This window comes from Carettochelys insculpta, chromosome 2 (genome assembly GCF_033958435.1).
Source record: "Carettochelys insculpta isolate YL-2023 chromosome 2, ASM3395843v1, whole genome shotgun sequence".
Classification (NCBI taxonomy): Eukaryota; Metazoa; Chordata; order Testudines; family Carettochelyidae; genus Carettochelys; species Carettochelys insculpta.
The window spans coordinates 217,874,545-217,946,633 of NC_134138.1; the positions used below are offsets into that span (position 1 = coordinate 217,874,545).

The following is a 72,089-nucleotide window of genomic DNA, read 5'->3' on the forward strand; positions in this document are numbered from 1 at the left end:
CCCACAATCTGGGGGATGTTGTTGGGGCCCGCATCCAGGCGGGTCAGGAGACATCTCCAGCGTCCCTTCAGGCGGCCAAATGAGCACTCCACCACCTGGCGCGCATGGTTCAGGCGCTCATTGAAGCGCTCCTGGCTAGCGGAGAGATGGCCCGTGTAGGGGTGCAGGAGCCACGGCCGGAGGGGGTACACCGCATCTGCGATGACGCAGAAGGGCATGGTGGTGTCCCCCAGAAGGATCTCCCGCTGGGGGATGTAGGTCCCCGCCTCCAGCCGGCGGCACAGGCCCGAGTTCCAGAAAACCCGGGCGTCGTGGGTGCTGCCAGGCCAGCCCATATAAATGTCCTGGAAACGTCCCCAGCTGTCCACCAAGGCCTGGAGGACGACAGAATGGTAGCCCTTTTGATTCAGGTACCGTCCTCCACTGTGATGCAGGGCACGGATGGGGATGTGAGTCCCATCCAGAGCCCCGAAGCAGTTGGGGAAGCCCAGGGTGGCAAAGGCCGCGATGGTGGCATGTGGGTCCCCCAGCCTCACGAGCCTGTGCAGGAGCATGGCGTTGATGGCACGCACAACCTGCAGAGAAAGCACATGGGACAGCACCAATGAGGGGTGAGCAGGGTGTGCGTGGCCCTGCCCTGCCCTGCCCTGCCCTCCCCCCATGGGTTCTCTTACCTCCATGAAGACAGCCCCGACGGTGGCCTTGCTGACACCAAACTGCTGTCCCACGGATCGGTAGCTGTTGGGAGTGGCCAGCTTCCAGACAGCGATGCCGACCCATTTCTGCACTGTGAGGGCACGCCGCATGGCGGTGTCCTGGTGCCTGAGTGCGGGGGTGAGCCACTGGCACAGCTCCAGAAATGTCTGCCGGCTCATCCTGAAGTTCCTGAGCCAGCGGTCGGCGTCCCACTCCCCAAGCACCAGCCACTCCCACCAGTCGGTGCTGGTGGGGTAGTTCCACAGCCGCCGGCGTGTGAGGCGGGGGGGGGTCGGAGTGCTGCAGGGTTAGGGGTTGAGCCCTGCTGCCCCGGGGGCATCTCCTCCTCTGTGGCAAGGAGGTGCTCAGCTGCCTCCCGCATGGCATGGAGCAGGGCAAGCCCTGCTCCTGCCGAGAGGGCTGGGTGGACCTCTGGCTGTTGCTGCTGCTGCTGCTGGGGGTCCATGACTGCGGCGCCCAGGGTCTGTGTGCCTATGGCTCCTCAGACCGCGTGCTGTGCAGGCTGAGTGTGTCTGGGAGGGGCCCTTTTTGGGAGCAGCTAGCTGTTGCCCCGGAAGCGCTAGTCCGCCCTGTGACCCTGTCTGCAGCTGTGCCTGGCATCCCTATTTTGATGTGTGCTACTTTGGCGTGTAGACGTTCCCTCGCTGCGCCTATTTCGATGTTGGGCTGCGCAATGTCGAAGTTGAACATCGACGTTGCCGGCCCTGGAGGACGTGTAGATGCTATTCATCGAAATAGCCTATTTCGATGTCTCTACTTCGAAATTAGCTACTTCGATGTAGCGTGCACGTGTAGACGTAGCCACTGAGAGCAGTGAAACAATTCAGGAACCCAAGCACCGTGAAACCTGCGATGTCCACAGGCAGGTCCCTCACACAGATCACCTTCTGGAGGAGCTTTGCATTCAATGCATGAACCACCTGCATGGGATGAGGGACGTACTCACCTATGAGGGCATCCGGGGTATGCCAGGCCCCCAACAGCTCCCCCAGGCCTCACCCCAGCTCTCTGGCCTCCTGGGCCACCAGGTCCCACCCCAGTCCCAGTCCCCAATGGGCCCACATTCCTAGGCTCCCCCTCCCCCAGGGGGTGCGTGGTCTGAGCTTCCTTACTTCCATCACAACGGCCCTGACTGTGACCTTGCCCGTGCCAAATTGGTGGCCCACAGAGCGGTAGCTGTCTGGAGTGGCCAGCTTCCAGACAGCTACCATCACCCTCTTCTTGATGGGGAGGGTGCACTGCATCTTGGTGTCTCTGAGTGGCAGACAGCCACTGGCACAGCTCTAGAAAGATCTGCCACCTTATCCGGAAATTCCAGAGCCACCAGTCATTGTCCCACTCTCCCATGACAAGGTGTTCCCACCACTTGGAGCTTGTGGAGTAGCTCCAGAGCTGATGGAGCACCCGGGGTGGGGGGCACTGGAGCAACCACAGGTCCAGGGTGTCCACGCCATGCTGGGGCGGGGCGGCAGCCCCCAGAAGAAGGTGCAGGGCAACCATGCCACTGGGGGCAGCCAGCAGGGTCTCTAGCTGCTGCTGCTGCTCCATGAGTAGCCCTGTAGAGACTGCACCTGGGAGGCTTGTGACAGCTCCACAGGCCTCGTGCCATGCAAGGCGAGGGTGTCGGGGAGGGGCCCTTTAAAGGAGCAGCTGGCTGTGGCCCCGGATGGGCTTGTCCACTATGCAACCCCGTCCATGGCATTTCCTGGCCCTGTCTTTCAAAAGAGAGCTTGGGACAGTGCAGACGCTCTCTTTTGAAAGAGTGGACAGCCCCTTTCGAAAGGCCAGATAGCCCTTTTGAAAGGGCAAATTGGTGGCACCAGCCCTGGCTCGTGTGTGGATGCTACGTTTCAAAAGGGCATCTCTCAATTCCTCATTTTCGAAAGGTGCCCTTTCGAAAACACGCTCTAGTGTGGACGTAGCTACAATGAGATTTACCAATTTTGAAATAAGGCATCCACTATTTCAGAATTATTTCAAAATAGCGGTTGTATTGTGGAGCTGCCTGCATAGTTATTTTGAAAGAGCGGCTGCTATTTCAAAATACCCTTTCTGTGCAGACACACCCTCCTTGAGGTCCTGCCCTTCTGCTGCCTCTTCTGACACCCTACCCCCACTTTCTTTCCCAATAGCTCACCCTTACAGAGAGTTAAAAGCAGGAGCCATCCCGCTTGTAAAAGTGACAGTGCCCTGGTCCCCTGGCCCGCTCGAGGCCTTCTCTCTGCAGCTCAGAATCCACCCTTTCTGTTATCTCCCTTTCCCTAGCCTGGGTGCTTCCAGGCAATGCTGAGCTCAGTGGCTGAGCAGCCAGGGGAGCATTGGTTTCCTTTGTGCTCTCCTGCCAATGCTCCTCCCACTACCGCTCTTCTAAGGCAAACCGATGCCTCATCCTGCACCTCAGCAGCATCTGGAAGCAGCTGGCCTGCTTTTCAGTTCATCTGCACTGGGTGGAAGGAGGAGAAGGTGGTAGAAGGAGAGAGGCAGAGGGAGGATAAGGGACTGAGAAGCCTAGAAAGGAGGCTTGTCAAGGGAGAAAGAGCAAAGCCAATACCGTTTTCAACTGCTCCTTTTTCCCATCATCCCAAATGCTTTTCAGGCTGTTGTTTATAATCCAGGGGTCACATGGTTTTGTTTTGAACAAATGAGTTGAAAATGGCCATGCAGCCAGACTTTGAGCAGCGGGGATCCATGTCACCCGGGGAGCTGAAAAGTGATAAAGGATTAATATACTCTAAGCAGTCAAGAAAGAGGGAGACATTTGCTCGTAGCCTTCTGCTAGGAGCTACACTGCGCAGGGAAAGCTATTGCTGGGTAAAGCTTCCCACAAGTGGAGTCTCAAAAGGCCTCTTCAAATTATGTGTAATATTTAGGCTCTTGAGTATAATAAGCCACAGCAGGGCCTGCATAAACAGGCCACTGGTGCACTGCTTTGAGGGCTGTGAGGTAAGCACCTGTCACCGAGCAATACACAACCTGTTGTGACATGGCTCTGTACCTAATAAAGACTGTTAATCAACAAGCTAAATCAATCTCTAGCCTACATTTCTTCTCACGCCTCCAGCGTCTGGGGCATTTGTCCCCCCCTATGTACGCAAGTTAGAGCACAGGAGTTCTCAGAAGACAAAAGGCTGGGCCATGTCATATCTCTTTGGGTTAATCTTTTACGAGCACACAGTGATGCTCTCTCTTTGGCTTTTTATTGGTGCTGTTTTTCCTGGCCTCTATCTTAGTATACAGCTTGACCCTGCAGCATTAGTCTGTTATCTTATATTGTGTTAAAGCACTGAGCAGTTTTCCAATCCCTCCTCTACAATGCTTGCTTCCAGCTGTTGTGTAGCTAGCTACCTACAGCTCTTGAGCTCCAAATGTGGGAAGTCTGTAATTCTCATGACAGGGATTAAGCCTAATGGAGCTGAACTCGCAAACGCTAGTGAAGCCTCTCTGGATTTATGCTGCCATTCAGTTCTGCCAAAAAGAGGGCTGGAACCTATGCTAAATCCAGGAACCAGAATTACCTAAGTATTTCTTTCTAAGTGGCTCTTTACCACAGTACCTAGTTACAACATCTAAGGGCTTTCTGCACCTCATACCCTTCCTACAGCATTCGTCATCTTACTCAATTCCAGCTCCATACCGGGTACTACCTTTAAGCCTCTTTTGAAAACTTATCTTACAAATGTGATGTGTCAATATTTCCAAATGCCAAAGCCTGCCCTGTGTCATCAGACCAGCTCTGCTGCTGGAAAGCATCATTAAAACAGACCCTGTACTGAAAGTGACACAGCCATGTCACTGAAACAGAGACAAATACCATCATTCTAAGCAGAGGTGGAAAGAGTACCCAAAAAGTTACTTGAGTAAAACCGTTTTCACTTCTGGATACTTGAGTACAATCTAGATGTGACAAGTGTGCGTGTACTTTTTCCTCAAGTAGTTTTCCAGGGTACACCAGTGATTTGTACTTAAGTACCTAAGCAGCTGGAAACTCACAAAGCATTTCCTGAGGGTCAGACTCTCCACCTTTATTCTTCCAGTAGTCCCATGTAAATCAATGGGCATGTTCCCCACTGTGCCTTTCAGGGTACAGCTGCACTTCGAGCTGGGGCAGGGATGAACCTAAGCCAGGAAGACATGCCCACGCTAATTCTATTTTTAGAGCACTAGCTGGATCACAGTGTAGCTACAACAGCATGAGTGGTGAGAGGGGCTCGCCTCCCTGAGAGCATACCTGTGCAAGACACTAGGCATGTGCTTGGGCAGCTTGCCCCTCCCACTGCTCACCCCACCAGGGTCACCTCAAGCTGGGAAACATACACATAGCTCAAAGTGTAGGCAAGGCACAGAACTTGCAGTCCTGGGCAATAATGTAGCTTTTAAGACACCTTTTATCCTTGCTGATTCCAGGCTGTTTCAAGGGCTGGAGAAGCTCCCAGCATAATTCTGGCAGCCCCAGCAACCTGCCTAAGTTACAGCAGTCTCCCAGAGCTGCCCAATGGGCCACCGTCCTGCCCAGAGTCTCTGCAGCATGAGTGCTGCAGCCCTGGCCCTGTCACAATCCTCCTTCCCCCATCATGTTCCCTATACCAGGGCTTATGAGGGATCCTTGAATGGCAACCTTACACCTGTCCTCTAGAGAGCAGACACCAGGGGAATTCTCTTCCTGCCAGACAGGAGGATTTTAGGGGCCTTTTATGCCACTCTGAACCTTCTATGTGATGTAAAGGTGCTGAAGTATCCACACCCAACAGGGCTACCAGGAGTAAGGTACTGTTCAGCATGTGTAAAAGGGGCAGAATTTGGTTCTAAATACACGTGTTCCTATACACACAATAGAAATCTATCACTTTATCTAAGACTGGCTCTGAACTGTCCATGGAGGAATAGCTTGTGGTCTGTGAAGAACTGGCTGGTCAGATTACATGAATTTCCTTTCTTATTTCCAGCTGCTAAATTATATCCCAAGAAGATAAAACAATACATTAAAATCATTCCTAATATTAATTTCCATGCAAGCAATTGCTTTGTTGCCACAGGGATGTTATGTGGAACTGAGGTAGTCTGTGGAGCTGCAAATTGGTAAACCAATAAAGTAATAAGAGAACCTCTGATACAATGCATCCTAGCCAAATTTTAAATTTATTTTTAAGAATACCTCTGTGAGACAGGAGTTTCATGTCTGCGTAATGATGCTTGTAGTTGCTCAGATTTAGTGGTACAGACATTTTGCATTGAGCACGGATTTCCAGATTACCTGTAAAGAGCTCTGAAGTTTGAAGCTGGGTCCCAGATTAAATAATTTAAAACAGAAAATAAATGTTAGGCTCAAAGGAAAGAAAAGATAATCTATTTTAAATAAATGCCTGGAGTTTTCCTCTAAAACCCAGGAGAAAATGTGAGGTACCTCGTCAAAAAGAAATGTTTTTAAGGAAATGTAAATGTAATATCATGTTGTACCAAATTACTTCCGCCACAATGAATAAAGATGAAACTTTTTACTGGGGTCAGTTAATTTGAGGAAATTAAAAAGAAACATCTTATAAATCAGAACTATTAAACATAACGAAAAAAAAGCATTTTTACTCATTTAAATGTAGCTTGTTATGAATAACTGTGCCTGTCACGTTGTACAGGAAATGCATTTCAGTTCATGCATGGGCATTGTGGCAATTATTATGAACACTGAGGCACAAATATTCTGACGTTGGTGTAGCTGGAGCAGAGGGAAACACCTCAGTTTGTATGTGAAGGAATGTTAAATGTACTTCTGGCTAAGACAGATAAGGCAGGCAATTTAAGATGTGTTTTTAAGCAGTTCCAAATATGATTCATCTCTTAAATGTAGATTTATATTAAGCTCATGGTGCAGCAAACTCATATCTTGCATGGCAAAGTCATAGCAATTTTCTGTCATTTCTCATTTTGCTTTGGTGGCAGCAAATGATGTCAAATGAATAGCAGAATGCTCACATGATAACACATTCAAAGGAAGTTATCATTTCTGATCTAATAGTGAGGTTTGACAGAATTTGCTCTCTGCATGAAAGGAGCTCATCTTGTCCAGATGGGTCTTAGAATCTGGACTGTTAACATTCAGTTCGTGATATTTATTTACTGTTATAAGCCTAAAGCCTCACAACACAGTGGGAAAAAAATGGGTAATTGTGGATCTGCTCCTCTGGACGAAAAATCTGAGACACTAACTCTAAGGCTATGTGTTGATGATAGCTATTTGTCGACATAAGTTTTTGTCAGAAGGTATCTCCCGACAAAACTTCTGTTGACAGATTGTGGCTAAATTGCCGAGCAGATCGCAAGACCAATCTGCTCTGTTGACACAGAGCAGCCGGACTGCCCAGCCTCTGTCTCAACAAAACAGCCAACCAGAAGCACAGAAGACAGGGCTGCCCGGTGTCCCAGAATCCTATCTGTCAACAGAGGGGCCCCAGAACATCCAGATTGGCTTTCTGTTGACAGGTCTCTGTCAACAGAGGCATCATGCCTCATGGGGAGTGGGATAAGACTGTTGACAAAAGTGCTGCACCCTGTCCATATACTGTCGACAGAACACCTTGGGAATCTGGATGCTCCTGGGATTTTGTCAACAAAAGGCCGGTTTTGTCGACAAAACTCTCTGGTGTAGACGTAGCCTATTGCAGGATAAGTGAGAGTTGCAAAAGGCAGTGGGGGAAAAAAGTGAAACTCTTGACTGAGTCTATCATGGTGATGTTTAAAGCAATCTTAATTTGTTAGGAATAATTATTAGAAAAATGCCAACCTCTGGTTACAATTGTAATGCTGAGATAATCGTCATGGTAAAATACACATATAAATGATATCAAACTGCAATAAATTACATATTATAAACTGCAAAATCCCAAAGTTGCATTCCTCCTTTTTTCCATATAAGATCATCCAAATTAAATCTGCAATTAACACAATTTCTTTTTTTAAGGGAAAGGAACACTTGCCATTGCTGAGGCCTCTTAAATAGCCAGGTCACACTACAGAATGATGAACAGTTTTCATTACATTCTCTTAATTAATGCTAAGCTACGCCTATGCCAAACAGGCTTTCAGAGCACATAAACCTCTGAGAAAGGCTGCCAGAGTATATTCTACTCATGCTGTTTGTAGATCTGGTGAAAAACACTTTTCATGTCTAGCAGCTTGTGATGCCAATGTCCAATATTTGGCACTGTGTGTTGTTTCCACAGTTAAAGTTTTCAGCAGAGATCGTCGCTCTCCCCAGTGCCACTTTTATGAAGTTTGGACACTAAAGGTATGTGGGCTCAGCAATTAAAAACCCATGGCTGTGCCAGCTGACACAGGCTTACGGGGCTGGGGAGAAGTGGCTGTTAAATTGCTGTGTAGACTTTCAGCCTGAGCCCAAGCTCTGGGACCCTGCAAGGTGGTAGGACCAGATTTTCAAAGTTACCTGGTAGCCTAGAAACACAGACAGGTGCCTAGTGAGGTTTCCAAAAGGACCTAAGTAGAGACAATCAAAAGCATGTTGTCTGAATGACTTTCTGGTAAAAATGCCCCTTTCACAAAATAAAAAGTGTTAGTTTTACAAAATATTTTGATTTTTCTGATGGGAAAATCATAACGGCAGCTCTCTGGCCTGGTCCTCCCTCCACTCTCAACTGCACCCCCATCCCAGAGCTGTGGGAGGTGAGGAGGATTGCAGGCTCTCCAGCCCAGAGGGGTGGATGAAAGCAGGAGGAACACGGCAGCTCTTTGTCTCTACAGCAATGGGGCTGGAAGAATCGTTACCCAGTATTGCCTCGAGAGTTCACTCTGTGCTGACTTCCAGACACAGAGCTTGGATTTACCAAAACCAACAATGCACCTTTAAGAAGAGAATTTTTGAGTTCTCCAGTAAAGCCCCCGAAAGCCAGGAAATGCCAAAGGTGAGGTAAGTCTGCCTCCCAGTGAGCGTGCATCACAACAGACTTCAGATCTCAGCAAACTGAGTGATTGGGCAGCAAAATGGCAAATGAAATTTAATGTGGGTAAGTGTAAGGTAATGCATGTTGGAAAAAATAACCCAAATTACACGTACTACATGATGGGGTCAAATTTAGCTACGACAGATCAGGAAAGGGATCTTGGAGTTATAGTGGATAGTTCTCTGAAGACATCCACGCAGTGTGCAGCGGCAGTTAGTAAGGCAAATAGGATGTTAGGAATTATTAAAAAAGGGATTGATAATAAGACAAAAGATATCATACTTCCCTTATATAAAACTATGGTACGCCCACATCTTGAGTACTGCGTGCAGATGTGGTCTCCTCACCTCAAAAAAGATATATTGGCATTAGAAAAGGTTCAGAAAAGGGCGACTAAGATGATTAGGGGCTTGGAACGTGTCCCATATGGGGAGAGGCTAGAGAGACTGGGACTTTTCAGTTTGGAAAAGAGGCGATTGAGGGGCGATATGATAGAGGTATATAAAATCATGAATGGTGTGGAGAAAGTGAATATAGAAAAATTATTTACCTTTTCCTATAATACAAGAACTAGGGGACACCAAATGAAATTGATGGGTAGTAGGTTCAAAACTAATAAAAGGAAATTTTTCTTCACACAGCGCACAGTCAACCTGTGGAACTCCTTGCCCGAGGAGGCTGTGAAGGCCAGGACTCTATTAGGGTTTAAAAAAGAGCTTGATAAATTTTTGCAGGTTAGGTCCATAAATGGCTATTAGCCAGGGATAAAGTATGGTGCCCTAGCCTTCAGTACAAGGGCAGGAGATGGATGGCAGGAGATAAATCACTTGATCATTGTCTTCTGTTCTCCTTCTCTGGGGCACCTGGCATTGGCCACTGTCGGCAGACGGGATGCTGGGCTAGATGGACCTTGGTCTGACCCAGTATGGCCATTCTTATGTTCTTATGTTCTTAGGTATCTGATCACAGGCAATTTCTCAAATAACAATATCCCACAATATCATCATTTTTCTTCTACAGCCTCATGTGTGGTACTTGGTGCACTGGGTGCTGCTCTATATAAGGCTGTCAAAGCATAACTGTAGTCTGAGTCAACTCAGTGGTGTCTGCACTAATCCTAGCTTGAGTCCACCGACTGGCACCAATCCTTGGCTTGACCTGTCAACTTAAGCCATGGCCCTGGGCCCAGCTGGTGCCACTGCCACCTCTTAGCTGCCTATCCCCAGGACTGTGAGCTCGCACCAAATTCAGCACTGATAAGCCCACCCAAATATAAGCCTCAGCCCAAACCCCTAGACCAATGGAAACTATAATTCCCAGTCCAGACCCACAAATTTTCCCCATTCCAAATTGCCCGTAGGCTCACAAGCCAGGTCATACCTTAAGTGGGACCAACCCCCATCCTCAACTCTGACTCTCAAAATGGACCAAATCCTAACATGATCCGATGAATTGGCACCAACACTAACCTTAGTTTGACTGCACAAGTCAGCCAATACATTTACTTTAGTGCAACTCCACCAGATGGTGCCAAACCTAAACCCAACCCCAGGCCACAATCCGCTTCAGTACTATCTATAACCTGAACCTGTGACCAAGTATGAAACCCAAGCCTAAGGGATGGGCATTTGGGTGGATCTGGATGTGGATTAGGTTAGGATTGGACCCAGCTGCAAGTTTGGATTAGATACAACATGGAGCAATTTCTGGGCCTATTGTAGGGCTGAAAGGTACTGCACACACCCAGGCTAGGGTTTGTTCTCAGACTGGCATGGGAGCTCTATATGGGGGCATACTCGGGCTTTGGCCCCCGATGGTGGCGCCTGGTCTACACCTTCAGCCCTGGCCCCCAGTTAGTCTATATGAGAAGCAAACAACATGGATCTGAAACAATTTTAGGGACTGTATGAGCAGGAAATACAAATAATATAACACTTGCCTCCTTTTGGAACATCCTATTTTTAACTGCTTTAATCATTGAGGCTGTGGCCACACTTGGCCAAAACTTCAAAATGGCCATGCTAATGGCCAGATCAAAGAATACTAACGAGGCGCTGAAATGCATATTCAGTGCCTCATTAGCATTCGCATGCTGCTGGCCGCGGCACTTCGAAAGCTCCATTTTCGAACACGCACGGCTCAGCGCAGCTACATGGAGGTCCTTTACAAAAGGACCCCAAACATTTCAAAATCCCCTTATTCCTCTCAGCTGAGAGGAATAAGGGGATTTCAAAATGTGTGGGGTCGTTTTGAAAAGGACCTCCGTGTAGTCATGCTGAACCACGCGCATTCAAAAGTGGTGCTTTCCAAGCGCTGCGGCTAGTAGCATGCAAATGCTAATGAGGCGCTGAATATGCATTTCAGGGCCTCATTAGTATTCTTCGAGCTGGCCATTAGCATGGCCATTTCAAAGTTTTTGGTAAGTGTAGACACGGCGAAAATGTATAAAGCTTATGCAGGAAGTGTGCTGAGACTATTGCTTACCCCCTACATACCCCTTTCATTGTTCCCCTTGGCCTCCTCCATCACCTTCTGGTTTTCTTACCTATGTTCTTCAGTGCAGGGACCATCTTTTTGTTTTCTGTTTCTACAGCACTCAGCACAATGGAGCTCTGTTTCACCACAGTGACCTCCAACTGCTACCACAATATGAAAACATAAACAATGGTCACACAATACAGCAATAAAATACAGCTCACTATTATTTTGCACTATTGGACCGTTTCATCCATTTCATCCATTGTTTTGCATTAGTGAGTTCTCTTCTATAGAGTTTGCGCCACACATTGTGTTCTAACCCAGTAGAACAAAGTAAGGAACATTTTGAAATTTACATTAGCAACTTGTTTTAAGATATCAATGGATTATATATTAATAAGACATTATTAAACGTTAGAAGTGAGCGACCAGACTAGACATAGTTTAAATTATGGTGTAATAATTCAGAGTTTGTGAATTACCAAGTAAAATCCAGTCATTTGTTTCTGAACCTAAAAGCCTCCAAGGAAAAGCACAAATTCAGGTGACATTCCTACATGATAGATTTTGCAATTAGACTTCTAAGTTAGCTGAAAGCCACATAGAAAGTCAAGCAGCAGACAGCTTCCTGTTGGTATCTTATCTAATCAGCTTTTCACACAAAACATTCCAGCAACTGTAAAATTGGCACCGTTTGGTTTACAAAATGGTCTTGAGAATAGTATGTTTCAGAGAGTCCTGGGCTGTGGCTATACTAGCATGTTTTGCCAACAAAACCCCCCACACAAAATGCATTTTGTCAACAATAAGTTGACAAAAGTTGGCACTTCTACCGACAACCTTCTGCCTCTCCCATATGAGGAAGGGTGTCCTTTGGCAACAGGTTCTACTTGCAAAAAAGCTGCATGGACACTCCGGGGGGCCTTCTCTCAATCAACAGGTCATCCAGGACAATGGGCAGCCCTTTTTGCTGTGCTTCTGGGAGCCTGTTTTGTCAGGAGAGTGGCTGGACAGTCCAGCCGCTCTGTTTACAGAACAGAGGGCTCTTTTAATTGGCTTTTGCGTGCAATCACGCTGTCAACAAAGTTTTGTCAGGCAATTTCTTCTCATAGGCTGTGTCTACACATGCACGCTACTTCGAAGTAGCGGCACTAACATCGAAATAGCACCCGTCGCGGCTACACGTGTCGGGCGCTATTTCGAAGTTAACTTCGACGTTAGGCGGCGGGACGTCGAAGTCGCTAACCTCATGAGGGGATCGGAATAGCGCCCTACTTCGACGTTCAACGTCGAAGTAGGGACCGTGTAGACGATCCGCGTCCCGCAACGTCGAAATTGTGGGGTCCTCCATGGCAGCCATCAGCTGGGGGGGTTGAGAGACGCTGTCTCTCCAGCCTGTGCGGGGCTCTATGGTCACCGTGTGCAGCAGCCTTTAGCCCAGGGCTTCTGGCTGCTGCTGCTGCAGCGGGGGATTCATGCTGCATGCACAGGGTCTGCAACTCGTTGTCGGCTCTGTGGATCTTGTGCTGTTTAGTGCAAGTGTGTCTGGGAGGGGCCCTTTAAGGGAGCGGCTGGCTGTTGAGTCCGCCCTGTGACCCTGTCTGCAGCTGTGCCTGGCACCCTTATTTCGATGTGTGCTACTGTGGCGTGTAGACGTTCCCTCGCTGCGCCTATTTCGATGTGGTGCTGCGCAACGTCGATGTTGAACATCGACGTTGCCAGCCCTGGAGGACGTGTAGACGTTATTCATCGAAATAGCCTATTTCGATGTCGCCACATCGAAATAGGCTACTTCGATGTAGGCTTCACGTGTAGACGTAGCCATAGTGACTTCTGTTGACAGATCACTGTAGTGTAACCGTAGCCATAGACTCATACATGATGATTTTCAGGGTTTGGAATAAACCACTCACTCTGTGCCAAATCACGTCTCTTTTAAGGTGTTTGCCTTCACCCACATGGAAGGCATATATGAGAGATATGGACAGTGACAGAATAGTTGCCCCCATGACAACGCTTAAGTTGCTCCTATTTCTGGATATACATGGGCAGATCTGAAGACAGATTTGTCAAAGAGAATGAAAATGTAGAATTTGCCCTGGGTTTAATTTTTAGAAATACCCGTAACACCAATTTAAAAGGCACCCTCTGGGATGTTATGAGCACAGTCAAAGAACAGTAAAAGTTATAATAATTTTGACAAATAATTTAGTTTTTCATGGATGAAAATCAATATATTTGCACCTCCTTTCTATCATTTGTTCCCACATTAGAATTCACAGACACAGGTGCATTCAACAGTTCTTTATTAAACATCCAAACTGACAGAAAGCCTATAGAACACTGATAAAGGACTAAACCATTCCACTCTCGTCAGAACTAAAATGGGCAAATAAAATGTGTGAGGTTTACTACATCCTTTCAATAGTGTCTAATAAATAATAGGTATTCCTAAAATTATAAGATTTTTGTATGCCCCTGAGAGATCCCACTTTTACTATATATTTAGACACGGGCTAATTACTTCTCTTGCCCTTTTAATACTTCTATCATAGCACTAACACAAAGGTCTCCACAAAATAAAATCAGCATGTTCAACAATATGCCCCACACAGCAGTAGCCCCATTTAAAACATGACACTGTCTTAGAAAATTGGGACATACAGGAACCCACCTTTCCTTTTGTTTGATCCTTCCACATCACCTGTAGCTCCATGTACCACGTGGCAGATGTAGAGTTTGATAAAATGCTGCAAAAATCAGTTAATTCAGAATTTATGGGAGCTAAAACCAGGGATTTTCACAAATGCTGTCACTTGCAAGTGGGTGTGTGCTTCTCTGCCCTCTCCCTATTATATCACTTCTCTGTAACCTAGAGCAGAGATTCTCAAGCTTCATCACACATGATCCCAGAATGGTGGACTTAAGCCTGAGCCAGCCCAAGCCCTGGGGGTCAGGATGAGGGGCCAAAGCCCAAGCCCCACTGCCCCATGCAGGAAGAGTGGGGGAGGGGGAAGGGAAACTGCAGAGGGCCTATAGCCTTAGCTCCACCATCCATAGTTGACACTCAGGCTTTGGCTCCAGATGGTGGAACTTGAGCTTCCTCTTCTACCCTGGACACCAGCTAGTCTAAGCCAGCCCTGGCAATCCCACTAAAATGGGGTCACAACTGACAGTTTGCGAAAGGCTGACCTAGAGAGGTGAAGACGTATCCTGGCTGCCCTGACCCATTTGTGTAGTGTTACCTGTGTGTTCTCACATGTATTAGGCACATGGGGAGTCTACCTGTAACCAGTTCTCCACAGAGCAAGCAGATCTTCATTCAGTCTGATAGACCTCATGAGAACCTCGTGTGGTGCCTCATTGTGCATGAGATTAAATCACAGTTTAAGCAACACAGACATAATGGAACCACTTTTGATTACCTAGTGAACCAATGTAAACCTACTAATACCCCATCATAGTAAAAGGAAGAAGGAGCTAGTAAAGATTTTTACTATAAATATAGAAAGAGAGACAACCAATAGGATTACAAATTTTGCAGATGATACCAGTACATCAAATTCTAAATATATGGTTACCTTAGTTCTAACTGCCATCTCGTTGTTTGTTTGTTTGTTTGTTTTATTTGGGAGTTTTGGTATGCAGCACACAATGCTTCCACCATAAATTTGCACTAAATTTAAAAATCATATTTTTTTGGGTTCCAGTTTTGTTTCACTGGTATCAAGTCAGTTTGGATATGAAACAATATGCAGATTCTGCAGACTGTCTTTGACGGTGAGAGCTGTTGCTTGGTACCAAAAATTCTATTCCAATTGCAAGTTTAATACTACTTAAGATACCAAATTGCTTGCAAAAGTTGTGGGTATCAAAAATACAGTTCCAAATAAAATAATTTAAAATCTATTTCTTTGCCTCCTACATACTAAGAACTTAGCTAAAGATACCTGTGTTCCTCTGTAATCACTGATGCTCTTGCAAACATCTAAAGCAGTACATGCAGTACGTTCCATGCAGTGTCATCTTTATGTATGTCACAGCTGGGGCTAAGGTCCAAGGCAACAATACTTGAGGGGCAACATCCAGCAGTCAACAACAGCAAAAAAGAGCTATACTAAGGATTTTTCATTAAATCTTTCAATTTTCATTTCAGTTTGGCTCAGATGTGTGCTACATACAGCTCACAGGATATTTTATGATTACGGTGACACAAGAGTCAATGATGGTTTGACCATTAACCATACATAGTGCCAGTACCACAGGCAGTCTTCAGTGGCTGGAGGCATGCTCTTTTTGGTTTTATTTCCTTTCCCTACGAGAACTGTGCCAAAAAAGTGATGGATGAATGTGGTATCCTAGAACAAGGACGAGTATATAATTTGCTATCTGTTTTGAAGGAACAGAGCTACATCTACACGTGAAGCCTACATCGAAGTAGCTTATTTCGATGTAGCGACATCGAAATAGGCTATTTCGATGAATAACGTCTACACGTCCTCCAGGGCTGGCAACGTCGACGTCCAACATCGACGTTGTGCAGCACCACATCGAAATAGGCGCTGCGAGGGAACGTCTACACGCCAAAGTAGCACACATCGAAATAAGGGTGCCAGGAACAGCTGCAGACAGGGTCACAGGGCAGACTCAACAGCAAGCCGCTCCCTTAAAGGGCCCCTCCCAGACACAGTTGCACTAAACAACACAAGATCCACAGAGCTGATAACTGGTTGCAGACCCTGTGCATGCAGCATGGATCCCCAGCTGCCGCAGCAGCAGCCAGAAGCCCTGGGCTAAGGCCTGCTACACACAGTGACCATAGAGCCCCGCAGGGGCTGGAGAGAGCGCGTCTCTCAACCCCTCAGCTGATGGCCACCATGGCGGACCCCACTATTTCGATGTTGCGGGACGCGGATCGTCTACACGTGCCCTACTTCGACATTCAACTTCAAAGTAGGGCGCTATTCCCATCCCCTCATGGGGTTAGCGGCTTCGACGTCTCGCCGCCTAACGTCAATGTTAAGTGACGGGCGCTATTTCGAAGTTAGTGCCTCTACTTCGAAGTAGCGTGCACGTGTAGACACAGCTTAGCAGTAATAAATCAAAAAAGCAGTCATGTAGCACTTTAAAGACTAACACATTTAAAGTGCTACATGACTGCTTTTTTGTTTAACGAAGATGCAGACTAACACTGCTACCTCTCTGTGACTATTGACTAGGGGCTTGCCTGCACTTGCCCCCAACTTTGAAGGAGGCATGCTAATCAGGGTGATGGGAGATTACTAATGAAGTGCTGCGGTGAATATGCAGCACTTCATTAGGCTAAACCTCCCCCGCGGCAACTTCGAAGCGTCAAACTTCGAAGCGCCAGCATGCGTGTAGTCGTGGACACTTCTAAGTGCCCACACCACTTCGAAGTGTCTTTGAAGTTGACGCGGGGGAGAATTAGCCTAATGATGTGCTGCATGTTCACCACAGCACTTCATTAGTAATCTCCCATCACCTGATTACCATGCTCCCTTTGAAGTTGGGGGCAAGTGTAGACCCAGACCCAGAGTAATAAGTGTCCAAGTTATTAAAGCCAGAATTAAAATATAAAATCAGGCTACATCACCTTATTTAGGGGGTTGTACAATGTTCAAGAGCTCTTTGTACAGTCATTACAAGCAAGATGTGCAGCAATGCAAGCGAAATCACTCATATCAATCCAGTGCTTTCTTTTTTATATCATTAAATTCCACTATGCAAATATAAGAGTTGAAGCTGAACGGGCAATAATTTAATTGTAACAAAATACAGGAATTGATTGAGCTGCCTCTTACATAAACATTGCCAATAACATAGACCATTGACGTATTTCAAAACAAAAACAAATTTAAAATGATAAACCCCATACCTACTGTAGCCAGTGAGACAGATTTTCTATGCTCATGATCTAAGATTCAGAACAGATGATGATCAGTCCACTAGAGTATGTCCACATGGCAAAGTTGTTCTGGAATAGCTTATTCCACAGTTAGCATTCCAAAATAAACTATTCCAGAATAATGCATCAATACTACAGGGAAGCCCCAGAGTAAGCAAAACTTTTTCTGCAATAGTGCGTCTACACAAAATAGAGCCTATTTGGGATTGGAGCCCCTGCAAGCATTGCTTCCTGGGGGCCTAATCCAAAATAACATGTCTACACAACGGAATTATTTTTTGAATAAGATATTCTGGACTAGTTTATTTTGAAATAGCCCCCATTTCTTGTCTCCACAGCCCCTATTCTGAAATATCTCTTTTGGAATAGGTACTATTCCTCGTACAAGGGGGCTTACCAAATTCAAAATAAGAAGTCCGCGATTTTGAAATTACTTTGAAATAGCAGTTACATCATGTAGATACTTACAAAGTTATTCTATAATGGCTGTTATTTCAAAATAACTTTGCTGTGTAGACATACCCTCATGGATTTAGGAGAGTGATCTCATCCTACCCTACTAGTAAATGAGGCTCAAATAGTGACTGCGTATAACTGAGAAGAAAGCAAGAGTTAATTGTGGTCCCAGAATTAAACAATGGATGAAAACCTCAGAATTTTAGACAAATTAGTCCTTAAAAAGCACCAGGCATGATTTGGAGATCACCTGTTTAGATATACTGGTTCAGGAGCAGCCACTTCATTGTGGTCTGGGCATATTCTATCCCTGTCAGACAGGAATGTCTATGAAATGAGCCTCTTTAATCCCGTCATAACCAAAGTTACTAACATATCAGCAACCCTGGGTTTTTTATTACTTATCCCTTGTCACATGACTGCGTCAGTACCCACTGATTCCAGCATCTGCTGATTCCTCCCACACTTTTGTATTAAAACCAAAAGTAAATAAAATGTATCAGCCAAAATTCACTCTGCATAAATAAACAAGAGATGTAGAGGAATAAGGCCAAGAAAGATGACTTGACAGATACAACAAATCCAGCACAATTAGGACACTAAATAGTGTATTAATGAACGCAGGCACCCCCTCCACCAACAGGTGGTATTGTAGATTTATTTCGGTGGTAAGTTGGGGTCTGTTTTGATAGTGCACATAGTCTTGGTCCAAATGGTGTTAGGGAAGTTCAGGTCTGCTTTTGCGTATTGGAGCTGGTACTTACTGTTTGAAATAAACCCTCGTTTGTTTATAGGTGGGTGCTGCAACTAGTGGCAGCAGCTTCAAGAGGGCTAAAGCCATTGCAATCTACAAGTAGCTGACATTTTGAGGGGCTGCTTGCTGTGAATGATTGGCTTCTTAAGAAAGCATCAGAGCACCTAGCAGTGGCTTTGGATGGCGTTGCCAAAGCTTTCAACCAACCGCTTCCCAGCGCACACTGTGGATCTTACAATGATGTAGACACTGAAATAAACAGGAAGGAAGATTGGGTCTTTTGAAGGAATGACAAGCCAGCAGGCAGCAGGAAAGGGAACCCCAGCATAGCTATTTGTGAGTTTGATATGACTGTTCCTGCACCTCCCTAGCCAAGAGATGACTTGAGTGAAGCAGAACTCACTGTGCCAGGACTTGGCCTGGTAGTACAGAGAGAGAGAGTGGTGCCCAGTAGCAAGCTGCGAAAGAATCTGAAAAAAATCAGTGTATTAATTGTTTATCAGCACAATCTTATAATCTGTCGGCGAAGGAGGATCACATACTGGCTACACCTTTGGACAAGATTGTATGTGGAGTTCAAAGTGTGGAAACAGAAATGGAAATTTCCTTGAAAGTATGAGTTCTTACTTCCCAGTTCCAGCATGACTCCTTTATACCAGATGCAGCAGTCCGAGAAATGGTTGCTAAATGAAGTATCTTAAAAAGTGGAGGAAACCCAGATGCAAGCTATTCACACACTATTTCCTGGGGCTGGGGGGAAAGGGGACCCAGGCCAACATGTGGCCAACAGAATTACTGCACCCGTTGGGAAGGTCTGGCGGGGGCACCTCCATGCTCCCCGAACGGGCAGTAACTCAGGCAAAAGAGATGGGAATGGGGATGGGACAGTTGTGCCATGTCCCCCCCAACCCACACCAGCCCTCAGAGCTGCCCAGAATATGCTGTTCAGTGATTAAAAGGGCCCACTGCCCTGGCTGCCACTGCTGAGGCAGTAGTGATGGCAGCTGGGTGCTCCAGCTGGGCCCTGTTGAATCACCAGGCCCCAGGCAGTTGCCTTCTTTGCTCCAGTCCCCCTTCAGTGGGCTTGCTGCCCAGCTGACATTTGCAGACTATGTGGAGGCAAAGACCGTTGAAAACAAAACTGCCCAAGCAGAAGGAAACAACACCAGGGAAACCAGATGTTGTTGTCACAGTAACCCACCATCATCAACTATTGGACTGACCAGTGAGAAAAGGGGCACAAGTAAGTTGCGTGTCTGGATACATCAATAGCTGGAAAATCACAATGCTGTTACACTCAGGGTCTTGAAAAAGGTCTGATCCATGGAGAACACCGTGTGCTGGAAAAGGGAAGAAAATTAGTCCTACAGAAGTTACAATAATGCATATTAATCATTAGCCAGTGTAGGTAACAGGAGAAATTCTGCTCTCGTCAAACTTGGGGTCTCCGCACCCTAAGAGTGGGTTGTCCAGTCAGAGAAACACCAAAAAGCTTTTCAGTCAGTGATGGGAGGACTTCCAAACTATGTTGAGCTTAAATTCCCAGACCTTTCCTGTCCATTTGTGGTAACCTATGACTGTTGTTGGATTTGCCCTTGAAGAATTTGATGAGCTCAGTCAGTGCAGACTGATGGCTTTTTGGGATCACACACTAAAAAAGAAGCAAATCAAGTACTGACCACAGAACTTGGCTGTTTGGCTATAGTGGATGTCCCCATGGACTCCTGTCCATCTTTCCTAGATACAGAATTCAGCACGTGCACACACAAATGTGTCCTGCAGTGGCTTCTTAAGAAGCACAACTTCCAAAAGATGCTTTTGGAGACAGATATGCAAAATGAATACACATTTGGACCCTGAACCTGGCCCCAGCACTTCAAGGGCTCCAAGATACTGGTGAGGTCATCCACCTAGGCTGCAAGCTGAGTTCAAATAGTCTCAGAAATCTGGGTGCTCTTTGATGAACAGGTCTTGCTTCCTCCTGCATGAAGGCTGTGTCCCTCTTACAGATACAAAAATGTTTTCATGCTGTGAGAAAATCCAGGCTTTGTCATACTCTGTTCTACCCACATTGCTTTATAGTCAGAAACCTGGACTCTCTCACAGGCTGACTTGAGGTAGATGTGTTACCTTTATGCTGTTTGTGGCCAAATTTTAAGCATAAAGTATTTTGCCTTTGTTCAAAATGCCACACTCTCTCAAGGGTCTCACTATCCAGTCACTTATTGAATTCAGTGTTGCATGCTCTTCAGTCATGGCATGAGGGTGGACAAAAACACAACATACTTGCAAACTCTCCATGCGTGAGCAAAGCAGCACACAGCCCCTGACTCTCCACCACCTGAGGTTCATGGAATCAAAGGATTAAGTCAGACCTAGGAACTTCACTATACAATGCCTGGCACAATGCCATCAGCTGTGGCCATGCTGACTGTTGAAAATGAGCATAACTGAGGCACAAATCTGGAAAGCAAAATGTGGTGGTGGAATCTTTCAGCTGGATGAACGCTGTAAGAAAAGACATAGGCTGGTCTTGTGATAACATCTGATAAGAACACTTAAGGACTCGATTTATTTTTAGTGTGCTAACAGATCTGCTGAAGGAGATCCAGACTGGGGAAGTTCAACACAGCTCAGGAACAATTACCTGTTAACCCAGCTACCAACTTGCTGACATCGGAAAGTAATAGAATCGTCTTGCCTGCAGGTTTATGAAGAACAGTACTGGACTGTCTTCATGATAACAAAGCAATAGGCCAGACAGGGTATGAGAAGACAGTGAGTCAGGTGTTGGACAGATTTTTTGGGGGTGTGCCTGTAGACGTTAGAAGAGGGTATCTTCCTGTCGTACTGGGGAAGGAAAGCATCATCCAGAACAATACAGCAAGGTCTGCACATGGCAGTGAGAAAACAACATATTAGAGAGCTCTAGAAATCACACACATCTACTCTGCAACACAGTGCCATGCAGACAAGCCCGTAGCTTGTGGTGGGCTAGTGCTGCGTAGCTTTAGATCCCAGTCTGCTGTGAACTAAGTGCTCATGTCACTAAGTCAGTGAAGACCAAGACTAGGATATAGACCCCTTTCGTAATTGTTGCACAGAGCACGAGTCAGAAGTCAACTACCAGTTACTCTCCCTGGGAGATCATTTTTGGCTTTTACTAACGCATGCACCCCTGGGACGATGTTCAGGCAGAAAGAACCAGCAAGGTCCCCTGCCTTTACGCCGGTGGGTGATGCAGTAGAATCTTTTATCACTGACCTGACAACAGGTCCAGGTGGAGACATAGATGCACTGGATGCAGACATGCCAAGCTCAGCATGCAAGGAAAAAGGAGGATTTGTCCGTGGATGACGTGTCCGTCAGCACAATTCAGGCAACTGCTCTCAGCTATGATAGCTCTACGTGGGTGCTTTGGGGGCATCTCCCCTGAAAGGACATAGCAGCCTCTCACCTGCACATTCCCCAAATGCCTCCTCTGCCAGGTGAGGCACATGGCCCCTCTCCACTGCTACAGCATGTACAGAGGCACTAGGAGGATCATTCCCAGTACGTAAGGGGAGCTAGAATTATTTTGTTTGCTTCCTAGCTCCCCCAACACATTCTCCCACCTCTGTTTCCTATTATTCCAGTGGCGGTGAGAGTCTTAAGGGATTAGGACGAAACAGACTTCAGGCTCTTTTGGTGCCTTCTTTAAACTAGAATCAGATTTCCAGATTCAGTGGTGGACATGAAATCCAGAGGAGCGGCTTTCAAATAGGATGAGCCCAGAGAAGGCACTGGGAAGTCTCTCTCGAGGGAGGTAGCTAGCAAAGGTAGATGCCAGCTGGAGCCTGATTTACACCTTACACACTTACAGGAGCAGCCACTCCAGCGTCCAGCCACCACCACCTACAGCTGATCATTGTGATTTCCTCAACAGATGAAAGAAAAAAAATTTAAACACAGCCTCCCCAGGAAGGCATGAGACCACTTTGGCATGCGTCATGCTTACAAACTGAGCCAGGGCACAGGCCGCCCACCCATGGCAACATGAAAGAGAGGAGACTGTAACTCTCCCCCGGGCGAACAGTCCCTGGGTGCGTTCCATCCTTCCTGCAGCCCAGTGCAGCCGCTCTTCTCTGGTCCTGTTTGGGCAAGTGAATGTGCACCAGCCATGCCCCTGCCTCTCTCTCCCAGCACAGGGTGGCAGCAGTGGTGTGGTCGAGACTGGGAAGAGGCTGGAACCTTCCACAGCCGCCCCAACCAGCCACACTCATAAGGCGGGCTTCCTCGGGCACTCACCCTACTCCAGTCCCACACACCAGGTGGCCACTAGTCTGTGCCTGGAGCTTGGCCACACACAGAGGAGATGTATGTATAAATGTGACATTTAACCCACTTCTAACTTCAAAACACTGGCACCCCTAGGCAAGTGCCTGCTTCGCCTAATTGGAAATCCTGCTGTGGCTGGAGCAGCTCTGTAAAAGCTGCTTTAATGAAGCGACAGATTAGGTTAATAAAACCAGAGGCCTTTCATGTTATTTCCCAGCACACTGTGAATGAAACCCTGGCCAAGGGAGACAGTAAAGCCGAGGCTGGCTTGAACTGGCTGATGCCACTCTTCTAGGAAGAAGATAACCAGGCAGCATCGCCAACCCCAAAAGACCACTGACAACTCCAGACTGGACCCCAAATAATGAGTTAAAAAAAAACATTGCTGTGTGTGGGTTTTGTTTTGCTCTGTTTGTCGCTGTCAGGGCCTATTCCCAGTATGTCTATGTGACCATTAGTGTTGTCAACTCTCCCAAATTTATAGATGAAGGTGATTTTGGTCCCTGGTTCAGGAGCTCTAGCTAGCTGCCTGATTGTACAAACCTTCCATCTCCCTCCCAGACCCCAAAATCATGTGCATTCATTCCATCTCCTCCTCATTCCTCCATCAGTTTTGCCCCTTAATTATGCACCCCTTATGTCAGCTCCTAGCCTCCACATCAAATTGCATCCAACCCACCCCACATCTGCCTTTCCCCCATCTCATCCCTGGTCCTCCTACAGCTCCAGAGGTTCTTCATCCCTCTTCCCCCAGCTAGGGGTCTGGGGTGGTTCTCCTCTGCCCTCGTGTTGCAGGGATGGAGTGGAGTGGAGCAGAAAGCAGACGGATGCATTTTCATAGGATGGGAGAGAGCAGAACTGCTTTGGGCGGTTGGACTTTCTGCTACTGATATTCTCTCTGAGACAATGATGTCTACATGGCTGCTTTTGTTTCGAAAGCAGATGGGGTTGCTCCTAAAACAAACCCCATTTTCGAAAGAACACTTCTTCCTGAAATAAAAATAGGAAGGAACCCTGTCTACACAGCTGTTTTTGTTTTGAAAGCAGTCACTTTTGGAAGTGAGATTGTGTGAAAATATACAAATTGAGTGTGAGTTATGCAAATCCACACCTCATTTGCATTTCTGATCTCACTCATTTGCATTCCCTTTCGAAAGGGGAATGTAGTGCAGACACAGCCACAGACTCGAAGACCCAAAGGCAAATCACAATAAACTCAAATTTGTGATTTAACAACTTATCACTTTTAAACCAAGTAATTGATTTTAGAGGTCTAATTTGTGACTCCCAGGCTATGTCTGCACTAACCAAAAACTTCGAAACGGCCATTTTGAAGTTTACTAATGAAGCGCTGAAATACATGTTCAGCACCTCATTAGCATGCGGGCGGCCGCAGCACTTCGAAATTGATGCGGCTTGCCGCCATGTGGCTCATCCAGACGGGGCTCCTTTTCGAAAGGACCCTGCCTACTTCGAAGTCCCCTTATTCCCATCTGCTCATAGGAATAAGGGGACTTCGAAGTAGCCGGGGTCCTTTCGAAAAGGAGCCCCGTCTGGATGAGCCGCGCGGCGGCAATCCGCAGCAATTTTGAAGTGCCGCGGCCGCCCGCATGCTAATGAGGCACTGAATATGTATTTCAGCACTTCATTAGTAAACTTCAAAATGGCCATTTCGAACTTTTTGGCCAGTGTAGATACTGCCCTAAAGTTCCAGTTTCTCAGTATTAGGAAGAGGAGTTACACAAAGGCTCAGTTCCTCAAAAGACATGTTCCACTCACTACAATAAGAGCTGCTTTTGCGACAGGGAGAACAATGGAAGATTTACAAAGAAAATCCAAGAACCATAGTAATCTACATCATCATTCAGTACCATGTTGTTTGATTACTTTGCCGTTGTCGTGAATGCCTCATTAAAGCAATATGGTAAATAGAACTTAACATCCTAGAGATCTCACTAGCTTTGGCATACAGGTGCTCCATAAGATGAAGAAAATTCACAAAATTAGGTGAACGTAAGAACTGCCATACTAGGTCAAGCCAAAGGTCCATCTAACGAATGTCCTCTTCAGACAATGTCACAAGGGAATGAACAGAACAGGTAATCAACAAGTGATCCTTCCTGTCACCCATTTCCACTTTCTGACAAACAGAGGCTAGGGACACTATTTCTATCCATCTTGGCTAATAGCCATTGATGGATCTGTCCTCCATGAATTTATCTAGCTCTTTTTTGAACCCTGACGTTCCTGGCCTTCACAATATCCTCTGGCAAGGAGTTCCACAGGTTGACTATATGTTGCATGAATACTTCCTTCTGTTTGTTTTAAACCTGCTATCTTTTCATTTTGTTTGGTCTCCCCTAGTTCTTGTGTTATGAGAACAAGTAAACAACTTTTTCTTATTTACTCTCTCAGTACCATCATGATTTTATAGACATCTATCATATCCCCCCTTAGTCTCCTCTTTTCTAAGTTGAAAAGTCCTAGCCTTTTTAATCTCTTCTCATACGACAACTGTTCCAAATCCCTAATCATTTTTGTTGCCCTTCTGAATTTCTTCCAATGCCAAGGTATCTTTTTTAAGATGACACAATCACATCTGCATGCTGTATTCAAGATGTGAGAGTACCAATGATTTATATTGAGGCAATAAGGTATTCTGTCTTATTCTCTGTCCCTTTTTAATGATTCCTAACATTCTGTTTGCAAATTGAGTGGATGTTTTCAGAGAACTATCCACAATGACTCCAAGATCTCTCTCAAGTGGTAAATGCTTGGCACTATGTTTTCCAATATGCATTACATTTCATTTATCAACATTAAAATTCATCTGCCATTTTGCTGCCCACTCACCTCATTTTCTGAGATCCCTTTGAAGCTCTTCACAGTCTGCTTGAGACTTAACTGTCTTGAGCAGTTTAGTATCATCTAAAAATTTTGCCACTTCACTCTACCACTTTCTCCAAAATATTTATGAATATGTTAAATTGGATTTGTCCTAGTGCGGACACTTGTGGGATAGCCCTAGTTACCCCTCTCCATACTGAAAACTGACCATTTATTCTTACCCTTTGTTTCCTTTCTTTTAAACAGTTGTCAATTCATGGAAGACCTCCCCTCTTCTTCAGGACTGCTAACTTTACTTAAGAGCCTTTGCTGAGGGACCTTGTCAAAGGCTTTCTGGAAATCTAAGTACGCTAGGTTTTCTTAGAAATCTAAGTACACTAGATTCCCCCATTGCCTACATGCTTGTTGACTCCTCTCCCCACCTCAAAGAATTCTAGTAGATTAACGAGGAACGATTTCTTGCTACAGAAACCATGTTGACATTTTCCTAACATATTATGTTCATCCAAGTGTCTGACAATTCTGTTCTTTACTATAATTTCAACTAATTTGCCCAGTACTGACATTAGACTTATTGGTCTGTAATTGCCAGGATCATTTCCAGAGCCCTTTTTAAAGATTGGTGTCATATTAGCTATCTGTCAGTCACTTGGTACGGAAGATGTTTTAAAGGATAGGTTAGAAACTACAGCTAGGAGGTTCCATAATTTCATGTTTAAGTTCTTTCAGAGCTCTTGGATGAATGCCATCTTGTACTAGTGGGATTGCACAGAGTGAGTAACTGTTACATATTCTTCTCCTTCAACTATTTATTTTTCAATTCATTACATTTATACACACACACACACACACACACACACACACACACTCACACAGCAGAACAAAAAAAGTACTTTATATATAAAAAGTACTTTTTTTGTGCTGGTACTTGCCAGTGCTGAGTACCAGCAGCCCCAGCCATGGGATTGGTGGGGGTGGGAGGGGCAGGGAGACAGCTACTGTCTCTTTTTTTTTTAAAAACAAAAAAGCACCTTCTCTCTCTCTCTTTCTCTCACACTCACACACTCATGCACACAATATACCAGAAATCAGTGATAAATACATCTCATTAAATTCAATTTTTTTTAAGAATGCACCAGAATAGAGCAAATTATACTCTAAGTCAATAAAGTGAAAATGTAGGTGTTGAAAACAGTTTGCCTATTAAAATACCATCTGCAAGTTTTCTTTAAATGAATACATTTTTAATGTTTTGCTGAAGTAGGCGTGACATACGATAACTTGCAAATGTCAAGGAGATGCAAAATGAAACAACACATCCAGTGTGTATCTGTAACAAGCAGATTAAGAACCTACTTAAAATTGTGTAGACATATTTGTGTTTTAGCCATACAACAATATTTGGAAAACAGATACGAAATGTTTGTACATCAAACTTCCAAGCAGATTTTTCTCTGACTTACAATTTTGGCTATATTCTTTCACATGAACCCTATGCCCTCATCTCTGATGTATAAATAAGGTGCAGCATGCTAAAATATCAAGGGCCAAGGACTGACAGTAGTCTACAACGAATGCCTGACAACAACAGACCCATATACAGAATTATGGCAGAAAATGCTGGTATAATATTAGGTAGTTCTCAATGAAAACATTAAGGTTATTTTCAATTCAACAAGCATCAGCAGCACTGCTACCAGGGTAATGGGAAATTTACTCATGGAACATCTGGAGAACAAACACTAAACAAAATGCCATGTTACCTGATATAGGTAATCTCTGTTCATGGAAAAGGTGATTGGGAGAAAGTAGGAAAATTCTTTGTGCTGGATTCAGTTACTGAAAACTTTGTAACACAAAGGAAATATCAAATATTCACTAGGTAGCTTATTATGGAACCACTAACTCCCAAGCACTTCCAAATTCATATTGCAATATTACCTAGGAATTATTACCAAAAAGAAGAAACTCCATTTGTTTAAATTTGAATTCTTAATCAGTCTTGGCAGTTTAACAGAATTATATCTTTTTGTATTTTGAAAATGCTATTAATGTTAATATATGGGTTAACGTAAGTAATGAACAATTGTTCTGTATGCTGATAATTAAAAACATTTTACAGATCACTTCATTTTCCTAAATTATGTATGATATATTGGATGTTATGGAACAAATGTGCATAACTCAAACCAGCAACATTGAATTAAGGGCCCAGTGAGTATTGTAATTATTTCAACTTTCACAACTACGGTTTTAGTATCTGTGAAAAGATCACTGTAATGCTACTTTAGACTGCAGGAAAGTAATAATTCAGTTTTAATAGTTTAAAACAAATCTTTACTATGTCAGTAATAGCGTCGGTGTCTTTCATTTAGTATGTTACATTTTGGAATGCACAAATAAATTATTTAAATAAATGTATATACAAGTCTGATGAAGGAAAAATGCTACAGAATTCAGTATGATGGCTGCATGCACTGAGGAGTGATAAACTGTGATTGGTGTTTGAGCAGTAAGTATGGATTGAAAACTAGGAAAAGTTTGATGAGGAGTTGAAATTTCCATCACCACATAGAAGGGTCTTCAAACCTGTAACACACATTAAACATGTTATTTTATCTGGAAGATTAGTGATAGAACCAAATATATTTTAAGATCATTGCTCTTTTAACACTCAGAAATAATAAAAGTTTTCACTTTAATAGCACTAGTAGAGTATGGGATACATTTCCAGTTTACTGTATGAGAACTGAATTGCTCAACTTTCATGAAAATTAACAGAAGTCAAGTGGCTAAATAACCACTTATGTAATTGTCCCTGATGCTGTGTCTTTACAGCACTAAGACCCACTGCAGAGTAATTTTTAGCTAATAGCTAATAGCACACTTCTGCTAGAAAATTATGTTAAGTGAAAATATAAACTCACAATATTATTACATTTGTATCTCTTACTAAGCATTTTCAAAAGAGAACTTACTGAATTTAGCAAACAAAATTATTTAGTGCAATGAATTTCAATTTTGTCAAGAACTCAGTCTGAAGGTAGCAGCAGTGATTGCTAAAATCTTACAGAGGCATTACTGTACTGCTTAATAAATACATGATATTCAAATATTTCCTAAAGCAAATTCTGAGGCCCCAAAATATTTCTGTATCTGGGTATTTTACTACATGTATACAGAAAGAGACACAGAAAGAATATAACTGAGACAAAAGACAATACACATAAAATGTAAGGGCCTCCAAATGACTACATGGGCTCCACAAGATGAAAACCATGCACCATTGCTATCAGAGTGATTTGTATTAAACTCAATGCTTTCCTTTGTTTCCCAACACATTTATTTTGGATCTACTTTCGATAAGAATCTAGTACAGATGTTTCACTAAGGGAGAAACTTTCTCTTGATGCCTACACGTACAGTGTTCATTCAAGACATTTAGGTAGTTTCTCTTTACTAGCTGGTAAGGTTAATTTATTAATGATTCTCATTATAAACAAAACATTGCAGCATTTTTGCAGGTGGGAAAAATTATGTATAAAGAATAACATAGAAGAACTGCATGATTTGTAACACCACATCTGTGCAACCCAGGCCTTCCCTGGTTGTGACAGCTTTGGGGGTTTTAGGAGAGGCATCTATCTCATCCTGCTGCAGCTCTGAGCCCTGGTATGAGGTTTAATAGACAGTGTTCAGGGCTTGATGGAAAGCTACTTGGCCATACAGCTTAGACGGAGCTTAGCTCACAACTCATTTTTTGGTTCTGAACTCCTGATTTGCAACAGATTGAAATAGCTGCAATCATGAAATTTATGATATTTTTAAATCCTAGAGCTGTAAAATTGGTTAAAACGGACTGTGAATTTGGTAGGGCCCTGTGCACACATTTTCCCATCTAAAGCTGCCTTAAAAGAACCCAGTACGTCAGAAGTAAAACTAAGGAAGTGAACAGTTAATGAAGAAACAAGCCTTGTGTTTCAGTGTGTAAGTGAATTAACATTAGGAGCCAGGGTGGAGTACTATGCAGAATTTCATAATAAGGGGTGTGCATTATGGGAAATCTTTCCTCCCTTTAAACATTTGGGACCAGCTACTGCCAAAAATAAGCTGAAGTGCTCAACTTGGGCCAATAGTCTAATAGGGTATCATAGGCCCTTTATTCTTAGAACATTTGTTTTGTTTTAATAATGGAGAAAATAGTCTATTTATTTATAGCTATAGAAATAGCTAGATATAGATGAATTACATCTAAACATAGTGTTCCAGTTCATGCTGCTTACTTATTTTCTTCCTAATAAAATAGCTATATTTAAAATGTAAATAAAAACTGTCACAAAGCACTTTTATACTTACCGAGATCTGGGAATATTTTCTGTGCTTTCTCTCAACAAAAGATCCGAGATCAATGTCTCTGGGCTCGATCTCTTTCCGTATCTATTAAATGAAAAAAATTATCTATTTTTTTTTTCAATCCTCCACCTTCAAGACTGAGGCTAACTTTGGAATGTTCATACAAACCTTTACTGTAAAATTTTGTAGGGCAGAAAAAAAGTGACTCTCCAGCAGGTGTTTCGGTGAACCCAGTTTGATTATATGAAAATACGTCACTCTAGTGTCACAATGGTTATAAATATGTTAATAATTAGAACATATTATGACCTTCATATACAAATATTTGCCATAAATCACGTTACAATGTACATGATAGAAATCAGACATTTCTTACATTTTTTTGTTGGTTGGGTATCAACAGATATCCTACATTCATATTTCCCATATGGAAGGACATGTAAGTGAAGGAGGGGACAAGAAGTTGAAATATGACAGCAGATGTGAGGCTTATTAGTCCTTTCTATAACTGTAATTAAGGTCGTTTGTTCAGTTCCAGCAGTTTTGGAGAGCGCTGCATCTTCCATCAGAAATTCACTGAGTGAAAATCCACAAAAACTATCTGCACTGTATAGTCAACACATGCACAAAGATTCATACTGCAATAAGTTACCATACATATACACCAAGATTGTCCAAAGTAACTTTTAACATAAGAGGAGATGATTTAAAGGGACCAGAGTTTCACAAAGTGGAAAATCAGGCACCTTTAAGTGGGGGACTCAAAACACAACCAACCCAAACTGACTAGTCATTTGAAAAAAATTGCCAGTGTAAATATTGTTTTGTGAATCAGAGCTTTGTAGTAACATGGCATGACAATTCTTGTTGGCTGTGATCTTTTGTATTAGTAAACCTAACAATTGTGCTTCTATTCCTGTATTTTAAAAAATCCTGAAAATATCCTGGGTATTTACTTGAAAAAACAATTCCAAGTCCCATTTCTTATAAGAGGATGTGCTCTTTTTCCCTTTCTAAAACAGTACCAATACAGTAAACCCTCGATTTAACAGACCCTGATATAACAGACTTCAGAAATAATGGATGCTGTCTGCCAGCCCTCCCCTGCAGCCCCCTCCAAATAAATGCCAAAGACTCACCAGAGCCACCGCCAGAGCTGGAGGAGCTGCCAGAGTGGCTGGGGCCACAGGGGCCAGAGGAGCTGGGGGGGAGGGGGACACTGTGGAGGGGCTCAGGAGCTCTCCTACCCCAGCCTGATACGTGTGGAGAATGTCAGCACCTGGCAGCTGCTGCAATGGCGCTGAGCAGCAGCAATGGTGTCAGAGGCTGCTGCCCACTGGCAGGCTGGGGGCAGCCACTCTCTACCTTTGAATGGGCAGCCCGGAGCTGGGGGCTGGAGGAACCACGACACTGAGATCTGCAGGAGGTGGAAGGAACCAGGCCAGCATTCAGCTCCTCTCCTGGTAACTGGGAGAGGGAGATGGAGGTCTGAGGGGAAGACTGGGGCAGGAAGGGGAAAGGACAGAGGTGGGGCAGAGGACAGGACTGAGTGATGGGCAGGGAAGGTCAGTGCATCATCATACAGTATAACCATTTGTATATCACGGACCTCTGGCATTAACAGACTTCCTTTCCCCCCTTTAGTCCATTAAATCAAGGATTTACTACAATGAGATGTCATCTCGACAGGTAATCCATTACTGCCTGGGATTATTACGTAAATAATAGTAATGGCAACCACAAGAGAGCACTCCATTTATTTCTGTAAAGAAATAAAGATCATGGTTTATTACTTGTATGGATATAGAAGTCAAATGACAATAAAATTACACTGGCAAAGAACAGCTAAATACATGGAGTGAAATCTTGGCACTTTTGAAGACAGTCGGCCTCAAGATATCTTTCCAATGGGTTCAGCTACATTGCAGAAGAGCAAACTTCCGACAAAGAATTCTTAGCTTTTCTTGATATGGTTTGCACGGTAGTGTATTTTTGCCATGATATATGAATGTGGAAACAAGGCTGATTTGTTATCATTATATTAATGACTGGATTTTTTCCACTGTCTTGGTCAATTTAATATGTTGTCCATGCTTTAGACAGACAAAATATCAGTTTCACATTTTGGAAGCAAATGTCTGTCGTATAAACTGATTGAAAATGAATATCTGAAAAAAACCAGCTGCACACAGTGAAATGCTATTACAGTAATTTAATCAAGCGTGATGCTGAATCAAATGTCTTACACTCCACCACCACAAAGAAACTTGTTTCTAGTTACTTGCTCCAATTAATATGGATGTGATTGGGGCTCCCCCTGGGAGGAATCCAATTTCCCTGATTAAAATATTTGTTTTAAAGAAATTGATTTAACAAATTAAAAACCAGATTCAGTAGCCTATAGCTCAGCAACATTCCCACTGATTTCAAGGAGAATTTTATCTGAGTATGGAATGAAAAGGGGCCATTGCAAGAGAGGAGACATGGCTCAGATTCATAAAGAGGATACTTATTTTGAGATACACAGCATACTCTATCCCTGAAGAGCTGTGTGTCCCCGATTGAGGGCAACACATTGTGCTGTACTGTGTCTCCATACAGGATATGTCTGCATCCTGCACAGGGTTAAGCCACCAAAGAACGGAGTGCTGACTGAAGGATCAGCCCAGGTGGAAAAGAAAAGGAAATCCTTCTAATGTTAAATGTTCGAGGCATGGATGTGCCCCTTAGTTTTGTAGTCTCTACCACTTAGGAGAGCCATTATGGTCACAACAGAAAAAGGGCAAGAGAACTGAAGTGAAACCCAAGGCTGAACACAGAAGAGAATCAGTTGCCATTGGAGGAAATGCTTCATAAAGTCTTTACACCAAAGGAGATGATACTTTCTCCATACAAATCTTACACATTTCAGAGGCTTTCCAATCACCGTATCTCCTCCCAGTTTGCTCTGTGGAAGACTGGTCAGTTCCGTCAAATAGTGTCAACATTTTAATTATCAAAGACCAACTTTGCAAAAAAGTGTCCAGTCATGTTTGTTGCCCAATTTGAGGCTTTGTCTACACTGAATTCATAGAACAATCTAGCTACTTAGCATCGGGCTACGAAAAAAATTATGTCCTGTGCGACATAATTTGGTCAGCCTAACCCCCGCTATTAATGCAACTAGGTCAATGGAAATATTCTTCCATCCACCTAACTACAGCCTGTTAGAGGCTGAATTTACTACAACAACAGAAAAATCCCTTCCATCACCGTAGTGCTGCCACAATTGTAGTGCTGTCATACCACTAGACATCAAGGCCCGCTTTTCAGAGGTGCTGACAACTCACAACTTCAGCTGAAGTCAAGGGTAGCTGTGAGCTCTAAGCACTTATGACAACCTGGCCCTTGGTGTCTGGCAGTGGGCCAAAGCCACTTTTGAACATTTGGGCCTGGGGATTCAAATCCTATATGGCGTTTAGCGCCTCCAGTAAGCATTGAGGGTGCTCAGCTGCACGTTGTAGGAGGTACTCAGAACTTTGCAAGATGGTCCTCAACATCAAAACAACCTGATTGTAAGAAAGGCTCTTTTTCAAATTACAGATCAAATATAGATGTGAAATGGGAAAAATCTGGTGTTGTCTGAAAACCAAATCCCTGGATTAGAGCCTCTTCCTATAGAAATGTCTTCTCCTTGTGCTACTTTAATTTCAACAATATGTTGTATGGTTCTTTATAACATAGCATAGTAATGCATGCAAAGGACAAGCTCAGGGAGGCAAGAGGCGACAGTGACAAGCTGTGGGAGAAGTGAAGAGAGCAAAGGTTCAGGGATTGAAAGCTGCATGCAACAAAATGGCAGGGCAGCGCCAGTTGTAGGGAGGAAGTCATTGTACGGGGGTAGCAGATGTTTCAAGAAGGGATGGGATTCTGACTCAGCAGACAGGCAGGAGGCCCAGTGGAAGCTCCCAATGGCAACTGTGAGGGGCATGGGTACAGTGGAGAAAGGCTGTGTCTGGGAATGGGTGGGGAGGCAGCCACATGGGAGATAGAACAGAATAAAACCTACTATAGTGACCACAAGAGACCACCTGTCATGAGGGACTACTTGCAGAGGCCATGGAAAGCTTTTCCTCCAACAATTTAACTGTGAAGAAATTGTACAGCATGAACAGCTGCCCCCTGTGACCAGCAACCACATTTTCTTCCTCCCGTCTATAACAATAAAACTGCAGGAAGAAACCGGTTTTCCTTACTTTTGCACTGCTGCTGGTAGCAGCACTGCCTTCGGAGCTGGATACCTGCCAGCAGCTGCCACCCCCCCATATGCAAACCACTGAAGAGAGCCCACTCTTACAAGCAACCATGTTAGCTGCCTAGCTCTCCTGAATAGCTGCTCTTGGTAGGTTTTATGACAGTTGGAGGTAACAGGAGCCCATGGAAAAGAGACAGTAGCTGTGTCTACACGTACACGCTACTTCGAAGTAGCGGCACTAACTTCGAAATAGTGCCCGTCGCAGCTACATGCGTCGGGCGCTATTTCGAAGTTAACTTCGACGTTAGGCGGTGAGACGTCGAAGTCGCTAACCTCATGAGGGGATCGGAATAGCGCCCTACTTCGACGTTCAACGTCGAAGTAGGGACCGTGTAGACGATCCGCGTCCCACAACGTCGAAATTGCCGGGTCCTCCATGGCGGCCATCAGCTGGGGGGTTGAGAGATGCTCTCTCTCCAGCTCCTGCGGGGCTCTGTGGTCACCGTGGGCAGCAGCCTTTAGCCCAGGGCTTCTGGCTGCTGCTGCCGCAGCTGGGGATCCATGCTGCATGCACAGGGTCTGCAACCAGTTGTCGGCTCTGTTGAGCTTGTGTTGTTTAGTGCAACTGTGTCTGGGAGGGGCCCGTTAAGGGAGCGGTTTGCTGTTGAGTCTGCCCTGTGACCCTGTCTGCAGCTGTGCCTGGCACCCTTATTTCGATGTGTGCTACTTTGGCGTGTAGACGTACCCTTGCAGCGCCTATTTCGATGTGGTGCCGCGCAACGTCGAAGTTGAACATCGACGTTGCCAGCCCTGGAGGACGTGTAGACATTATTCATCGAAATAGCCTATTTCGATGTTGCTACATCGAAATAAGCTATTTCGATGTTGGCTTCACGTGTAGACGTAGCCAGTAAGAGTTCTTGATTAAGGCGACAGCAGCTGTCAGGAGGAACGAGGCAGAAAAATGCCATAAGTAGCTACAGGAGCATTAGAAGACAAAGCAGGCAGTGCAAGCCCAAAAGGAAACAGCACTTACCTCTGATTCTTTCCCCTCAAACATATACCCTTTCCCACATGTCTCACTTTGTGGTGAGCTGGATGCTCGTGGCTAGGCCCAGCAGGGCTGACAGACACCACAGGCCCCAAGGCTAGATGGGAGGGGGGGCTCAGCTCTGCACCCCAGAAAGGGGAGAGCCAAGGGCAGAAGCAGCTCCAGGGCACGGGCCACTGCCTCCTTTGTCCCTCACTCCCATGCCCGTTGGTGGGCCTGACTGGGTCTACAGGGGCTCCGTATCCACAGGTTAAGGTGAGAGGCTCATGGCTCGTCTACATTTGAAATGTTTCAGCAACACCACCGCAGCAGCTCTGCAGTAGTGCTAATCAGTGCAAACACAACCTGTGGGGGCACCCTCTCTACCAGTGCCCCAAGTCACAGGGCCCAGGACACCCCCACCAATGGTCCTGGCCCTGTACCTACCTTACCTCTGCTCCACCACTTCACCTGTACCCCTTTCCTGCTCCTGATCCCTGCCCCTGAGCAACATGAGCCATGGGGTTAGGCACAAGGAAGCAGCATGTGTTCCCACACACTCACTGTGGTGGCAGGAGCCGGAACAGCTCTGCAGTCTGCTCTGCCCCACTCTGCCCTGTCCCATCACCCTCTCCCTGCCCACTTCTCCACAGAGGCATGAATCAAGCACCCTGGGGCACTGCGTAACTCTTAACTCTCCATTTGACTCTCCAACTCAAATTTATTCCCCTTAAAAGTAAAATGATTGTTCCCCTTTACCTGCCACCTGGCATATAAAAATTAACTTCAGTCTTTTTTGCTTTATGCCTTATAAGACTTTGGCTCGTCTTTCTATTTATAATGTGCACACCACAATGGAATCTTGCTCACTTTCCCTCTACTACACAGATTTTGCAGAACTAAGAAGGTTATGGGGCAGGAGTAAAATCATATTTTTGTCATTTTGTCACTAAAGGAAGCAGATATGAATATGATATCTATGCAAGTAGTGAATTTGTTAAGAAAGGTGATGGCATTTTTACACAGTCACTTTTCAGACTAGAACCATACTTGAATCAGCCTAAAGTGGTGGTTCTCAATCAGAGGTATATGTACCTCTGCAGGTGCACAGAGGTCCTTCAGGGGATACATCAATTCATCTAGATATTTGCCTAGTTTTACAACCGGCTACATAAAAAAGCACTAGCACGGTCAGTGAAACCTAAGACAGCATTCGAGACTATGACTTTTTTTATACTCTTCTATGTAATGTACAGTGAAATGTAAGAATAGGGGGAAATTTTCTAATCCAGCACTCTCGTTCAGCAACATCCATAATCCAGTATAATTTTAATTAGACAAATGACCACTTATCAGGTATGTAGGCAAGTTTCCTGCAATCCCAGGAAGTTTGTTTACAGCCACCAGTCCTGACGCCCAGTGTTCTATGCTGTTATTTAACTAATTTATCTCTAAACATCTTCTAAGAGCCCAGTAAGCAACTGACCTCCCGGGGTCTGGCAAATTCTCTCATTCGGCACCAGTCAGTTCCTGAGGGTGCCTGACAAGAGCGGTTCAACCTGTACAAAACTACTATTCCAATGATCTATTTTACCCTAGTTTATGTCATAAATAAGAAAGTAAGCAATTTTGCAGTATTAGCGTGCAGTGACGTATTTTTATGTTAGATTTTGTAAGCAACTAGTTTTTAAGTGAAATGGAACTTGAGGGTGCACAGGACAAATCAGACTCCTGAGAAGGGTACAGTATTCCGGAAAGATTGAGAGTCACTGCTCTAATGAATACATCAGCTGAAATAGTATTTGGAAAATGGTATATGAGAGAAGAGGAGGGAAAACACGTCAAGTGTGTAAAAGAAGGGGAAACTGATATGGTTAGAGCCAGGGGAAAAAGAAGAGAAATTCTGGCATCTGCATTTTATGTGAGCTATAGGGGAGAAAGCAAAACAACAGCAAAGAGAAGGTTCCAATAGCCTAGATAACAAATTATTAGAGCATGGGCTTTTCTGGGTGGTATATGGTTCAGAGGAAGCACTCTCTTCTATTAGCCATCTGAATCAAATTGGACAGATATCCCCAAATAAAGGGATTTGACATTTTAATTTCACCTTTCATTTCAATCTGAGGTTTCATCACACACATCTGCAGTAACATGAACAAATCAGGGCCATTCCTAGATAACCATTCTCGGGAAGGGCAGGCTTGGCTGCCGACACAATGCACTTTTTAATTATTTGTTAAGTGATTGGTGTATTAAGCTGCTGTCAAAACAAAAGATTTCTGAATTACTAGAATTCTTCAGCAACAATAAAACTGTCAATTGCTCCAGATAAACACCATATGAGACACAGAGAAAGCAAGGGAAGTGTGAAATTGTTCTGATATTTTTCTCTGCCCGTCTCACACTCTCGTGTTCCAAGTTTATGTTTCATTTCCCTCTCTTCCTGTTTGCTTTGCCCTGTCTCTCTCCATAAAATAAAACTTCTTATGATTTATGTTCCTAGCCGCAAAAGCTCTTTTGTATTAAAATCTGACAAGACTGGATGAGACCAGCCTCTACTGCCCACATTGGTATCAATGTTCCCTCTAATTTTTTCCATCCATACCTGGGATAAATCTTCTTATGTGTATCATGTCATGTGTAGTTGGGCACCACCAGTAGAAACACAAGCTGCAGTTTGTGGGCGCTCTGCTAATCAGGCAGCATCTGAATCTCTCCTGGGTGACCACCCAAGCACACAGCTTACAGGGAACACTTGGTACCACTCCACCAACCCTTCATTTGGAGATCCCATTTACCTCCACCTTACACAAAGCCCCAAAAGGAACTGCCCCACCACACAGACGTGGCTGTGTTCACTACAGAAATGGAATACACCCTCACCACACTTTTGTCGCCATTGCTGGTTTTCCTGGGCACCTCACTTGGTGAATTCATAAAGCTCAGCACTCTCCCAAGCATTTTAGCTTCTCCTCAGTTGTGCCCCTGCTCACCACTTTGCCTCTCTCACTGCGGTATGCATATGCTGGCAATGGGGACTGGTGCCTGCAGGGATGGGGGTGTCGATAGGGCAAGCCAGAGGAACAGGGTGGGAGTATGGTAGGGGCAACCCATCGAGCAATTAAAATTTGTATGGGGGCAGTGCACTCCTGAGTGCTCCCACCTATGCCTGCTGGACTATGGTGCTAATCTCAGCCGTGCCCACACCGTCCTTCTGCCTGCCTGGCTGGGGATGGAGCCATAAGTTGGAGACCCTGGAAGAGTTAGACCACCCATCCCTCCAGGGAGTGCTGGTGGCAGGAGCTGTGCCCAGGGAAGGAGCCCCAGGTACTGAGCAGCGCCTGGGCCAGGTCAGAATCGACTAACCCAGAAAGACACGGGGTGGAGACGAGCCCGGTGACACACACCCCGCCCCCACCACCACCACCACGGGGCCGCCGGGCAGTGCGCGGCGCTGCGCAGCCCTACCTCTGCCGCGTGATGAGGTTGATGTAGTGCCTCAGTGCCGAGTAGTATCTGGCCATGTCCTCCGCTGGCGCGTCCTCGCCGGGGCTGTCCGGTTTGGAGGGGTACGCCTCCGCCAGCGTCCCCAGGCAGATCAGCAGCGAGAGGCCGAAAGTCAGCACGGACAGCCACAGCCTCATGGTCCCCTGCATCTGCACCGCGCCGGCGGGAGAGAGGCGCGTGAGAGGGCGCAGCCCGCGGCCGGCGGCCGCAGAGCGCGGCAGCCCACCCCGAGCCCCGCTTCCGCCCGGGACCTGGATGGGCGCCCCCTGGCTCTGCCCCGGCCCCTTCCCGCTTCTTTTTTTTTTGGCGGGCCCCGGCTTGAGAGGGAAGCAGGCGCTAGCTCCGCCCCCGCGCGCCCTGCGCCCGGCCCGGGAAGCGGCGCTGCTCGGCGGGGCCGCGCGGGACAGGCAAGGCGCGCTGTGGGGGAACGGGGAGGGTAACTGGGCTGCCCTCGGGCCGCGGCGCGGGGCCGGATAACCCGCTCCGGGGGCTGCCCCAGCCGAGGCTCCGCACCAGAGGAAGGAGCGCGGCTGGGCGCGGAGCTGGAGCAGCACTTGCAGCCGGGATGCCCCAGGCGGGCGGGACCGCGCGCTGGGCTAGCGGCGTCCCGGGACGCTCCGGGCGAGCGGCAGCGCCCGCCCCGTGGTACTCACGGCGGGCTCTGGCCTGGGCTCGCTCTCCCTGCGCTCGGCTCGGCGTGGCTCTGGTGCCGCTGGCTCGGCTCTCCGGTGTGCGGCTCGCCGCCTCGCCGAGGATTTTTATGGCTTTCCCAGCAGGCAGGAGGGGCCTCGGGCGATCACGCCTGACGCTTCGGTGACTCCAATCCCCTCGCCGCCTGCGCCCTGCCCCAGCATTGGCATCACATGCTGCTGCCGCCGCCTCTTGACACTGCCAACCCCAGCCCGGCATGGGGGTCCGGGGGAGTGGGGAGAGCGGGGTGGCTGCTGACGCCTCAGAGAGCTCCCGCTAGCCATCTCCCCCGCGCGCCCCCACCACCGGGCACTGCCCCCGCGCCGAAACGGTGGGAACCTGGCCCGGGACGGAGCCTCCCAGCTTTCGCATCAAACTCCCACGCTGCCCTGTCACATGCGCCTCTTGCACCAGAAAAAGCCCTGGAACAAAGGCGTCCCAAGACTCATGCAAAACCGCTGTCTTGCTGCATCTCCTCATTTTCAGCAGCCGCCTCCCGGAGTCCGAAGCCTAACTCAGGAGCAGTTGCTGCTATTGCACCGATAAAACTGGGCAAGCTTTGCACAATGGTGGGTCGGATGCCCTGGATCTTCCATCGGAATCCTGCCGGATACATACAGCCATTGTTTGCACATATCCTCTAATGACATAGCACCGCTAGAGCACGAGTGGAGAGAGGCCTCTTACGCTCAAAATAAACCCCAAAACCAAAACCCTTGCCATGCACCCTGGCACAGCATCAGCACAAAACATCTTGCACTGCTGGTATAGCCATCTTGCATCTCAAACCCAAAATTTCAGTGCTTAAACAGAGAACAAGATTGATTGCTCATTTTACACCGAGGGGCTCCAGAACCTGTTATACCAGAGCATCATAAAAATCCAACTTTGGCATCTGAGTCCTGCCAAAAGTGTAGCCAAAGACTCAGAAATTGTACCCTCGAAAGCAAAAAGCCTTGTGGCTTATCTGCTCAGGGAGATTGATCAGCTATAGCTCTACTAGTACAGTTCCCCATATGGCTACTCTATTCCAGGGTAAATGTGACTTTTCAGTATAGTTGGCTATGTCTTCTATAGTAGAGTGTGTTCACAACTCCATGGGAGTAAGTCCTGTGATACCAGCGACGCTGGGCCCTCTGAATTCCAGGGGATGCAAGTACTTTATCTTCCTTGGACCACTGCGGAGCCTACTGAATCTAGAAAAGACAAACTGCTTATAGCAGTGAATGTACTGTAGATCTCTAACAGCTGCTCACATTTCATTGGAAGTAGTTTCATGGAAATATGGATATGTTTTATAAAATAACGTTCAAAGTATGGAAAATATGTTACTAAATGAGGTGATTCCAGCCTTTAAAATCAAATAATTGATTGAATTCAGCCCCCTTCTCTCACTCCAACTTTATTTCAGTTACTTTTCTTTAGATGTAAGTAGTAGTAAAGGAAGGCCCCGCATTGATGCCAGAAAGACAGCAAACTCAGAGAGAGCTGAAAAGTTCAGAGAGACCCTCAAGGAGAATCTGCGCAGCAGCCCTGGGGGTGCCTATGTGACATCCAGATGGCAGCATATGAGGGATACAATTTACAACATGGCTTTGTCGGTGTTTGGAAGAAGAGCTTGAAACACAAATGACTGGTTCGAAGCTAACTCCGATGAGATGATTCCAGCCATCGAAAAGAAGCATGCTGCACTCCTGGAGTACAAACGCTCACCGAGCCAGAGTACCCAGCAAGCACTCAGAGCAGCCAGAAAAACAGTACAGCAGACAGCCAGGCACTGTGCCAACAACTACTGGCTCGAGCTATGCAGCAGCATCCAGACCAGTGATGACTGTGGTAATCTCAGTGGAATGTACAAGGGCATCAAGAAGGCATTAGCACCCCCCAGAACAAGATGGCACCTCTGAAATCCAAATCTGGTGAAGTCATCACTGACAAAGCCAAACAGATGGAGCACTGGGTTGAGCACTACTCCGAGCTGTACTCATGCGAGAACATTGTGGTTGATACAGCCCTCAATGCCATCGAGCTCCTACCAGTGATGGATGAACTGCACCAGGAACCAACTGTGGACGAACTGAAGAAAGCCATAGATAGCATTGCCGTAGGAAAGGCCTCAGGTCAGGATGGTATACCACCAGAGGTAATCAAGTGTGCCACGGACACTCTCCTGGAACCCCTACATGAGCTACTGTGCCTATGCTGGAGAGAGGGAAAGGTTCTAGAGGATATGCGCGATGCTAACATTGTAACCTTGTATAAGAACAAAGGAGACAGAAGCAACTGCAACAATTAGCGTGGAATCTCCCTCCTAAGCATCACTGGTAAACTGTTCACTTGCGTCATCCTTGGCAGACTCCAGAAGATTGCTGAGAGGGTGTATCCTGAATCACAGTGCGGATTCCGCGCAGAGAGATCTACCATTTACATGGTCTTCTCTCTGAGGCAGCTGCAGGAGAAATGCAGGGAGCAGAGGAAGCCACTCTATATTGCCTTCATCGACCTGACCAAGGCCTTCAACTTGGTCAGCAGGGATGGACTGTTCAGACTGCTCCACAAGATAGGCTGTCCATCACGGTTACTCAAGATGATCCAGTCTTTCCACAAAGACATGAGAGGAACCATCCAATATAATGGCACATTATCGGATGTTTTCAGCATCAGGAGCAGCGTCAAACAAGGATGCTTCCTTGCTCCGACATTGTTCGGGATCTTCTTCGCACTCCTCCTGAAGCACACCTTTGGATCTTCAACAGAGGGCATCTTTTTGCACACAAGATCTGATGGGAAACTGTTTAATCTTGCAAGGCTGAAAGCTAAGTCTAAGGTGCGGGACGTCCTCATCAGAGATATGCTGTTTGCAGATGACGCTGCTGTAGTGTCACACACAAGACCAGCTTCAGAAACTGCTGGATCAGTTCTCCAAAGCATGCAAGGACTTCGGGCTTTCCATCAGCCTAAAGAAAACAAACATACTTGGTCAGGACGTTGCTGAACCTCCATCAATCAGCACTGACAACTATATGTTAGAGGTCGTCCACGAGTTCGTTTACCTCGAGTCCACCATCACTGACACCCTGTCACTGGAGACTGAGCTAAATAGGAGGATCGGAAAAGCAGCCACAACTCTGTCCAGACTCAGCAAGAGAGTGTGGAATAACATCAAGTTGTACACCCACACCAAAATGCAAGTCTACAGAGCCTGCATCCTCAGCACCCTCCTTTACGGCAGCGAGACTTGGACCCTGTACGCCCCCCAGGAAAAGAGGCTGAATGTCTTCCACTTGCACTGCCTCAGGCGCATCCTTGGACTATCATGGAAGGACAGAGTGTCCAACACCGCCGTCCTTGAGCAAGCTGGAACCTCAACCATGCACACCCTCCTCAGGCAGTGGCAGCTCTGCTGGCTTGGCCACATCCACAGGATGAATGATGGAAGGATCCCAAAAGACATCCTGTATGGCGAGCTGGCCTCTGGCAAAAGACTTCCCGGACACCCCAATTGTGCTACAAAGATGTTTGCAAGAGGGACCTCAGGGAGGTAGACATCGAGTCGGACAGCTGGGAGGAGCTGGCAGACGATCCCAGCAGATGGAGGCAGGAACTACACAAGGGCCTTCAGAAGGGTGAGATGAGGATCAGACAGCTAGCAGAGGAGAAGCGAGCCCACAGAAAGCACAGTAAGGACCTGCCAGACACCCATTACGCATGCAACAGGTGCAGCAAGGACTGTCACTCTCGTGTGGGTCTTCACAGTCACAGTCGACGCTGCAAATGATGATCCCAAATGGAACTACGAAGGGCGCAATCCATAGTCTACGTAGACTGAAGGATGCCTACTACTACTACTAGTAGTAAAATATAAAATGCAGAAGAGCTCTAGGCACCCGACAATTAATCTTTCAACAATGTAATAAACCAGACAGCATTAAAAACCAAGCATTCAAACAGGAACAAATTAGCTCAGCCAGGCAGCCATCTGAAAAAAGTTCCGTCCACCTCCATCATTTCAAGAACATAGTCAAAACTTTCTCCGAAATCCCTGTCAAACAAGTGCTTTGTGCACTGTGCCTAGAAGGTTACCCAATTCTAATTATTTCAGACCAAGGCAGGGGAGCAAGTTTAAGAGGTCTCACCAATATATTACTCAAAAGTTTACAATTCAGTAAAAAATAGTGACACGGTAGAGACAAGATGGATGAGGCAATATTGGACCTACTTCTTTGTCAGATCAAATGTTAATACTTTTATATAGTCTGAAAATTGAAACTCCTTGCACTCCCAATACTGCTATTATTTCTAGTACTAGTGATTCTTAAGATAGTACCCATTAAGTTGAAATGGAAATAGGAGTAAATGAAGATGGTAATCAGAATGGCGTTAAAGTCCAATAGCTAAGGATTTGTCAGGGCTAGAATAGATGCTATATAGTGCTAAAATCAGTGAAAATAGACCATATTTGCATGCCTCTCTAATTCATTTATAGGGCCCATCATTTGCTGCTGTTGTTACGTGTTTAGAACTGCCAACAGGGGTAGGGGCGGGGGTCAAATAGGGTCATTGTCTGGAGGTCCAGCAATTTAAAAGGACCTGGGGCAGCTGGAGCAGTGGCCAGAGCCCCAGGCTTATTAAATCACTGCTGGCACTCTGCAGCACTGTCCAGTTGGTGCTGAAGCCTGGGTGGGGGAGGAGTGGCACAATCCAGGCAGGACTGAGAGCTGGCTGTCCCTAGCCCCACCCCCTTCTGCCTAAGGCACCACCATTTCTGGGGGGCCTGGAACCATGTGTCCTCCCCCACATTGCTCAGGGCCTGGTGAAGTTTGTCACCAGTCCCCTATGTGTTTGTAGAGTACCTAGCACAAATGGGACCCCATGCCATTACTGGGGCTACAAGATGCTACAATAATCATTAAGAAAATAACTAAAACAAAAACATTATAGCATAGTGGTTCATGAAATATCACACTATTAAGCTGCCACTATTCTCCAGAATACCACTGCTTTTTTGTACCAAGATTTAATTTAGGAAGCCCAAGACCTTGGAAGAGTGTATATTTAATCTCTGTATGTATGTGAACTCATAAATGGGCAGCAGTAATATGTAAGTCATTCCAACCATAGTATTTTGTGACATTTTAAATAGAGAGAACAGACCTCTGGGGCATCATTGTCTAAGCCATGATTCAGGAAAGCACATGTGTGGGTTTAAATCCATCTTTTTTCGGGGAAGTACTTGAGCATGTGCTCTAGCCCTATAGCATATATTTAAAATGAAGTACGCACTTAAGTACTTTCCTAACTAGTTATGCATTCCTGTTTCAGGGCTATATAGAATGGTAGTAATATATGAAATTCACTGCAACTTTTTATTAAAATTTTCTCAGGCTGTTTTTCGTCTCTGATTTCTCAAGATACTGAAAGCCTCAAGAGGCTAATCCTGTTCCTGTTGGAGCTAATGGAAAAACTTCCACCTACTTCGATAAAAGCAGCTTTGGCCCTTAACATGTTAACTCTGTTCATCACACTCCCTTTTTAAATGAGGTCTATGCATTCCCACACAATATCCTATTAAAAATCAATACACTGAATAGTATTATTATATATTCAAAGCAACTATTCACCTCAAGGTATTAGTACATAAAGTGCAGGATTACATATAAGCCATGTCTACACAAGCCCCTTCCTTTCGGAACAGGCATGTTAATGTGCGAGTTCAAAAGATGCTATTGAGGTGCTTCCATGAATATGCAGTGCCTCATTAGCATAATAGTGGCCATGGTGATTCGAAACTGCAGCTCTGGAATCGCATGCCGCCCATGGAGATGGGGACCTTTTCAAAGGACCCCCCAATCTTTGAAAGCTCCTTCTTCTTCTCCACAGACAGCACGCAATTCGAAAGCCACACTTTCAAATTGCTGCAGCTACCATTATGCTAATGAGGCGCTGCATATTCATAGCAGCACCTCATTAGTATCTTTCAAACTCGCTTATTAACATGCCCCTTCCAAAAGGAAGGGGCTCATGTAGACACAGCTGAAATGTGCTAATTAAACCAGTGTCAGTCCACTGTGCCAGGATATTGTTTATACATACCAGCAAACAGTTTGGAAACAAAAGTCCCATTGTGTGGATGGATACCTGTGTCTATAAGGTAGATGCCTGAAGTTGCTAATTTCAGAGGTAGCATAAAAAAGCAGTCAAAGAGCCCCCGAGGTACATAATGCTATATATAGTGCAAAACATAGGATTGTTTCAAAATTGTTAGCAAATATCAGCTCAAAATACAGCATGCAGAAAAAAACAAAAAAAGGAACATGAAATTTCACATTTACACAGATTTTAATTTCAAGAAATTTAAAAGTTCAATAGATGGCCATTTACCTGCAATTTCAGACTAAGATGAGAACTTGAATTCTTCCAATGTGCCAACTTATTGAAGATTACATTGTTTTGCAAATACCACAAAAGCGAACGAAAAATTAAGCCATTTATTGAAGATGATATACATGATTGCACTAAATATGGGGCATGACAGAGGCTGATTAAACTGAGATGTTGTGTGATTAAGTTGTAGTTTGGATAGACTATTACTCATAATATGTAGCAAATGAATTAAGGGTTTTTCTTATTATTTAAAGAAACAAAATGTTAAATTTTCACTAAAACAAAATTAGGTGTCATGCGTCAATGATCCCATTAACAGCACATGTTGCGAATGCAAGAAAAAGATTAACATTTCACCTAGCACAAGGAGAAAAAGAACTGAAGCTCTAGTTTAAGTCTTAGGCGACATGAAGGAACTGTCAAGGAGAGGTGATATCAGTCAGCCAATGATGGCTGTGGGCCTTGTAACTGGCATTGGTAATTTGAAGTTAACAAGTTAAAAAAATAAATAAAATGACTACCTAGTGGTTTCTATAGTGGAACAAACCATCCAGAAATACTGGATCTTTTAAGATTGAAAGTTTTGAAGTTTGCTCAGCTAAAAATAGTGTAATTGTTATTCAATAGTTGTGTGAACTCAACTAAACTAGCATGGTTAAAAAAAATTGGGCCAGTATTCTCACAAAATCAGACTCTCGCTCGCACAAAATTCCTCGTATTTCTGTTTTCTATCAGTTCAAAAATACTTCCAGAAAAGTCTCTTTTATGATATTTTAATACACCTATACCCACTTTTCACCCTTTTAATCCAGGGTTCTCCTAAAGTCAAAAGACTTGTCTCTCTTTTTTGTTTGTTTTTGTTTTCTTTTTGCACTTTTTCAGATTCTCTTCTTGTTAGTCATTGTGGGCATCAGTAAGATTCAAAACATAGCAACTCTGTGTCTGCATATATTAAGGTAACATCTTCACTAACTCAGCAAGCAGTGGAAATGCCTCTGACATTTCACTAAACAGCAAAGGTATGCCTGTCTTCAAGCTTACTCACCATGCACTCCTTTTTAATTTGTTCTCACTCAGACAAGTGAGAATAGCTGGAGCACAGCACAAGCTATTCAAGGAGCAACACAGTCGATTCCTTGCTTGCCAGGGAAACTGAGAAGTGCATAAGAATGCAGGCCAAGTGCTAGTAAATGTGGAGAGCTCCCTCTTATTATATATCTAATATTGGCTGTGTCTACACGTGCCCCAAACTTCAAAATGGCCATGCAAATGGCCATTTCGAAGTTTACTAATGAAGCGCTGAAATGCATATTCAGCGCTTCATTAGCATGCGGGCGGCAGCCGCGCTTTGAAATTGACACTCCTTGCCGCCGCGCGGCGCGTCCAGACGGGGCTCCTTTTCGAAAGGATGCTGCCTACTTCGAAGTCCCCTTATTCCCATGAGCTCATGGACGCGCGGCGGCAAGGAGCGTCAATTTCGAAGCGCGGCTGCCGCCCGCATGCTAATGAAGCGCTGAATATGCATTTCAGCGCTTCATTAGTAAACTTCGAAATGGCCATTTGCATGGCCATTTCGAAGTTTGGGGCACGTGTAGACACAGCCATTATGTCCCAGACCCTCAAAGGTATTTATGTGTCCAGCTCCTGTTGATTTTGAAGGGCATTAGCCACCCAACTACCTTTAAGAATCTAGGTCTGTATTCCTATATGGAATATTGAATATTCCAACATTATCACACTGAGAAGGCCAATGATATTCAGTGACCAAGTAAGGTAACTGGAACCTCAAGCACCACAGCATTTGAATTCACATTGGCTGCATCTACACTTGAAAGTTCTTTGGCAAATCAGGCCCTTTTTCAAAAGAGCACATGGAGTGTCCACACACAAAATGAGCTCTTTCGATCTGAATTAGAAAGAATGCGGCTCTTCTTCCAGAACCCCTCTTCTGCTCCCAGCTCAGAAACAGAACCTTCTTTTGAAACCTTCTTTAAAAAAAATGTGTAGACACTCCATGTGCCCTTTTTTTTTCGGAAAAAGCAGTCCTCGTGCTGGATTTTTCAATCCCTGGACCATTCGTTTGGAAAAGTAGGGGGCTGTGTGGATGCTCTCTATCAAAAGAACAGCTCAATCTTTCGATCCATTTCTTTGTGTGTGGACACGATCTTTCAAAAGATCTTCCAGAAGAAATCTTCCAGAAGACCATATTTTGAAAGATTGCTGTAGTGTAGATGCTGCCATTGAAAACTAGGGTGTAGAACTACAATGATGAACTAAAGAAAAATTATGCTGCTAGGTTCCCATGGACGTTCAGGCCACCATGCATCTCTACCCCTCTCCCTTTAAGGCAAAAGCAAAGACAACATCCTTGAAAATAACACGTTTTGGTAATGCCTGAGTGACTATTTAAAATGGAGATAATGAAGATGGAGTTTTGAGATACAATATAGAGATATTCTATTTTATTTAAAGTCATGCTGTTCACACCAGTGAAGACACTGTAAGTCTTTCCCTTAAAAACCATGGAAAAGGACAACTGAAAACATGAGTCTTTGCTTCAGTGTAATGTTGCATTAATTTATATATATATATATATATATATATATATATATATATAATTGGTTTGCAAAAACAGAACAAGTAAACTCCAGATTCTGAGAATGTTGTCCTGAGACCAGAGGGAATCAGTAACAATTCTTAGGACATGTATAGAAATTTGTAATTTTAAGAGGAACACAAACCTGCTAACAAAATCATCAAAACCAAAACATTATTTGTGACACTAGGGAGTTTACCCTGACACCTCCACCCCTGAAGACAACATAGAAACACAGACACATTCAAAAGCATGTAGCAAACTGAGCAAGATTTCTGGCAGTAGTTCAACTTCTATCATGAAAACCATTGAGCAGCAACACAAAATAAAGCATGGTTTTCATGGCAGAAATACAATCTCCTGGCTCTGGAGAGAACTGATTTTGCAAGAGTACAAGACAAGAGAGACTGAGAAAACTGCTGTAGCTCAATGACAATAGAATTACTAAAATGTACACTACTACACCCATAGTTTATAGCTCAGTGTTTTGAGCACTGGCCTGCTTAAACCCAAGGTCATGAATTCAGTTCTTGAAGGGCTATTTAGGGATCTGGGGGGCAAAAAGAGATGGTACTTGGTACTGCCAAGACAGCAGGGGACTGGACTCAATGACTCTGGAAGTCCCTTCCAGTTCTATGAGATGTGTAAGGGAAAACGAGAGAAGTCCAGGTAGGATCCACAACAAATCTGCTGAAATGAGGCATCTTAACAAACCATAAAGGCTTGTCTCAAATACAAGAGACTTCAGTAATTAGTGGGACTATGCCAAAGATGGAAGAAAGTCAATCATATCCAGCTAGAGGACAATCAGACATCATATCTACAGGGAGTAAATTAAAGAGGGAGATACAAAGAACACATCTACTGAAGATTTTAAAAGAAATCTGAGAATGTTTATTAGTAGAACATTACTGCTGCCTGATATGTGTCCAGAAATGAATTCATCAAGCTCTAAGGCTCTGAAGCTGAAAAACAACCTTGTGCCTAGAATATGGTTATGATTAGGACATTAAGTATATAAAAATGTCACTTTCTTTCCCAACAGATCCACAACCTGGCCGTAATCGAGTCATATTTCTTTATGTTACTGATAATCAGGTGTTTTGTTTGTTTGGGTTATTTTTTTTAACTTTTCTTACTTGTTAACACGGCAAAGCCAACACAGCTAAGAGAGAGTTCATGGGAGTCAGTCTGGTTTCATCATATTCTATCTATCAAATGTGTTACTGTTGATAATGGCATGTTACCACAAAAGCCATATTGACTTTCAAGCCAAAATTGAATTTGTAGCACTCGTTGACATTAAGAAAAGATTTCATATTGGAGATAGATGTGACTGATTGAGTGTGAGTCTGGCCTGTAATTGTGACATGGGAAGTGTGCCCACTGGAAAAGCACTACCAAACAAGAGTCTGGAGTCTGCAATAATAGTACTGCACTAGCCAATATGCAGGGATGATTTCTGGTGGGATTTCCAATGGTTCTTTGTGATGCATTAAACTGAACAGCTTCATGTACTTATTCAAAGCATATTTTGGGAGAACTTGTCTATAGTGCATGGGCTTCCCACTTCAGTAAAGCAAACAACCAGTGGCAGGACCAGGGTTCTATTCTGGAAGAGGTCTGTTCTACCTGTTGTTAGAACAACCCACATTACATGAAAAGCAAACAAAGAAAGGTGAAGGCCAAGAGAGCAAGGGGCATAAAGGATGCCTTATGTTCTTATACTCACATTGCAGGGGGAATTACTGTAAGGATATGAAATCTTGGAAGAGGAAATTATGTGAACATAGGATAGGAGAGTGGTATAATATACTCATGTGATTTAATGTATGATATATTTACCAATGTAGTAATCAACTAGATGTGTGTTTAAACTGAGATTTTACTGAAAGCTTTCTCTTTAGTTCATGTGTCCATTGATCGAAAAAAAATAACATGAGCAGCTATTAATTTAGCAGCATAAAATAATCAAGAGTAAGTCAAGGTACAATATAAAAAACATTGCAACAAACAGACACCAACGTATAAAAGCAACCTGATCAAGATAGCACCGAAGGTCAAGACATGCAAGAGCCCTCTCAGCAAATTGGTATGTTCTTTGTGGGGAGGAAATGCTCCAACTCCTAGGAGCTCAGGCCTTGCCGTCTCCTACTCAATAGCAGAGTACCGTGTGCCAGTGTGGAGTCAGTCAGCACACACCAAATCTATTGACACGTAGCTCGACTCATCTATGAACATCATCACAGGAACACTCCAACTGACTTATTTTCCATTGCTTCCAGCTCTGAGCCACATTGCTCCCTCTTACCTCACAAGAGTGACTGAAGATGACCAGCCGGTTGAAAACGTACATGCCAACCCAAGCTTGCCCGTGTTCAATGATTTTTTTAGTCCACAAGCCACATGTCTTACGTAGTATACCCACTGTGGCCCAGAGAGCCATGCCAGGGCACAACAGCAGAGTAGCTGAGGTGGGAAGGCTAGTACCTAACACGGTCCATGGATTAGTTCCTTGTCACAAACATTAATGCTTACCCACCTGGCTTCGACCAATGCATCATCAGTGAGCCCTTCTTAACTGGTCCTGGACTGGCCAAGGCCTCTGTGCAGCCAACCAGCACTGTTAGGGGTCTTCACGACAATCCAAACGGCAGCTGTGGCACAGATCAAACAGTGACACACATTGAAGAATGCCCACTAACCGAATTCAGCAGTGAGACCTGAGAGCTTCACTTGGCTGCTAAGAATTGTATTGCTTGGCTCAGAGAATATGCAAACATTAAAAAGTTTGCAACAAAAAGAAATTATTCCCCATACCCCTGAAAAAAAAACACTTGCTACAGGAGGTAAGGGGTTTAACTGGCAGCAAAGAAGACAAATTAAATATTAGGAAAATCTTTCTAATTATAAAGGTTTTTAAGATCTGGAATAGTTTTCCAAGGGAGGCTGTGGAATCTCCATAACTGGAGGCTTTCAAAGACAGGCTGGTCAAGGATGGTCTCAGTTTTCTTAGTCCTGTCTCAGTGCAAGGGCCTGGACTTAAGAACTTCTTGACATCCTGCCAGCCCTTCATTTTTATGTTTCTGTGATGTAAGCAACTGGTCCTCAAGGTGAAATTTCCTTTCTCTTTTGCTATGCTTGATTAGAATGAAATAGGTAAATCTGGGCTGGCTATATGTACTACTTACATGATATGCACCTCTTCTAGATGCTGTGCTGAGTAGTTCATTCCCCACCCAGGCCTTTTTTTCACCCAATAGATCCTGTGCTCGTCACTGACAGGCTGTAACATTATGGTGCTGTGTCTATGCACAACTGGGGTCAATGGATCTCTGAAAACCAATGAACACCATATTATTTTTCTACCTCCACCCTCACCCCACCCTGCCAACCCAAAGAAAAAAAATTCAAGAGCAGAGAAACAAATAGCGTACACAAAAAGGATGCTGAATGAGGATATGCCTGTTTAAAATAATTACAGATTTCTGACCCCTGTCTACCTGTGCCAGCTGTGTGCCAAACCCGCAAAAAGTTTTCAGGTGTTCTGGCTGGGCTTAATACCAATAAAGGTCATGCACCGGACTTTATATATAGACTGCCTCAAAGAATGCTTTAATGCTGGAAAAAATCAAACAGCAAACTATATGAATATATTTTTGGGCTGCTCCTGTCCCTACATTTGTAGGCACTGCCTTGCTGTACTTTTACTAATAAGCCCTGCATTGCATGCTTGCCGCAATGTATATCACAATACATCACTGTTTTCTTTTTTACATTTTTTTCCCTCGCTTGGAAACCATCTTGAATCATACATAATCGTGGAAGACAAGGGGCAGGGGTCTTTGCCACACTCAACTTGCAGGCAAATCCCTTTTGTTGTAATAGATCCTATAACAATAACAAGCCTCCCTACACACAACTCACCCTGATGTAGAGATGCTGTTTACACCTCATTTTGGGACTAGTCCATGAACATTTCCAGGATTGACATTAATTTGAGGTGATTGTCCAAAGACAAAGCAGTGTATGGCATGGTGGGGATAGGGATTGGGGGTCTAGGTCTGCTCCATGTCTTCTGATCTTGTTTCCTTCTGCAGATGCTCTACACCTTCTATCCCAGGTAGTCAAAGATCATCAGAAACTAAAGGGGGCACCATGGCACCAGAAGTGCCCAGCATCAGGTCAAAGACACTGTAGTATGTGTGTATTTCCAGCTATTTGCTAGAGGTGGTGTTGTGATCCATGGCCTTCTTGTACATGGTCTTGAGGTATTTGATTTTCTCCTTGTGCTGAAATCCTGTCCATTCAATCTTGCCAGCTTCTTGTTTATCCAGTAGGTGCTACACTCACCAACCCCCACTTTCTTTCTGGGGGCATCAGGGAGCCGTATGGCCAGCCTCAACCTTTGCGACCAGTCAGATTGCTGCGCAGCCAGCCCCAGTCTTCCCAGAGCCTCCCCCTGTGGCCTGGGCCCTCTCCCCACCTGCTTCACCAGCTCCTCTCCCTGCCCTGGTCTGTCTGCTGCTCGAGTTGGGGCAGAAGGAAGTGCAGGCAAAGAGAGAAGACAGAGTGGGAGGGGTGAAGGCAGGGACATGGAGGGGAGGGCCGAAGAAGGCTAGGGTTGGCATGGCCTGCCCCAGCCTTCCTGCAGAAGCCGAACTGGGGAGCCTCATAGCCCACCCCAGCTTCCCTGGGGACTCTCCCCAACCCTGACCCATCTTCTCACCTCTTCGCCCTGCCTTCACCCACAAGCAGTAGACTGGCATGATGACGTCATTCTGTCACCCCAGGAGGAAAATTTGTGGTATATTTCCAGAAAGAGAGAGAGAGGGAGAGGGAGAATACTATTGATGTGGGTGTATATCCCAAAGTGTGGGTCATACTGATACCACACCATGGCTTTAGAAGAAGGGTAGTTAGTCACATTTTAGGGATCCCCCTCAGTGATCAAAAAGGCCATACATTTTCAGGCTTTCAGCTTCCCAGCTGCAGCCTTTCTTGGGTGGAGAAATGCATCCCGCTCCCTTGTGATCGCAGTAGTTCCAGGCTGTAGAGTCTCCTGCATACACTGGATTATTTCCAGCCGAGGTGGGTTGCACAAAGGCACCTGACTGCTTTCTCCTCAGTGATGGTTAGCAGGTATAATTGCTGTGGTTATAAGACACTACATGGCACTCTTTATGCAAGCCTACGTTAGTCTTAAGATAAAATCTATTACACAGAAAATACATTCAGAAAAATGAAAGAACCTCCATGGATATGAATAACCCTACAAGATATTGCTCCAACCCTGACATGGATTCTGGGCCATGAAGACATGCTGTCCAGTGCCTGTGGGGCTCTATGGTCCTTGAATGCAACAGCCCTTAAAGCCACATGGCCCCAGAAGCCCTGAGAGCATGCAGGCAGCAGCCTTCACACTTGCTGACCCTTCTCACCCCAGCAAGAGCCCCAGCAGCTCCTGGAATGACATGGCCAGCAGCCAACCACGTGAGGAGCCCCAGGGACCTCCTCCAAGCATGCCCAGGGCTCTCAGGGGTCCAGCCAGGGGGCCCTCAGGAGGGCCTCATGGCTGCCAATGCCTTCAGCACCCATTTCCATGGATAGCGCCGTGGCCCACTCCCAGGGAGATGAGGTGGGCTGGGCCAGACCTCACAAGGGGGTCAGGGATCCCTTCTGTCACCTTGATCCCCCAGGGACATCTTGCCATTGGATGGGGGATGAGGACCTGCTGCCCAAGTGGGGACGGGGGGTATGGCCCATGGGGCAAGGGTCTGGAACTCACAGCCTATCCTTCTCTTCTCTTCCATTCCTGCAGATGCACCATCAGAGGTCCAGGAGAGCCTCACACCCTCCATGGTCCTGGACAGACCCTGGGTGGCAAGGGACAGAGACCATACAGCCCCACCACTGGCACCAGAGCCTCTGCTTTCCAGGCGGGGTCAGAGGCAGGGTGCCCATGTCAATTCCTCCATCCAGCATCAGGTGAAGGTGGCGGAGCAGCGCCTCTGCCTGGAGGAGGCCGAGGTGACCCAGCAGCAGATGGTCTGGGTGGGAATTGATGGGTTCCCTGAGGTATGTGGTGAGCACCTTCAGGGACATCCTGGCCTGGCTGCCCCCTCTCACTGCCCCTCCTGCTCCTCCCCACTGTGGCCCCTCCTGCCAGCCCCCCTACAGAGGCCACCATTTCGGCCAAAACCCCAGCTGAGACAGAAGGCAGACCCCCAGCCCTATCTCCTCACCCTCCTTGCACCACCCCAGCCCCACTGGAAACCCCAAACCAGGGGAGGTTGCAGATCCCAGGGACTCCGTGGCTCAAGGCCCTCCTCCCCTTCCCTGCAATAAGGACCCCACCCAATGAGGGGCACCCATGTCCCCTGCCCTGATATAAACGGTTTGCCTCCCTTCCCTGTGTATATAGTTCTATGGTTCTGTTTAATGTTGCTGTTAATAACCACACAGTTTTGTTCAACAGACTATGCTTTATTTAGTCTACATCCCTGTGTGCTGTGTCCTGTGTGCTCAGTGTGTGGGAAGGGAAAGGGAAGTGTGCAGGGGACGTACTTGGTGTGGTGATCAGTGGGGCCCCTGAGCAGCTCATGTAGGGCCTCCTGTACACGGACCCTGTCCTGGTGGATCTGATGGCTGGGTGGCGTCTGGCTGTAGATAGCCTGGGCCAGACTCAGCCACCTACCCCTGCATGAATGCCTTCCCATTACTCTCCACAATATTATGGGGGATGTAGCAGGTGCCCACCACCTGTGTGATGTTCAGGAGGCCCACCCCCAGGGGTGTCAGGAGACAGCGCCACCGGCCCTTCAACCACCTGGCGGTGCACTTGACCACGTTTTGGGCGTGACTTACCTGGGCGTTGAAGCACTCCTGGCTAGGGAGTGGAGTGGCCTGTATAGGGCTGCATGAACCAGGCCTGGAGGGGATAGGTGGCATCCACCACCATGCACAGGGGCACCTTGGTGTCCCCAAGTGGGGCCTGCCTCTGAGGGATGTAGGTCCCTGCCTCCATGCATGGCACAGCCCAGATTTTCTGAACATCTGCAAATCATGAGTGCAGCCAGGCCAGCCTACATAAATGTCCTGGAACTGGCTCCTGCTGTCCACCATGTCCTGGACCACCACAGGGCAGTTCCCCTTCCTGTTTATATATTGTACCTTGCTGTGCTCCAGGGTGTGAATTGGGATATGGATCCCATTGAGGGTGCTGAAACAGTTTGGGACCCTGAGCACTGCAAAACCAGTGATGGCCTTGTCCAGGTCCCCCACAAAGATTACCCTTCACAGTAGTATGGTGTTCAATGTCTGAACCATCTGCAAGGGATGGAGGACATATGCACCCATGAGGAAGTGCGGGGAGTGCAGCATTCCCCACACACCCTAGGCCCCTGGGTCCCCACACCCCTAGGTGCCCGGCCCCAGCTCCCAGTCCTCAATGGACCCCCTTTCCTGGGCCCCCCCCCTCCTCCAATTGGTGTGTGGCCCAAGCTTCCTTACTTCCATGATGATGGCCCCAACTGTGGCCTTGCCCATGACAAACTGGTGGCCTGTGGAGCAGTAGCTATCTGGAATGGCCAGTTTCCAGACAGCTATCACGACTGTCTTCTTGACAGGGAGGGTCCACTGTATCTGAGTGTCCTGATACCACAATGCAGGGGCTAGCCACTGGCAGAGGTCCAGGAGCATCTGCCACTGCATCCGAAAATTCCAGAGCCACCTGTCATCGTCCCCTCCCCCCCATGACCAGGCACTCCCACCACTCAAAGCTAATGGGGTAGCTCCAGAGTTGGCAGACAACCTGGGGGGGGCGCGCCAGAGGAGTTGCGGGTCCATGGGGGACACAGCCATGCCAGGGGCAGCCCCCAGGAGGAGATGGAGGATGGCCACCACTACTCAGGACCTCAGGGTGACTACACTGCAGGCAACAGCCAAAAGCAGCTCCAATTGCTGCTGCTGGTCCATGTTTTGCCCTGTGAGCACTGGCATCTGCTGGGATCATGGGAGGTGCACAGGCCTCATGCTGTGCAGAGCAAGGGGGTTTGGGAGAGGCCCTTTAAGGGGACAACTGGCTGCAGCCTGGTCTTGTCCACCTGCAACCCCCTCCACAGCCTTTCCTGGCCCTTTCTTTTGAATGGGCCCTTGGAACAGTGTAGATGCTCTTTTGAATGAACAGGTAGCCCTTTTGAAAGGCTAGATTGGAAGCACCTGCCTCTGATCATGTGTGAACACTATATTTTGATAGCGCTTCTTTCGATTCATCATTTTCGAAAGGGGGCCTTTCGAAATCATGCTCTAGTGTAGACATAGCTAGAATGGCTCAAGCATAGCCAAGGCACTTGAACACCCTCAGTAGCTTTGCTGTCATCTGACTAGGACCTTTTCACTTTGCTTAAGCCAGCTGTTTTTAACCCCTCGTTAAGAGGATTAAGCCAATGGAATGAGCTACAAGTTTAGGCAGAACAAAAAAGCCATCCTGTATCACCTTAAAGACTAACAGTATTATTTATTAGGTGATGAGGTTTCGTGGGGCAGACCCACTTCACCTAATAAATAATATTGTTAGTCTTTAAGGTGCTACAGGACTCCTTTATTTTGTTTTGTGAAGATACATACTAACATGGGTGGCTCATAGAACAAGAGGTAAATTTGCACTTTGGGGACAAGTGGGGATGGGGAAGGAGAGCATAACAAATATAATGATAGGAAGATGCCTACTTCATGGAGGATGGACATAAAGTATGCATAACAAACTTTACCTCTGAAATACTTTTCATTAAAGTAGGGCTACTCTATTAAACAGATTCTTATTGTATCTTGAATCCAGCTGAATGTTGCATCTTAAAGTCAAATCTATTGACACCTTTGGTTGACATGGCTGGCAACGTGTTTAGCCTGTTTTGATCTTCCTGCTCCTCTTGATATTGTTTATTATAATTATGTTTGCTACAAATAAGTCAGGAATTTGCAAGGTGCCCATCACCTCCACTGTTATGGTATTTGTTGCCTCACTTTGTTGTTGCCTTTGTCCAGCCAGTTGATCTTAGCCAAAAGGCACTAGCCATTTGGTAGTCATGCTGATTAGGGGGATGTTAGATTTCTGTTGCTATAGAAGATATTCCAGATGCTCCTTCTCATTTATGCTATACAGGTTGAACCTCTCAGTCCAGCACCCTCATGACCTGACTGGTGCTGAACCAGAAAATTTGCTGAACCACAGGAGGTCGATATTGTCTAGCAGCATTACCAACACTTCCGCTGGTTACTGGTCTCTTAGAAGACATTCAACAACAGATCAGCGCTAAATAACAGCACAGAACACTGAGAGCCAGGACTGCTGGCTGTAAACAAACTTTTTGGGATCACGGGAGACTTGGCCAGGCCAATGATGAGTGGACAAGTGGACATCTGGCTAACTAAAATCATATGTTGCTAGACCAGAGGGTGCCAAACTAGGGAGGTCCAACCTGTATTATGAGAGAAGAAAAAAATCTGAATTACCATGGGCTCTTCCTGTGCATTACTCTGAATTCCTCTCAAAGGTGGAAACAATATGAGAGTCTGCTTAGCGGTAGTGTATGAATGGGCACCAAATTTTGAAGCTGGCATGGTGATTAGGAAGAAGGAATTAGCTGCAGGCTGGAAGCCAAGAAAGGCACCTCACCAGAGTAGCTAAAAGTATGATTGGATGTGTTGTCAGATGCTACCAGCGTGGTGCTCTGCTCTCTCCAATGTTGGTATCACTCGGCTGTGGGCGTGTGTTCCCTCTGTGTGCTGCCCCAGCTCTGCAGATAGCTGACACAGCAGACCCGAAGAGAACCCCCAATGACCACAGAGTCTAGTAAGGTGCGAAGGCACGTCGGCCAGGTTTATTGCCGTATTGGGTAAAATAGTAGTTCCCTGTAGATTTCTTTGTCTAAGTCAGGGCATACTACAAATATGCACCCACGGTCAATGGACTCGGCTCAGTCAGTGGCAGGACTTTCCACTGCCCCCTCGGCCGGACCCAGACCACATCCCAGAAGTACATTCTTATACACAGGTACAAACAATTTACACATCACTCCTGACGTATTGAGGTACAACCCTTCTAGGTGCCACCTCTCACCTTGTACATGTTGGTTCGAACAAAACAACTCTATCCATCATATTACCCTTTTGCCCCTGTCATTGGGATGGATTGGCCTATTCTTTCTTATCTGTGGAATGTTCCGGGGTAGGATGTTCTGGTACCATGTACCTACTTCAATACGCTAGGTAGATATGTTTATGCACCATCAACCCTCTTCTTGCCAACTTCTGTGAGCAATGCATTCCTTTAGCTCACAGCTGAACTTTGCTTTCTGTTAGCAAAGTCTTGACCATTACTTTGGTTCAGGCCTAAGGCCTCATACTGGGCCTGTACTTACTACAGGATGGATCCCGTTACTAAATGGCAGGATGGTCTAGTGAGAAAACAGAACAGAATAAGAACCCTGTTCTAATTTTCAGTAGTTGAAATCAGTGAAATTGCTTGAGAATAAGTCAGGACAGAATCTGGCCTTTGCAAACAACATTTAGTGGAGCACTCCTGTTGTCCGTTCTTGGAAGTCTTGGAAGAATTTACCATAAGAAGACCGTCTGCTAATTGAAGCTGCTACACATTCGCAATACTACTAAATATGTTTGTTGTCTACGAGTTTTTGGACAAACTGATGGGATTAAACAGTCTTTTGCCTATGCTCCGCATAGCAAACCATCACTCCTGGGCATGGAACACTCATGGAGACTGCCACAGCAGTTCTGAACAGTCAGTGTTCAGCCCAAATGAACATTTTCTCTTTATGTTCTCACAAAGCAGAATTCCTGTACCCATGATTTAAAACAGTCAAACAAATTCCATCAGAAGACAATACACAGCTTTGTATTTTGGACATTTTTACTGAAACGTGCTGTTTTCCAGTGTATCCTTTCAGATGCACAGTGGCAAGAAGGAAGAATTCCAGGATACCTACTTCATGGTTTTGTATAGTACCCATCACCATAGTGGTTAAGTGCTTGAGATTATATAATGTATATGCACTCATGTGATTATACACATACCTCTATACATATGTGCATAACTACAAACTCCCCAAAATAACTCCAACTGCATCCACTGATAGAATGTGCCTCCTTAATGCTTTAAAATAGAGTCAACATGACATTGCCTTTTTAGAGCAAAACCATGATTGTGCAGCATGCTCCACTTATCCTTTTGTTTTCTGCTTTTTCAGTCTTCTTATCTTTTATAAAACCAATGTTTTTACACGTATATGATTTAGTATGGTTTTTTTTAAATAAATATATGGACTTTCTGGCATTTGTCTGATAACTGCTGTGCCCTGAACTGCTTAGGGAACACCACCCTTTCCTTATTTTTCAAAACTTTCCCAAATTATTCCCTCCAGGCTAGAAGCCAACCACCTTAGAGAAATGGAATTTATTATTTAAAGCTGCTGGGCTAAACTTATCCCTGCTGTGTCTCTATCAGTTTCACGGGCGTTACTGAGTATGAATTAGCACATTTATTTGTAGTTTAATTTGGCCATCGTACTGCAGGGTAGGTTTATCGTTTTGTATTTCCAAGCATGTTAATCTAATTGAGCTGTTAATGTTTAGTTTAAGCATTTTATTGAAGATTATAGTGAAATAAAACCTCTCAAAAAATCAAGCAGACGGAAACAAAAAGGGGATTCCATAGTAAAAGCCGTCTATCAGATCAGAAACTCATTCACTGCACAATCCCTGTGGAATTTGATAGGTTCCCTGGGAAGAGTTAGTCCATTGTCTTGAAGATTTCTACTGGATCTTGAAGGAGCTGTAAACCCTCCCTTCAGGAAAAGACCATTTTAACATTCCCACCACAAAGAAAACTGAACCATCAGTGGAACTCATTTTGAATGTGTTTAAAGCACAGAACATGATTTAATTACAGCTTGTGTGCACTACCTGACCCTTACAGTACTTCTCTAAGGTATGTTTAAAAACCACTCTAGATTACATTCTTCAAATGCAAACTTAAAACCAGGTCTACCTGCATGTTGTTTTCCACCCAATCTTAGTTTTTCCTCCCTGCAATAGAATAACTGTAAGAAGCTAACTGCATGAGAGTCCCCAGTGAAGGGCCCAGTCATCCAGCCCTTATGCAGGCAAAGCAACTCCTTTTGACCATCCAGTCGCATATGTTTTCTAAAATGGCCTAATTAAGGAGTAGATTCCAGGACTTCTTGTGAGTCCAAAGAAGGACAAAGCAGGATGAGCAGCACCAAAATGTTGACGGGAAGCTGTGTAGGAGGCAGAAGGAGACTGGAGTGCCAGCAGCCCAGGGGGATCCTGAGGCAGGCTCCCTGGCTTCTGTGTCCCAGTGCGCCATTAGACGGGGCCAGCTGTGGGGACCATGTGCTCCGCCCACCTCAAGCCTCAGGCAGGGGGCAGTCATCACATGCTGCCTGCACCACAAATAAGGCCCGGGCGGCTCCCATTGGCCAGAAACTGCAAGATTGTGCTGGGGGCACGGGCGGTGTATGAAACCCACCCTGCCCCCAGATTCAAGGTGTGCAGAGCACATGGTTCACCACAGCTGGCAGCTTTGAATGGCATGGATGGCAGGGAGCCTGCCTGAGGTTCCCACTGCGCCACAGGATGGTGGCAGCAGGCCAGCTCCAGCAATTTAATGGGCTGGATTCAGTCTGCAGGCCACATGTTGCCTGGCCCTGGTCTGACGGCTACTGTGGACTCCAGGTACCCCATAAACATGAATGAGTTCATCCTCACAATATGCCTGATAGGTGGGGGAGTGTTACCCTCACATTTTACAGCTGAGGAACTGAGGTACAGATTGACAGAGGAAGTCTGCAAAAAGTCTGAGTTAAGGCAGGGAATAAACCCTTGAATCCTACTTCATGTGAATTTGGCCTCAGTTCTTGAAAAGAAAATTCCATAATAATAACAATGTGCAGTGCTTTTGTGAAATATTCTTATATATGGAGGCTTCCCTAAATGCTTAATGAGAATCCCATGCCACATTGATATAGTTCATACAGTAGATGCACATCACGCAGTTTCTGAGATGCCTCCATCGACTGCAACCTTTGCCATGGACACCCGTACTAACCATCACCCAAATACAAAGAAATATAACTACAGCTCCAGTCACAGGGGAAGAAATCTTGGCCTCATTAAAATTAATTGGAAAACTGCCACTGAACTTGAGGGGACAAGAGTTTACCTACACTCTACAATGGAGTTTAACTGTGGTACAAAGCAGAAAAAATGGGTCCCACATCTGCAAGATATTATAGACAAATCAGGAAAGTCTATGTGATTTGGTGGATTAAAACTGCATCAGGGATCAAAATGGTGGGTTTTGAAGAGACGTTAATACCATGAGAAAACACTCAATCTAAATTAAAAGCAATTACATTGAGGAGAAGCCTCATCCTTACACTATGTGACAGATTCTCTGCAATGCCACTGATTTCAGTTTTTTAAGTGAGCAGGTTCACATTCTGGCAACAGGAATAGACTAGCTATGTTGATCAGTAATTTCAGAATTCCACGCAGCAACTGCTAGCACCACTGATAATGTGAGCACCTCCTCTTATCAAAAATACATTTCTATGTGGAGAAAATTGTGTCCGTTAAATGAAAAAACATATTTGCCAAACAGAGTACTGTGAGCAAATTGTCTCCACTTGGAGGGCACGTGGATGTTAGAATCTTTCACATTTTCTATGAAATACACATTTTGAGAGTGGTTTTAAAGGACCATGTAGATTTGTAATGAGGGTTATAAATGTTATGTATAGGTCACAGTTTGATTAAAGCTCTATGTGGCAGGGTGGGCCAAGATAATTTCCCTCTTATTGTACACAGGCTCTTTATTCATTGAGCTAAATCTGCAACATGACAGATAGCATCCCAGCTCAGCCTTTTTTAACCTCTGAGCTCTGTGTGAATATCAGCACCCAGCACTGTTTGCATCACTGCTTTTGTTCGGTTTTGCTAGTCATTTTGGACCCTGGTTGGAAATGCTTAACTTTTCTCAACACTCCAACTCAATTCCTAAAGCATTCATGTTTCACTTGTAAAACTAAAATTATGCGTTTTTACATAATTTATGTAATCGATGTATTTCTAAAGTCAGTTGTCAGTACAAGGAATGGACCCAAACCCATTGAAGTAAATGGGAGTATTGTGTCCAGTTCTGGGCACTGCAGTTCAGGAAGGAGGCGGAGAAATTGGAGAGGGTCCAGAGGAGAGCAATGAGAATGATCAAAGGTCTAGAGAACATGGCCTATGAAGAAAGGCTGAAAGAATTGGGCTTGTTTAGTTTGGAAAAGAGAAGACTGAGGGGGGACATGATAGCAGTTTTCAGGTATCTAAAAGGGTGTCATAAGGCAGAGGGAGGGAACTTGTTCTTCCTTGCCTTTGAGGATAGAACAAGAGGCAATGGACTTAAATTGCAGCAGGGGAGGTTCAGGTTGGACATTAGGAAAAAGTTCCTAGCTGTCAGGGTGATCAAACACTGGAACGAATTGCCAAGGGAGGTGGTAGAATCTCCATCACTGGAGATATTTAAGAAGAGGTTAGATAGATGGCTTTCAGGGATGGTCTAGAAAGTGCTTGGTCCTGCCATGAGGGCAGGGGGCTGGACTCGATGGCCTCTCGAGGTCCCTTCCAGTCCTACTCTTCTATGATTCTATGATTCTATGATTATATATCTCAGGCCTCTCAATGGTGTAAACACCAAGATTCACTGCTGTGGACTAAGATCCCAGAAGAGAATTCCTCATGCATCAAGAAGGAAGAGCGCAGCAGAAGCACCCACCCCAGTAGCTACACCCTAGCAACTGGGATAAGGGGTGTGAGATGGGGGCCCTGCCACCACCATTCCAAGTTGGCAGTAGGGCCATAGCGGTAGAGCTCAGGGAGATCACTTGTCATGGTGTGCCCTGAGCCCTAGAGCCTCGGCTTGGACGGCTGTTACACACATTCACTGCCACTGACCCCAAAGGAGAGGGATCAGAGCAGTGGTGGGTTCTGGAGAATATTCTTTCCCTCACGTCCCTGAAGATCACCTTGGTTGGAGCCGCTCAGTGATGCTGGGCAAGGAGAAGGATGTTCATCCCACGGGGTAAACGTGCAGCAGATAAACAAAGCAGATGCAAATAAAGCATTTCTACAAACCAATAAACCATTTTAAAGTCTGTTATTGAAAAGCCATTAACAGCAAAGAGCACAGGAGGCTGTTTCTAGGATAGGTGTTAATATGGGATTCCTGGAAAGCGAAGACATAGAGATGGGATGAGACTCTTAGTAGCGTCAGGTTTGTAGTAAGGAAAAACACTAAACCTAAATCCGCATCATATTGTGCATGATTCAAAATACAGTTTAAGTAGCCAGATCACCTTCTGAAAAGCAATAGGCGATTGTCTCAATTATCAAATTAAATGAAAGAAATAAATTATTTTCCACCGTTTCCAGCCTTTCTACAGTTAAAATCTTTTTATTTGCACACAGCTTTTAATCTGAGCCTTTTGATTTCAATTTCTGTCAGATCAATCTCTTCATCTCCTAGAAATATCCATAGACGCATGGCTGGAGTGTGAATAACACAGCAAATGACTTGTTGTTAACAATGGCAGGTGCAAAATAAACATTAAAGAGAGAGACTCCCAAACAAGGCTTGTTATTATAGACTTGGTTCAGTTCATAGATACATATAATTGGAAGAGACTTTGAAAGATAATCTAGTCCAGTGCCCTGCACTCATGGCAAGAGTCAATATTGTTCCACAGTGTCCTGGGCAATTTACTCCGGTGCTTAACCACTTGACTGTTAGAAAGATTCCCTAATGTCCAAACTAAATGGTCCTGAATGCAATTTAAGCCTTTTGCTTCTTAGCCTATCGTCGGAGATTAAAGGGAATAATTTTTCTCCCTCCTCTTTGTAACAACCTTGTATGTGCTTGAAAACTGGCATCATATCTCCTCTCAGACATTTCTACTCCAGATGAAACAAACCTACTTTTTTCAATCTTCCCTTGTGCATCATGTTTTCTAGAACTTCAGTCATTTTTGTTGTTCTCCTCTGACCTTCTCCAATTTGACCACATCTTTCCTGAAATGGGATGTTCAGAAATAGGACACAACACTCCATTTGCCATTTAATCAGTGCAGACTAAAGCAGATAAATTACTTCTCATGTCTTGCTTACAACATTCCTAACATGTCCCAGAATTATATTTTTTTATTTTTTCCCCCAAAAATGTTACTCTGTTGATCTACAATGACCCCCACATCCCTTTCTGCACTACTTCTTCTTAGACCATTTTCTCCAATTGTGTTGAATGTGTGCTCCTGCCTAAGTAGAGCATTTTGTATTTGTCCTTTTTGAATTTCATTGTTTTCTTCAGACCTTTGCTCCAGTTTGTTTATATCATTTTGAATTTTAATTCTATCTTTCAAAGAACTTGTGATCCCATCTTAATAACTTTATAAGTATATTCATTATTTAAATCACTGCTACAGAAACTGAACAGAATCAGACCCAGGTCCCTTGGGACCCCATTCAGTATCCTCTTCCAGCATATCAGGATATTTAAAAAAAACAGAGCGAGATCAAATCTAACAGAGATAGTTCAGTGGAATTACAACTGAGTGAAATTGGCCCAGGCCAGGGGTCAGCAACCAAAATAGCAAGAAGAACCATTTTTTTCCAATTCAGTAAAAAGCTCAATTATTCAAGAGCAGCAATGCATGTGAATATGAGATGGTCCTTAATAAATAATGTCAAACCATACTTACTGTAACCCCTGTTTTAAGAACAGCGCATGCACAATGATTTGTAATGCGATAAATGTTTACCGCAGGGCGTTCACAAACTTTTTGCATAATCTATTTCCTCACACTTTACGTGTGTGGTTGTATCACTGTCTTCCTGATTGACTCCCAAAACTTCTCTCTCACTGGAGCATACTGGGGGAGTTATCCAACATTTTGAGATAACGTATCATTTGCTATTTAGATATGAGTTGTTCATTTGGGGGCTTTTAGTGGTTCACTGTTTACCAAAAATAATTGGGAAGGGTTTAGTTTCTTCTTCTTACTTTGTAATGATAGCGTTGGAGCCACAAAGAAGTCCTCAAAGAGCCGCATGCAGCTCCAGACCCACAGATTGTAGACTCCTAACCCAGGCTGTTGATTGGAGGGATAGGTTTCGTGATGTAACTGTTTGCTTTTGGCATACCATGAAGAACATGGATGCACAAATTAGAACCTGTCAACAGATGATGTTTAATGGAGATTCTTTATAACTGTGACCCACTTGGGAGAGCATCTCATGTGCAGGGCTATTATTCAGTCAATATGTGGAGACTTCCAGCTGTTCTGCAGTGATTCTAAAGACATCAGTGCCTGAGTTATCTCCAAGGATGAGCAAGACAAGTTTTTCAACTCATAATTTAGTTTGGTTTCAACTGAGGAATTTCTTTGAAAGCCTCAGAAGATAGAAAGCCCATTTCTTCATGTGATCTATGTTCACTGAAATGACTTATGAGCAGAGATGATGTGTAACTGGTGATACTGCTGACACAGGGTGGGGATAGGGTTGAGGAGGAACGGGGTAGAGGAGACCTGAAACTCCTGCGCATTGCCTCTTTTTATATGAGTTAGGTGATCACAACTCAGTCTTTCGTGTTCTCTGGATTAATCTGACCACTGCACTATAAAAGAACGGATGGATCCCTAGAGACTGTGATGTCACTTCAAAAAGAATTATAGGCTCCTACGAGTATTGAAGAGGAGTCTGGCTAGTGTTCTTTCTCCAGTCTGGATACCTAATGCAACAAGAGCCCCTGGCTTCTTTTAAGCTGAGATCTGTGCTGTGTTATGTTACGAATCCTTAACCACATCTGACAAAAAAGAGTCAAAGTACCAAAGTACAAAGCAAATGACATACAATCAAGAGTAAAAGATTGATCCAACTACCGTGGAAAGGCAAGGCAAGGCCAGTTTTAGATACAGGAAAGCTGTCAAGATTACGACTGGTTTTGATTGTTATGTGTATGTCCATAGGTGCTGGAACTGGGGGTGCTGAAGCAACCCCTGCTTGAAATGGTTTCCATAAGATCTGAAGCATACAGAGTCTATGGCTCTCAATACCCCCACTGTACAAATTGTTCCAGCACCTCTGTGCATGCCTTGAAATCAAACAATATAAAAATTATATTTGTCTTACCTATCCGAAATAGTGTTTGTATCTTGCATACATACAGTGGTTCAAGTGGTAATAGAAACTTTTGATAACATTTATCCTTCTTTATCCTTGATTAAGGAGAAAAAGAGATCAATTTTATAGGTGTTATTTTTTTAAACGGTGGAAAGAAAACCACACATTTTCTCAGCCTAGTCAAGTATATAAATCACCCCCAGGCTGACATGAAATATTGAGAAAATTTTACAAAACTAAATGAATGAATGACTAATTACTTTTTGATTAATGGTATTGTCTCTTGATTGCTCACGGCAAGTTAAGAAGGGTGAGGCTGCCTAAGAAAGTGATTGGTTTCCAGAATGTTAACTGGTAATTCATAGATGGTGTTTTAGCTTCGACGTAATTAAGACATTTTACTAATGTTCTGAGACCCCAAGAATTAATTTTGTCATGAACATGAAATGCATTACTTAGAATATATGCGCTCCTTCTGTCATGACTAATGAGTGGCCAGGCCAAACCTGAGTGGTGCTGCAACCCAGTTCGTGTGCTCCTGCTCCCACTCCTGGGCTTCACCACGAAACATGTCCCCAGGGCAATAGAGAGACAACATTCTGAATTATAGTGTTTTGTTATTTTAATTGATTAACCCCTCAACTCCCCTGCTGCTCTGAACTTTTGGAAGGAAACACAGTTAGTGAAAGATTTATGGTTAAACTACGGTGTGGTTCTTTTGCTTTGCTTTAAAGGTTGTGCTAAAGGGGCTTTTATGTTTACAAGAACTTCAGGTTTATACTGTTCATACTTAGTTAATTGTATCAGAGAGGTAGCCATGTTAGTCTATATCTTCACCAGCCAAAGAAAGCAGTCCTGTATGACCTTAAAGACTATCAATTTTATTTACTAGGTAATGAGCTTTCATGGGTAAAACCCACCTCTTCAGATTATTATGAAGATTATTGACCTTAATCTAAAGAAGTAGGTCTTACCCAAAAAGCTCATTACCTAATAAATAAAATTGTTAGTCTTTAAGATGCTGCAGGACTGCTTTCTTTGGTTAATTAATTGTATGATAAACATGTTTTACTGTAGCAAGTGTTTTGAGCTATGTAATAAGCATACTCTTAAAAAAGTACAAGGCCCATCAAAGGGGTTGTTTCGGCCCTCTACTGCCTTAAAGTTGCCATCTCTATTTTAAACTTGGATGTGTTGGAGTGAAAAGTAACAAATCATCTCTATATACACCAAAATAGTTGCTCTAGATCTTTATAACCCTATAGCTCTCTCTACTTGTCTTTTAGTTCATCCTCCTGACTTTCATCCAGGCTCCCACATATGATGAAAAGTGGTCCCAACACAAAGCAAATGTTGGGCCATGGTCAACAGACTGTTTGAATGTCAATGACCCAATGAATGTGTGTGCCCCTCCCCTGCTGGTGTCATCATTTTTCAGTTCATAACTGATCCTGGAGAAATTTAAAATCTTTAAATGAAAACCTTAATATCATTCATGGCACTGAAAAAAAACCAATAGAACAGTACTTCAAGGAAATTGCTGATCATTTTCTGGCATTTTCATGGAGATTTCCTCCTTATTTGCCTCCTTATGACAAAATGAGGTGAAATTAGTGAACATGCACACAAAAATCATACATTGCTATCTTAGAGCATGCTGTGATTTCCTGCCTCATTTCTACATTTCTCAATGACAAAGATAACTATTTTTGCTTTGCAGCAAAGTGAACAGTAACTTAACAGATTTCTTGTAATGGTATTCATTGTTTTACATAGCAACAATACTAGAAACAGGTTTTTTATTTAATTAAGGTAAATGATCTCTTGATTAATATTTTAAAATTACTGCTAAGCACATAGCCAAAAACTCAAAGTACATATGCACATGTTCACACCATTAGATTATTTTCACAGAGCTCAGACCTCAGCACAGATAAGCAATAGCTTTTATGAGAGTATGGGACCTGGCATGGAAATAAGCCATCTGCTATAAGATAATTATGTATTTGAAGTGGGCCAGTGGTTAATCAGGGAAGGTGTTATAACTCTAAAGTAATTAGCATATGTGGGGAGCGGAATACTTTACCATCTGCCCCAAAGCAGAGGCCATTGTAAAGTAATGGCATTGGCCCCAATCCTGCAAAGTCCTATATTCATTCTTAACTATATACACTGAGCTGCTCCCTTGAAATACCTTCAGCATTTCATGTTGTGCCTCATAAGCTATATCTACACAGCCAATAAAGTGTGTTTTGGGGGAAGGAGGGAATTCAATGAGATAACTAGCATGTCTTAGCAACGAAGGGTCCTGTGGCACCTTATAGACTAACAGAAAAGTTTTGAGCATGAGCTTTCGTGAGCACAGTCTGTGCTCAAGAAAGCTCATGCTCAAAACTTTTCTGTTAGTCTATAAGGTGCCACAGGACCCTTCGTTGCTGTTATAGATCCAGACTAACACGCCTACCCCTCCGATACTTAGCATGTCTTAGTTATCTTCCTGGAAAACTGCATTATTTTTAAATGAAGACATAGCCAGAGAGTAGCGCAAAAATTGCAGACTGGGAGAATAAGGGCTAAGGCAGCTTTAAGCTACTATTGCACCTTCCTAATTGCTACTCCAGGGCAGGAATTGCGCCCGGTATAACCAGTGCTGGTGAGAGACTTCCAGGCAATGGGACGGTGCTTGACTGTGGGTCCGCAGAAGGGGCAGGGCCTCAAGCAGAAGAGGCAGGGTAAGGGTCATCCGTCAGTCCCACCCAGACCGCGTCATGCCTCCCCCAGCCAGTCCTCAATGCCACATGGGGATCTGGCAGTGATATAAAGGGCCCAGAGTCCTGGGCCCTTTTAAATTGCTGCACCATAGGGCAGCTGCTCTCTTTACCATCCTACACTCCCCTCTATGGGCAGTCATGGGAATAACATAACTTTGAGGATCTGTAAGTTATAGCAGCCTCCCCATGCTGCCCCAAATCTCCATCATGTTCTGTAGCCTCCCTGGTGCTCAACTCCTGACTTCCAGCCCCACCCATAACATACACATGCCCTAATATCAGTTTTGTAAGGCTTCATCTGAAGATAGCACTATGGCACATGTGCTGAATCATTTCTATAGCACCTATGTTGTATCAGCCCCTGGCCAGAACCAGAGATTTTAGAGCCACAATGGGCTACTCAGTCATTTTTACATGGTAAAATAATTAACTAGGCTATGACCTCTCGTGGGGCAGACCCACTTCTTCAAATCAGGAGATCCCTACAAAAAGCTCATCACCAAATACGTTTTTTGTTAGTCTTTAAATTGCTACATGACTGCTGGTTTGTTTTGTTAGAGGATAACCTAACATGACTATCTCTCTGTTACGATTTTTACATGGTGTAAGGGCACCAATGCAGTGGTGAGGATCTCATCTACAGTGCATAAAGTTAAGGATTCGCAGTAAGTCTTTAGATCAGGGCCTTCATGCATCTATGAATGCACAGGCACTGACAGTATTTACACTGACTGGTCCACACAGAGATTATTACTTTTCTTTAATTCATGATTTATCTGCAAACAACTGGTGATTTTCATGCTTTATTCATTATTTAAAATTACTTCCTGAATAATAAAGCAGCAGGAAGACTAGCAAAATGATTTATTCAGTGATGAGCTTTAGTGGGACAGACTCACTTCTTCAGATCAATTTCATTTCCAATGCAAATGTCAGTCTGTATTGGAAATGAAATTGAGCTGAAGAAGTGGGTCTGTCCCACGCAAGCTCATCACAGAATAAATCATTTTGTTAGTCTTTAAAGTGCTACATTTCTGCTGCTTTGTTTTGTTGGAGTACAGACTAACACGGCCACCTCTCTGTTCCTGAACAATTTCATTCATTAATTCTTAGTCTGCAGAGTGCTCGTGAGCAGCGTTTCCTGTAAGCTGAGCACTTGGGTGGTGACCTAGCAGAGAGTCCAATGGTGCCCTGCTGGTTAGCAGAGCACACAAAGCCAGCAGTATGCATTTATACTGGTGGCGTACATGCCTTAGTGTGAATAATAAAATTTATTCTGCATGTGGATGTAAAAAAGTTAGAGGAAACACTGTTCATGAGCCATTTATTGAAAGTATTCTTTATTAAAAATCTTAGTAATATGGGTTAATTTTGCCTGAGCTGATAGATCACCTGGTATTTTTCCTTTCCCTGGTTGACTCAATGTTACGCTTCAAATCAGTTTTATAGTGCTAATATTTGGATTTCAGGTTAGAAATTGACTTTCCATAAAATTTGCTGTTTGCATGAATGTATCTGGCTAGCAATATGTTTTCTACAGTATTCATTTGCTTATTCATTGTATCAAAATTAGGTGAAACTAGTTAACATGCATACAAAAATCAAACTTGGCTATTATAGAGCTTGCTGTGTTTTCCTGCTTCGTTTCTAGGTTTCACAGATACAAAGGCAAATATTATTTTTCATGCAGAGTGAACAGTAACTTCAGAGTTCTTGTAATGTAATAACGGTAATAGCAGAGCTGAGTTGAGTTAATATTCTCTAGCAATTGTCTGGGCCATAACTAAGTGTATCTAAGTTATTCTACCTATAGTTGAGGGGGATGAGAAAGGGTGTCAGTCTTCAACAGTGACTGCAGCCTGACACATTTTGTGTTCAAATTCTTAGTATGAAGAAAAGCAGAAATAGCAGAGTTTGTTCTGTGATCTAATCCCAATGGGCCTGTAACAGGGTGCTTCCTGCTGGGCACTCAGAGAATCAGCTCATTTCAGCCTTTGCAGTGCCTCCTTCAGGCTGCTGTCTCACCCTCTGTTTTCTGTCTGTTCTCCACCTACTCTCAGGACCCACATCCTTCCCATAGTGTGGGACCCTGCCCTCAGGTTACTGCCCCATACTCAGCCCCCACCCCCCGACCCACGGAACCCAAGCCCATATACATGCTTTGCCTCAGTGACCCACTGCTAGTCATATGAGGGGCAAACTGCAGTCTGAAATAGCCACTCATCATTGACAAGGGGGTGCACCTACTGCTTTTACCTGCCCCGGATGCCTCACTACAGCCCTAGGCCTCAGGCTCTAGCAGGCAGCTATGTTCCTTTCACCAGGCTGGAGCAAAAGTGTACTCACCCTGGGCAGCCATCTCTTTTATAGAGCATTCCTGGGCTTTCATTGGCTGCCAAAAGCTTTCCCCCAGATTGGCTCCCAGGACTGTTTTTAACCCTTTCTATATCAGTGTGGGGCAACTGCCCCATCACAGGGTCATATTGTGCCCCCGCCTTGCTTGTCCCATACTTATTAATCACTTATTTACCTCATGTGATGCTCAGCTGGAGTGCTAGATTCTTCCACGTTATTTAACTGAATAAGATCTACGTGAATTTTGGTCTGAACCTAACACAAATCACAATCTCTGCTTCTTGCCCCCCCCCCTGCCCCTCAGGTGAGCTAAGGAATAGAATAGGGCTGTTTGGAGAAAGTTAGGTGATATGTTCAGTTACTGTTTTGTTGCATATGGATTGAAGGGCAAGTAGTGGCTGGGGTTGGACATCAGTCAGTCACACCACAGGTGAGGACTTTGAACTTGGTTGCCATTCCTC

General features: G+C 44.9%; 1 protein-coding gene across 1 annotated transcript; it reads right to left on the bottom strand.

Moving 5' to 3' along the window:
* Positions 1-26,750: 26,750 nt before the first annotated feature.
* Positions 26,751-38,756, bottom strand: NPY (neuropeptide Y). Its single transcript, XM_074986168.1, has 3 exons — positions 38,530-38,756; positions 29,801-29,881; positions 26,751-28,033 (listed from the first exon to the last, which is right to left on the bottom strand). Exons 1-3 carry the CDS (start codon positions 38,715-38,717, stop codon positions 28,009-28,011), a joined length of 294 nt encoding a protein of 97 aa, XP_074842269.1. The 5' UTR covers positions 38,718-38,756; the 3' UTR covers positions 26,751-28,008.
* Positions 38,757-72,089: the final 33,333 nt, after the last annotated feature.

What these genes read in the sequence shown, in the direction of transcription:
- NPY (XM_074986168.1), bottom strand. Translation starts at nt 38,717, where the DNA reads ATGCAGGGGACCATGAGGCTGTGGCTGTCCGTGCTGACTTTCGGCCTC. An exon ending in AACCTCATCACGCGGCAGAG is followed by an intron (nt 29,882 to 38,529) that starts GTAGGGCTGCGC and finishes TTCATTTAATAG; the next exon opens with ATACGGAAAGAGATCGAGCC. An exon ending in GAAAATATTCCCAGATCTCG is followed by an intron (nt 28,034 to 29,800) that starts GTAAGTATAAAA and finishes TGTGTGTTACAG; the next exon opens with GTTTGAAGACCCTTCTATGT.